The sequence below is a fragment of the Salvelinus alpinus genome, chromosome 1 (genome assembly GCF_045679555.1).
Source record: "Salvelinus alpinus chromosome 1, SLU_Salpinus.1, whole genome shotgun sequence".
NCBI lineage: Eukaryota > Metazoa > Chordata > Actinopteri > Salmoniformes > Salmonidae > Salvelinus > Salvelinus alpinus.
Genome location: NC_092086.1, coordinates 60,127,311 through 60,199,399, shown reverse-complemented (window position 1 = coordinate 60,199,399; position 72,089 = coordinate 60,127,311). Strand labels below are relative to the sequence as shown.

At 41.8% G+C, this 72,089-nt stretch overlaps 3 protein-coding genes and 2 long non-coding RNA genes across 11 annotated transcripts in view; 2 read left to right on the top strand and 3 right to left on the bottom strand.

Annotated features, from left to right (window-relative positions):
* Positions 1-19,290, top strand: part of LOC139582505 (nucleoside diphosphate kinase-like) — a 21,759-nt gene extending 2,469 nt beyond the window's left edge. The window contains exons 2-6 of one of the 5 annotated variants that reach the window (XR_011676373.1): positions 4,795-4,925; positions 5,989-6,090; positions 17,968-18,080; positions 18,300-18,475; positions 19,139-19,290. Coding sequence is in view for 3 of the 5 variants with exons in the window: in XM_071412582.1 (XP_071268683.1) it covers positions 4,795-4,925; positions 5,989-6,090; positions 17,968-18,080; positions 18,319-18,439 (467 nt within the window). In the remaining 2 variants the exon portion in view is untranslated. Of the gene's footprint in view, positions 1-4,794; positions 4,926-5,988; positions 6,091-17,967; positions 18,081-18,299 lie in introns of all 5 variants that reach the window. The other 4 variants (XR_011676376.1, XM_071412582.1, XM_071412573.1 and 1 more) reach the window with 4 other exon arrangements.
* Positions 3,846-4,291, bottom strand: LOC139582549 (uncharacterized). The gene is made up of 2 exons (XR_011676378.1): positions 4,193-4,291; positions 3,846-3,971 (listed from the first exon to the last, which is right to left on the bottom strand). It is a non-coding gene; the product is annotated as an uncharacterized lncRNA (long non-coding RNA).
* Positions 19,291-30,714: 11,424 nt separating the features above from the next.
* Positions 30,715-31,882, bottom strand: LOC139568122 (uncharacterized). The gene is made up of 2 exons (XR_011673524.1): positions 31,472-31,882; positions 30,715-31,300 (listed from the first exon to the last, which is right to left on the bottom strand). It is a non-coding gene; the product is annotated as an uncharacterized lncRNA (long non-coding RNA).
* Positions 31,883-42,280: 10,398 nt separating this feature from the next.
* ccdc137 (coiled-coil domain containing 137) lies at positions 42,281-57,173 on the top strand. 2 transcript variants are annotated; one of them, XM_071412403.1, is made up of 6 exons: positions 42,281-42,614; positions 49,444-49,577; positions 49,777-50,020; positions 52,232-52,314; positions 52,410-52,489; positions 56,204-57,173. In XM_071412403.1, exons 1-6 carry the CDS (start codon positions 42,544-42,546, stop codon positions 56,402-56,404), a joined length of 813 nt encoding a protein of 270 aa, XP_071268504.1. In that variant the 5' UTR covers positions 42,281-42,543; the 3' UTR covers positions 56,405-57,173. The 2 variants fall into 2 exon arrangements, with proteins under 2 accessions (XP_071268504.1, XP_071268513.1); XM_071412412.1 differs by having other exon boundaries at positions 42,468-42,915; positions 56,204-56,538.
* A 9,396-nt stretch (positions 57,174-66,569) lies between these two features.
* Positions 66,570-72,089, bottom strand: part of LOC139582413 (G-protein coupled receptor family C group 5 member C-like) — a 9,913-nt gene continuing 4,393 nt past the window's right edge. For both annotated transcript variants that reach the window (XM_071412387.1, XM_071412379.1), the window contains 3 exons: positions 70,568-70,668; positions 70,324-70,446; positions 66,570-70,074 (listed from right to left, as the gene is read on the bottom strand). In XM_071412387.1, the coding sequence (XP_071268488.1) occupies positions 70,042-70,074; positions 70,324-70,446; positions 70,568-70,668 (257 nt within the window). In that variant the 3' untranslated portion in view covers positions 66,570-70,041. The remainder of the gene's footprint in view (positions 70,075-70,323; positions 70,447-70,567; positions 70,669-72,089) is intronic.

The window sequence follows — 72,089 nt, the reverse complement described above, 5'->3', positions numbered from 1 at the left end:
GCTGAGGGCGCAACAGGACGCTATGTTTGTGTGACACTCACCGTTTGTGTGAGCACTTGTTTATTTGCTTTCTGGAGCCGTGCTGTCTGACTCTAACCCATCCTCACCCTTTCTCCCCCTCACATGACAGATTAACATCTCCTCCACCTCATGGCTTCAGCCAATCGGACAATAGCCATGTGTCTCAATCCATTGCACACACTAGCCCTGATTGGCTAGCCAGCCTGACCCATGCTCTCCAAGGGAGTAAATATTGCCTGTAGCTGAACAGTATTATTCCAGTCTGTGACTGTGGGTAGACATATGTGCATGGGTTGCGTAACTACAAAGTAAGCTGTTGATATCATTGCAGTTTATAGAGTAGCCATATTCTATGAAGTTCTCATGTTACTACTGATATTGTCTGCAGTGATGAGTCTTTGCTCTTGTATGTTTCTGTGCAATAGCCTACTATTTGTATAATATACAGTCCTTGACATTATTCTTGTTGTTATATCCCATATCCCACTCTATCGTACTTTGAAAATATCTATTCAGGCCAGTGTATTTATCGCCTGAATTTATTATCTCTGTTTCTGTCCATTAAAGAACCATACCAACAATGTACATAAAAAATATATATAAATGCAACATGCAACAATTTCAATGATTTTACTGAATTACAGTTCATATAAGGAAATAAGTCAATTGAAATGGATTTCACATGACTGGGAATACAGATATGCATCTGTTGCACAGTTACCTTTCAAAAAAGTAGGGGTGTGGTTCAGAAAACACGTCAGTATCTGGTGTGACCACCATTTGCCTCATGCAGCGACAGGTCTTTCTCGCATAGAGTTGATCAGGCTATTGATTGTGCCCTGTGGAATGTTGTCCCACTCTTCTTCAATGGCTGTGCAAAGTTGCTGGATATTTGGGAGAACTGGAACACGCTGTGCCGTACGTGCCAATCCAGACCATCCCACACATGCTCAATGGGAGACATGTCTGGTGAGTATGCAGACCACTGAACTGGGGCATTTTCCGCTTCTAGGAATTGTGTACAGGTCCTTGCAACACGGGGCAGTGCGTTGTCATGCTGAAACATGAGGTTATGGCAGTGGATGAATGGCACAACAATGGGCCTCGGGATCTCTCTGCGGTATCTCTGTGCATTCAAATTGCCATCGATAAAATGCAATTGTGTTTTTTGTCCCTAGCTTATGTCTGCCCATACCATAACCCCACCATGGGGCACTCTGTTCACAACGTTGACATCAACAAACCGCTCACTCTCACAATGCCATACACGCTATGCTGTCGGCCATCTGCCTGGTACAGTTGAAACCAGGATTTATCCATGAAGAGCACACTTCTCCAGCGTACCAGTGGCCTTCGAAGGTGAGCATTTGCCCACTGAATTTGGTTACGACGCCGAACTGCAGTCAGGTCAAGACCCTGGTGAGGACGATGAGCTTCCTTGAGACGGTTTCTGACAGATTGTGCAGAAATTCTTCGATTGTGCAAACCCACAGTTTCATCAGCCGTTTGGGTGGATGGTCTCAGATGATCCCGCAGGTGAAGAAGCCGGATGTGGAGGTCCTGGGATGGCGTGGTTACCGTGGTCTGTGAGGCCGGTTGGGCGTACTGCCAAATTCTCTAAAACGACATTGGAGGCGGCTTATGGTAAAGAAATTAACATTACATTTTCTGGAAACAGCTCTGGTGGACATTCCTGCAAAAGAAGAGACATCTGTGGCATTGTGTTGACAAAACTTCACATTTTAGAGTGGCCTTTTATTGTCCCCAGCACAAGGTTCACCTGTGTAATGATCATGCCGTTTAATCAGCTTCTTGATATGCCACACGTCAGTTGGATGGACTATCTTGGCAAAGGAGAAATGCTCACTAACAGGAATGTAAACACATTTGTGCATAAAATCTGAGAGAAATAAGCTTTATGTGCATATGGGGAAATCTCTGGGATCTTTTATTTCAGTTCATGAAACATGGGACTAAAACTTTACATGTTGTTTATATTTTTGTTACCTGTTTATCCCCATGTTCATCTTCTCCTGTGTGTGATTAAAGTTCCTGTGTGTGTTAACTCTTGGGCTGCTTTATTCCCTTCTAACTGGGGCTGGTGTCAATGAGTCACAAACCAGTAAAATATGTAGCGCCGGGTTACTCTCTCACTCAGAGTTGCTTAAATGTAACTCCATTTTCCGTGTCGTTTTTAATCAAATCCCTTGCCATTTTATACTTTGTGTTCTTTTGAAATAACAATCAACTACAGCAGAGTACATTTCTTTTTCAGCTTATTTCCTTTGAGGTATAAGTGTGTACACCCTTATTTGAATATTTCTTGTCACATTATGGTGGTTTGCAATGTGATATCCAATCTTTGTTGGAAGCCAACTTGCAGGAAGATATCTGTTTAAATGGTTCGTTCTAGGCCATAGTGGGATTTTTTTTATAAGTGTCCGGATTAGTGCCCCGCTCCTTGAAAGCGGCAGCTCTAGCGTTTAGCTCGGTGCGGATGTTGCCTGTAATCCATGGCTTCTGGTTGGGTTGTGTACGTACGGTCACTGTGAGGATGACGTCGTCAATGCACTTATTGATGAAGTTGCTGACTGAGGTGGTATACTCCTCAATGCCGTTGGATGAATCACGGAACATATTCGAGTCTGTGCTAGCAAAACAGTCCTGTAGTGTAGCATCCGCGTCATCAGACCACTTCCATATTGAGCGAGTCACTGGTACTTCCTGCTTTAGTTTTTGCTTGTAAGCAGGAATTAGGAGGAGATTATTATGGTCAGATTTGCCAAATGGAGGGCGAGGGAGAGCTTTGTATGCATCTCTGAAGTAAAGGTGTTTTAGAGGTTTTTTCCTCTGGTTGCACGTGACATGCTCGTAGAAATTAGGTCAAATGGATTTAAGTTTGCCTGCATTAAAGTCCCAGGCCACTTAACAGCGCCGTTTCTGGATGAGCATTTTCTTGTTTGCTTATGGCCATATACAGCTCGTTGAGTGGGGTCTTAGTGCCAGCATTGGTTTGTTCTGGTAAATAGATGGCTACAAATAATATAGATGAGAACTGTCTTGGTAGATAGTGTCGTCTACATCTTATCATGAGGTACTCTACCTCAGGCGAGCAATTCCGCAAGACTTCTTTAATATTAGACATCGCGCAAAAGGAGTTATTGACAAATAGACACATACCCCGCCCCTCGTCTTACCATACGTAGCTTCTCTGTCCTGCCGATACACGGAAAACCCAGCCAGCTCTATATTATCCGTGTCGTTGTTCAGCCACGACTCGGTGAAACATAAGATATTACAGTTTTTAATGTCCTGTTGGTAGGATAGTCTCAACCGTAGATCATCAAGTTTGTTTTCCACTGATTGCACGTAGGCCTATAGAACCGATGGTAATGGCGATTTACTCACTTACCTACGAATCCTAACAGGGACCCCGACATTCTCCTTTGGTATCTCCGCCTTTTCTTCACATGAATGACAGGGATTTGGGCCTGTTCTCCGGAAAGCAGTATGTCTTTAGCGTCGGACTCATAAAAAAAATAATCTTTGAGGTGAGTTTGAGGTGAGTAATCGCTGTTCTGATGTCCAGAAGCTCTTTTCAGTCATAAGAGACGGTAGCAGCAACTTTATGTACAAAATAAGTTGCAAACAATGCAAAAAAAAACGAACAAAATGGCACAGTTGGTTAGGAGCTTGTAAAACGACAGCGCCAAAATTATTAAAATGATAGGTGTCAAGTTGTCTAGGTGTTATAATTATTTCAGCTCTGCCCAAACTTGAAAACGGCTTGCTCAACACGTGAAGGATGCAAAGGGACAACTCAATTCCTTTCCAGTGTTTTATTATGGTTTTGATGCCATTTGTTGAATATGTTGAAACAGTTGATTTGTTGAATAGAGTAGTTGAATGACAGAGGAATAAGGAATATGGAATAGGAATAGGTTGATAACCTTAAACAGAGAATAAACATGCATTATTTTACACAATAAACAATGCATGACACACCAACAAAGCATGGCTTTGAAACAATTTAATCTAGCACTTCAAGCAATTACTTCTGCAGTCAGAAAATATCCACAACAAAAGAAGTCACCACTCCTACCAGAGTTAAACATGTAAATTGTGCTAAGCACTGGATGCAACATAATAAATAATTCCAAACATTACATACCAGTTGCGTCTTTAGGGTTGAACAATGAGCTGTTTGTATGTTGAGGACCCAACCTAAGCCCAAACATTTTATACCCATGCTTATCTGCCAGGTGCGCATGTAAAAGTAGTCCCTCCAGAAATCCTGGCTTAATTTTTTAGTTCCACCCGTGTTTTTGGGTTATCTGCCCTCTTGAGGCCTGGAGTTCTTTAAAGGAAGAGCTGCCATTGTGCTCATGTTTTGAGTGTTCTGTTTTTTGACGCAACAATAGGTCATTGCAAACGTTTCCGCAGTCGTAACGTTAACGGGGAAAAGGGAATTGCACAATCAAGAGTAGGAAAGAGTTGAAAGGGTGAAATGAAAGCAATCAATCCAGTGAGATTTAAGTAACATGTGGATTTTGCACCCCTCAAACACAGGAAATTGATGTCTGAAATTAAACATCCAAAGTTGGCATGCCCGTTGCTAAAAGTTTAAGGGGCGGTGTCCCAGAGACAGAAAAGCCAGTTAAATCGAGAATATCCATTGAAAGTGCTTTTTAGTCTAGGACTAGGCTTAATCTGTATCTGGGACTACCCTTCAGAGCATATGTGTAAGAGAGTTATTCTTCTATCCGTGTATAGGGATCCCTGGTGTGAGAGAACGTACTCTTATTGCAGTGAAACCAGATGGGGTCCAGCGCCGCCTTGTGGGACAGATAATGCAACGCTTTGAGCAGAGAGGCTTCAAACTGGTGGGCATGAAGATGCTGCAGGTGAGAGATGGCCAATTCCAAATGAACCCCAAAGCCCCTGCCTCCTAGGTATTTGTGTCGATCTGGATAGGTATAAGTAGTATGAAAATAAGCAATATGATAGTAGCTTCAACTTGCACTCTGATACGACAATTGGAACTTGAACTGTGCTTGTTCATTCAGTATTCATACCCCTTGACTTTATCCATATTTTGTCATTACAGCCTGAATATAAAATACCCCATATTGTCAAACTGGAATCATGTTTTTTGAAATTTTCACAAATTAAAGGAGTTGAATCAAGTATTCAGCCCCTTTGTTATGGCAAACCTAAGTTCAGGACTAAAAATTTGCTCAACAAGTCACATAAATTGCATGGACACAGATTCAACCACAAAGACCAGGGATGTTTTCCAATGCCCCACAAAGAAGGGCACCTATTGTTAGATAGGTAAAACAAAAAAAGAAGCAGATATTGAATATCCCTTTGAGCATGGTGAAGTTATTAATTACACTTTAGATGGTGTATCAATATACCCAGTGACTACAAAGATACCGGTGTCTTTTCTAACTCAGTTGCCCGACAGGAAAGAAACAGCTCAGGGATTTCACCATGAGGCCAATGGGTCTTTAAAACTGTTAAAGAATGTAATGACTGTGAACGGAGAAAACTGAGGATGGATCAACAACATTGTAGTTACTCCACAATACTATACTAATTGACAGTGAAAAGAAGGAAGCCTGTACACAATAAACATATTCCAAAACATGCATCCTGTTTGCAACAAGGTACTAAAGTAATACTGCAAAAAATGTGGCAAAGCAATTCACTTTTTGTCTTGAATGCAAAGCATTATGTTTGGGGCAAACTGAGTACCACTGAGTTGCTTACCAAGCAGACAGTGAATGTTCACTGTTTTGACTTAAATCCACTTGAAAATCTGTGTAGATTTTAAATGTTGAATGCAGGCTCTAACACAACAAAATATTGAATAAGTCAAGGGGTATAAATACTTAATGAAGTCACTGTAAATATCAGACTGTGAAATAAAGGTTAACACAATGTTGGCTTTCTTTCTTTCAGGCATCAGAGGAGCTGCTCTCTCAGCACTACCAGGAGTTAAGGAGGAAGCCCTTTTACCCCACTCTCCTGTACTACATGACCTCTGGTCCCATAGTTGTTATGGTGAGAGTTCCTTCCTGCCTCTGTATAGCCTGGTAATCCAAACTTGAATTGCTCAGTTTCATTGTTTTCTCACTTCACTGATCAGTCTGGGCATCCTCTAAGAGATGGACACCTGGAAGGTCTAGAGAATAACCGCTAGACTAAGCTGTTTAACACCCTTGTTCATGTACCTTGATCAACGGTAGTAGGTGGACCATTTCAGATTGTCAGTGATGTGTATGATCTGAGACCAGTAGTCCTCCATTTGCCAGTTCAGTTAACTTTTTCACTGCCTAGCCCAAGACTTGAACCACCTCTCTATCATCTCCTCTGGGCTACCTACTGTACCATTATTCAACTAGGGGGGAATTCAGACCCAGATTACATGAGCGTAAAATGAACTTTAATCCTTTTTTATGCACTTTTCTTTCTATGTGTATTCTGACCATAAAATTAGGCACGAGGTAACGCATGTGCCAGCTACCTATTTGTTTGGGGTGGAGATGAGAGAAATGAAGGTGTGGCAGAGGTGTGTCTACAGATACATCGTATTCTGACCTTGACGTAATTCCCTCATAATTCCAAGACCTTTACGCACAAGGAAACCTGTCGGTTCCGGTGGTGGAATGACATATTTTTCCCTGATAGAAATAACACCATTCTCTATGCACCGTAATTTACAAATTGATAAACTATTGATGAGCTAGGTAAATTGGTAATCTGTTTGGATGAGGGGATTGTAAATATAAATAACAATTGTTTTAGATAGAGTACCAGTCAAAAGATTGGACACACCTACTCATTTCAGGGTTTTCTTTATTTTTATTATTTTCTACATTGAAGAATAATAGTGAAGACATCAAAACTATGAAAAGCACATATGGAATCATGTAGTAACCAAAAAAAGTCTTCAAAGTAGCTACCCTTTACCTTGATGACAGCTTTGCACACTCTTGGTATAGCTCCTTAATTAATATTGTTGACATTGGTTATTTTCCTGGCACCACTCCGCCAGTACCCTCACCTCCTCCCTGTAGGCTGTCTTGTCAATGTTGGTAATCAGACCTACCACTGTTGTGTTGTCTGCAAACTTGATGGTTGAATTGGAGGCGTGTGTGGCCACAGTCATGGGTGAACAAGGAGTACAGGAGGGGCCTGAGCACGCACCCTTGTGGGGCCCCTGTGTTGATGATCAGTGTAGTGGAGGTGTTGTTGCCTACCGTCACAACCTGGGGGCGGCCCGTCAGGAAGTCCAGGACCCAGTTGCACAGGGCGGGGTTTGGATCCAGGGCCCTGAGCTTAATGATGAGCTTGGAGGGTACTATGGTGTTGAAGGCTTAGCTGTAGTCAATGAACAGCATTCTTACATAGGTATTCCTCTTGTCCAGATGGGATAGTGCAGTTTGCAGTGCGATGGCGATTGCATCATCCGTGGATCTATTGGGGCGGTATGCAAATTGCAGTGGGTCTAGGGTGTAGGGTAAGGTGGTGATATGATCCTTGACTAGTAAAGCACTGACTATCGGGGCGATAGTTATTTAGTTCAGTTATCTTTGCTTTCTTGGGTACAGGAACAAGCAAGTGGGGACAGTAGACTGGGGTAGAGGGAGATTGAATATATCCGTAAACCAGGGGCGTAGCCAGAATACATTTTTGGGATGGCCTATAAAAATTTGGATAGGCATTTTTTCTACTTGTTTATTACATTTATTTTGCGATGTGCACTATATATTATTTCGTAATACAATCGTTTCATACTAGTGCATAGTACTTGGAGCAAACTCGTTACATATACAAATAATTACCTATCCCAGCATATTAAAATAAGACAGTAACTGTAGACCAGTTGCCAATTTGCCAACAACATAAAACTCATCTTCAGGCGCACTTTAATCTTGATGGGAAAACAAGCCTATATTTGATGTTACCATTTATACCACGGCGGGCAGTAGTACTATAAAAAGGTACCTTACCTTTAGTAGATGTATCATAAGGCGTGACCTACATCACAAGGCGCAGACGGCGAGACTTTGAGTTGAATATGGTGATGATTTCATCATAATCCAATGTATCTGTCAGTTCACGCTCAAAAGACAGCAAACTGAAGTGGTTCAGCTGGGCGCTTGTCATTGATGTGCGAAGACGATTTTTTATCCTTGTTGTTGAGAAAAGTCTCTCCACACTGCATGATGTCATTGGAAGTGTGACAATGATCCTTAACAGACCGTTTAAATTAGGGAAAATATCATCGGGGCAGCTGTCAAGTACACTCATTATGGAGGAAAAGTCACTTGCCATGTTCATTTTGCGACTCAACTGCTGAGTAAAAACAGTGAATTCAGCATCCTCAATTTATATTGCATAATGATCGCATGTGTTCTTCAGCTGCTCTTTAAGGCCGCAGGATTGGGATTCTTTGGAAAAGGAGGCTGCCGCTTGCATGATCCCATATGTGTCTTCTTGAAATCTTGAGTTTAACTCAGTAATCTGTCTGTCTAGAATATTGTACCAAAGTTGCCTCAGGTCACTGGCACTCTTGATGCTGGATGTTGTCCCTAATGAATTTGTGACTACACTGTCTGCCAATTTTACAGGCAGTTTTCACTGCCATGATGCGCTCACATCCCAATTACTAATATCATGCTTAATCATCATCTCTTCAGTTAGCTTGAGAACTTTATCAAAGTCTCCCCCTGAGTTATCTCTGAACATAGAAAAGCTACTTTTGAAGATTTCAATTAAACCAATACAGTCCATCACAGATAATGTAGAGTTTTGTAATAGAGGTTAGAGGTTCTGCAAGAACATCTAGCAGTAACATCACTTTACTCACTGACCCTGATTTTGAACTCCAACGTACATCCGTGGATCTTTCTAGCTCGATACATGGTCTATCTGGATGCAACTCTTTCTGTACGTCTATGAATCGAGCATGTCTGTGGGATCCATTCATACATGTGTGTAACTGGTTTACTGTCTCAAAAAAAGTACTGACATGTCCCGGCACTTTTACCACGGTGCACAGAACCAAATTCAAACGGTGGGAGTTGCAATGCAAATATACCGCTTGCTTAAATGTTTGCTTTAGTAGGACATGTACCCCTCCTCTGTTCCCTGACATGACTGAAGCGCCATCGAAACAAAAACCCATACACAGAGTGGGATCCAACTCCAGGGGTTGCAACAAGTATTTCCCCAGAAATTCCTTGTGCAGACAAATCAGCGGTTTCCATAAACTCAACAGCTCTTTCTTTAATCATTCCAGCATGAATATATCGGATGCACACAGCAATGAGTTCTCGTTTAGATTGATCTTCATATTAATCTGCTAGTATGGCTCAATGCGTGGAAGGTGCAGAACTTAATATTTTATCCTGCACAGTAACAATGATGCTGCACTCTCCAGCAACTCGTTCTTGTAACGGCTTCGTCGGTGGAAGAAGGAGAGGACCAAAGCGCAGCGTGATTAGTGTTCATCTTAATTTAATGATAATCAAAAACTGAACACTACAAATTACAAAACAACAAAAGTGAAAACCGAAACAGTTCTATCTGGTGCAGACACACAAAGACTGAAGACAACCACCCACAAAACACAATAGAACACAGGCTACCTAAATATGGTTCCCAATCAGAGACAATGACTAACACCTGCCTCTGATTGAGAACCATATCAGGCCAAACGAGAAACCCCACATAGAAACAGAAAACATAGATAATACCCACCCAACTCACGCCCTAACCACACTAAAACAAAGAAAATACAAAAGAACTATGGTCAGAACGTGACAGTTCTGAATTTCGGGGGTCATAAGCGTGGCATTGCGAGATAGCTCATTAAGCCTGTTTTGTATTTCTGAGTCATACTTTGAGATGAAATTGAAGATTTCTAAAAAGTTACCTTTGTTGATTGCCTCTTCGGTTTCTCTATGCCCTCTGGGTGGAATATCCTGCTTTGCACACATTAGAACAATATCTATGACCACTTTAACAGGTGCGTGGTTTCTTTCTATAAAATCCATGTTTGCATCGCCATGTATTTGGTTCAACTCAGTCCCACGACTTCTCGGCCCATGGGTCGCTTTGTAGGATTCAAATTTTGCAAGGGCACTAGCATGTAATTTGCTATTCTTGTGTTTGCAGCAAGAATTTCTTGCGAGTTTCCAGTTTTTAAATCCATCTCGTACAAATCTGAATTCGACATTTGCCCCAGGAAAGTGCCTACAAAACTTACAATAAATTGCATCTTTTGCTTTATTATACTCAACCCACACAAACTGGTCATACCACCTTGAAGAGAAGCAGCGTGATTTGCCATTTATCATACTTGAAGGGAACTTTGCTAGCTTTGGTTGACAGGCTGGTTCATCAACTGCAGACACATCTGTCGGTGGACCTACTGCAGGTTCACCCCCACCCGCAGCATCAAGAACTAGAGGAGACGGTGGGGTAGGCAAGCATGCCTGGCTCAACGTGGCATTGGCGGTTGTGATGGCGATTGTGGTTGTTTCTATCCTGGCGCCACCTATTAATGTCTCATTCTGGAAGCTATCGGTAGTTTGATCCAAATTATTTTCTGGCACACACTCTTTTTCCTCCAGACGTCTCTTTTTTTTTTAAACCTAGCGATCGACATTTGGTTTGCCATTGCTAGAACTACTAAATTACCTTAGCTGGTGAGTCAATTCGAGTAAGCTAGCGTGGTAGAGCTTGCTAGCTTATGCACTACAAAGTTTATCCACGTGACGTTGTTCAGGTAAACCACCGTATGATTTTATTTTAAATGTAACCAATAGTCGGAAGTCAACTTGATTGTCGCGGACTATTTCTTTGTTACATTCTATTAAAATTACCCATAGAAAATAAATCTCACATGCGTATCTTTTAAAAATGTAATAAAATAAATACATATAAAAATGTATATTGAATAATAATAACTTTTTGGGGGTAGGCCTGAGATCAAACTGCTTGGCTATACCGCTGCCGTAAACACTCCAACCAGCTGATCTGCGCATGCCCTGAGGATGCGGCTAGGGATGCCGTCTCGGCCACAGAGCACTGTCCTCGGGAGCAGCCCGCATCGGTGGCACTGTGTTATCCTCAAAGCGGGCAAAGAAAGTGTTTAGCTTTTCCAGGAGCAAGATTTCGATATCCGCGACGTGGCTGGTTTTCCCTTTGTAATCCGTAAATGTCTGGAGTCCCTGCCACATACGTCCGGAGACGTTGAATTGAGACTCCACGTTGTCTCTGAACTGACGTTTTGCCTGTTTGATTGACTTACGGAGGGCATAACTGGATTGTTTGCATTCGGTTTTCCTGTGGTTAAATGCAGTGGTTTGTGCTTTCTGTTTTGCTCAAATTGCCTTGTAACTGATTGCTTCTAGAAAGAGAGAAGGAACAGCACATAATCAATATGAACTACAACTACTAGTTCAAAGCAATGAAAGATCTAATTGCTACAAAGAATGAATGTATGTATGGGCTACATTTATGAGAATACATGCATTTGCTTACCTTTTCAAACTTGAAAACAATACACTAATGTATCACAAAAAAGTGTTATGAGTGAATGCACCACAAACATCTTTCCAGGGTGTTGATGAATCCTCATCCCAATACAGCCTCTTCCAACACCTTGGGCAGGGTAAGGGTATCTATTTTTTACCTCAGATTGGTGATGTTAGTGTAGTGTAAAACATGATGACACAAGATCAATTGTTTAACTCTAGAACCGCTAAAGCAGTAATTTTGACTGCTCAGAATTTAAAAATAAATATTACTCTGCCATTTTTTAAGTCATGCCCCCCTCCGTCCTTGACTTTTCCTAAATAAGTCTATATAACACACTGTCGTTGTTAATCCAAGCAGTCATATCACTCTACTCTGGCCTACTTGGAGTAGGCTACACACTGAGAGCGTGAGTAATTGTACATGCTTTCAATATCTAGGAAAACATGCACATCGGGCAGCAGGTGAGCGGAGACAGTGGAGACCCATCATTCAGGGCAGGTGTGGCAAAGCCCCACCTGTTTTGAGCACCACACTTTTAGGTTAAAAAAAATCTCTAAATAAATACAGCTCTGGAAAAAATTAAGAGACCACTGCAAAATTATCAGTTTCTCTGGTTTTACTATTTATAGGTATGTGTTTGAATAAAATGAAAATGTTGGTTTTATTCTATAAACTACAGACAACATTTATCCAAAATTACACAGTGAGTGCGAGACCTGGAGAGGCCTACAAGCCACAGTGTCTCGCACCCACTGTGACATTTGGTGGAGGATCTGTGATGATCTGGGGGTGCTTTCAGCAAAGCTGGAATCGGGCAGATTTGTCTTTGTGAAGAACGCATGAATCAAACCACTACAAGGTTGTCCTGGAAGAAAACTTGCTTCCTTCTGGTCTGACAATGTTCCCAAACTCCGAGGATTGGTTTTTCCAGCAGGACAATGCTCCATGCCACACAGCCAGTTCAATCAAGGTGTGGATGGAGAACCACCAGATCAAGACCCTGTCATGGCCAGCCCAATCTCCAGACCTGAACCCCATTGAAAACCTCTGGAATGTGATCAAGAGGAAGATGGATGGTTACAAGCTGTCAAACAAAGCCGAGCTGCTTGAATTTTTGCGCCAGGAGTGGCATAAAGTCACCCAAAATCAATATGAAAGACTGGTGGAGAGAATGCCAAGACGCATGAAAGCTGTGATTGAAAATCAGTGTTATTCCACCAAATATTGATTTCTGAACTCTTCCTAAGTTAAAACATGAGTATTGTGTTGTTTAAAAATTAATATAAACTTATTTTTTGCATTAATCGAGGTCTCACAAAACTGAATTTTTAATAAATGCTCTAAATGACAATATTTTTATTTGGGAGAAATGTTGTCAGTAATTTATAGAATAAAACAAAATTTACATTTTACCCAAACACATACCTATAAATAGTAAAACCAGAGAAACTGATCATTTTACAGTGGCCTCTTAATTTTTTACGAGTCACATATCAGTTTGTGACATATCAGTTTTTAAACAATGTGAAAAGAAAAAATGTAATTGAGTTAATAAAGCCGCATAGAAACATGGTCTCTTTTTTGCTTTCTTGAGTAAGGCAGCTCCAAAATGCAGGTGTTTCAGTCTAGCTCAGTGCTTTCTGTGGTGGTGGGGCTAGCCAGCAGAAAATACAGAGCATTGCGCGTGATTGGCTTAGTTTTCTGTCATGATTGGCTCAGTTTTCTGTCACTTATGGGACAGTAGTGTGCCATACAGGCTGACTACACCGCTTGCGTCGCGTGCACGAGTGCTGCAAAATACATTTAGAAATCTATGTTATTCAATTATTGCACCCACACTGCTCGTGCGCACGCCAACGAGTGTCTGCGTTGCCAAGGGCTAAAATAGAAGTCAGTTTTATTTCTGACGCAGATCGCGCTGCAAGTCCTGCCTCTCCCATCTCCTCATTGGTTTATAGAAGCAGGTACCCACGTGCCATCTCCTCATTGGTTATACCCACGTGGGTGACAAAGACGAACAAAGTCAGTGGCGGTAATGCACCTAATTTATGAAAGTTGCCAATCGCAATATAAAGTCAAGTGAAGTAAAAGCCTGGAAGGAGGAGAAATGACTAGAAACAATTCAGTTGACCGTTTTATGTGTGGATTAATTGGCGGAGTAGAGGACCTTGTGCATTTCAGGTAAAATAACAACTCAATGTTTATATCCCAGAACAAATTAGCTAGCAACAGCAAGCTAGCTAAAAAGGACAAATTAGCTAGCTAAATTGCCATAAATGCTTAACCCCTTGGGTTCTGTCATAGTTATATTAGAAGAGCCTATCCAAGAAGGCTCAAGGTCATTGGCCACAGATATAATGTGATTTGATGTCATTCTATCTACAGAAGCTTTGATTGGACTGTCAACATCTTACTTTCAAAGTCTTAGCTAGCAGTCATCATCAGTTGTCATCAAGTCAACAATCTACTGGCAAATCCTTTTTAATCCTTGTCATATGAAGAGAAATAATGAAGAGAAATTATAAATAAAACATCGGTGCTCATCGGCCATTGTACATAAAGATTACAAAACAAGTTGGAAATCGCAAATTCAACAATGAGCCGTTTGGAAGGATTCAGTGGCTAACTGCAAGTGTTGCAAAGAAATCCCTAACGTTTGCCTGCTATTCAATGGAGTTCCCACCATAAATCCAGAGAATGCCAAAAATGTATTGTATGCTGGTGCATAAATGATGTGATATGCAAGGGAGAAATGTATACTGTAGCTAAGAAATTAATATTAAGTGTGTAGTAAGCCGTTAGTAGCCCACATGCCTCACCCTAATAATTTGGTCTATTTTCACCAACGCGGTATTGTAAACACATAACGTTGGTAGTTATGGGGTGATGGCTTGCACGTGCAAATTCAGCACACACAACGTCCTATAATAGAATTGTATTATTTGACGTGTCAAATTAAAAGCGTGTTTTTTACATTTATTTTTAATAATGACGAATATTCTGTATACATACAAGAAGTACACAAATAGACAATGATAACATATGCTAGGGTGTACAACAAATTACAGATTATACAAAGACCTTAAAAGGAACACACATATTGATTTAACAGCTTTCTTATTAGAAGAATGTTGATTGGTCTTAATGTACTGCTCGAATTCCTTATAGAAAACACGGGAAAGTGTTTTTTATTAGTGAATTTACATTTATGAATATGACATTTATGAATATGAAAACTTTCCGAATGCACTGTACGTGTAGATAGTAAATTTTATGTTTAGGCTTTCAATATATCACAAACTGTTTTTGCATATTGGTTATTGATTTGGACACCTTTATACTGTGTTCTGACATCGGACTATTTATCAAAATGTCTTGTCAACAGGAAGCAGCGACAGCATCATTTTCAACTTAAGTTTTAGGAATATAAATGTACCTTTCAACTTGATTATTCAGGTAAAAACTGCTTAATGAGTCCCAAAACGTGTTTGATTTATTTTGATTATATTCCAGATATCACCGAAACGGGTTTGCCCTGCCGTGCCTACTAAACTTCCAAATGGTCGAAACCATTTGATTTTAAAATGGGGGTCAAATCCAAATTCATTGGCTCTGTCATAGCTCATTTGTAAACAACAAATATTGATACATTACTACCTCAAACACAATCTGCAAAAATGAAAACTTAATTAGTAGGTGATAGTGATTTAAGAACCAAAAAACATAGGCTACATTGCCCCCCCTAATCTGGTGGTGGGTTGGTAGATGCTTAGTCTCCCTGATGGCTCAGATCAGGTGCCTACATAGTATACACCATAGACATGCATACAGTGCTTTCAGAAAGTGTTCATACCCCTTCACTTATTCCACATTTTGTTGTGTAACAGATTCAATTCAAAATGGATTCAATATTTTCTTTCTCACCCAACTATTGAAATTGGCTTGTCCCTCGGGTCAGGAGTCATGGTTTAGTGACATATTTTGAGTTTTAAAATATATTTTTCTCCCTCTTTAAATGTCATAATACAAAGGAAAGTATTATAGTTAATTAGTGGACTACTTAAAAAACTAAAATATCAAATAAATATTACAAATTGACAAGTAATAGCTGTCCCTCCATTTCATATCACTGGTGTTAAAATGTATAAAAACCACCACAAAAAATGCAACATCCTTGCCAAATTCTTCCTGGGTCAAAGGTTAATTGGAGACGGGACTGTTTTGAAAAGAACATGGTGCTTCTTATGTCACCAATTTGATGATTAACTTGGTAATTTCATGCGAGGACTTAAAATGTCACTGGTGTTATACCGTTTATAGTAAGGGGAAAATAAATTGTATAAAAAATATTGATAAAATTGCATGATTAAGTGATTGATTTACAATTTAAAAAGTGTGGTTTGAGCTACAGTGGCCGCCATCTTAGATATGCCATCTTGTCTGCAGATGTGTTACTGTTCTTGCTGGTAACACCAGTGACAGTCAATAACACCACAAACCTTTTTCTCAACGTAACATTTTATAAAACCCTCAACAATTATATTAAAAAATACTTATTAGCATTTTATTACTGTTTCAATATTGTAATCACATAATATGGCTTTCCTTTTGATAGTGTGGTAAACCGTTGGGTGGAGTGTGCAGAGATTGACACAGGCTTTAGTCCGAAAAACAACTTTACTAAAACAGAAAAAAATAACTTCGGTTTTGCTCGGTCTTCCTTCTCTTTATTAACTGGTGCCCCTCTCTCCCTTCTCTTCTGCGGTATGCCATCGTGCTCCTTTTATTTAGCCTCCACGGCTGGTTGGCACTTTCCTCTAATTACCTTCACTTAGCTGTCCGTGTCGGGGTGCCCAGCTCCGGTATTCCCAGCAGAGGGAGCCAAAGTCACCTCATGTACCTCCCCTCTATTACCATCCCCCGGGGTAGACCTCCTGGGATACCACAATAGATATGGCGACATTAGGTGCTGCTGAAAAGCAAATACTCTACAGACAGCGCAGGGATGACGACCCACACCGCAGAGCAGCCTCCCTTAAACAAAAACACCAGACTTACTTAAAGGATTTAGAGGATTTAAATAATTTCTTAGAAAAGGTTAATAACAATACTGTCTTTGATTATATATACAAATTAAAGACTGAAATGACATTCTAGAAAGCCTGAATTGTCATCTAAAATATAGGTAACACCAGTGACAAAAAGGCAGCGCAAGCATTTTTTTTATGTAATGTAGTAAAAAAAAAAAAATTTAAGCTGTCATTTGTTGATTTATAATGTTAAGCGCCTAACTATTATCTGGTTAAGTTTTGATTATTATTATTTTTTATTTTTTTAACTTAAAAAAAAAAGTTGGCTGTTCAAAAAGCCAACATTTTCATAGAATGACCTATAAGCATTCACACCCCTGAGTCAATACTTTGTAGAAGCACCTTTGGCAGCGATTACAGCTGTGAGTCTTTCTGAGTAAGTCTCTAAATGGGTCAAATAATGGATTTTGTCTGAAAAACCTGAAACTCCCCAGTCCTTAACGATTACAAGCATACCCATAACATGATGCAGCCACCACTATGCTTGAAAATATGGAGAGTGGTGCTCAGTAATGTGTTGTATTGGATTTGCCCCCGAACATAACACGTTGAATTCAGAACAAAAAGTAAATTGCTTTGCCACATTTATTGCAATATTACTTTAAGTGCCTTGTTGCAAACAGGATGCATGTTTTGGAATATTTTTATTAGTATTGTGGAGTAACTACAATGTTGTTGATCCATCCTCAGTTTCTCCTATCACAGCAATTAAACTCAAACTGTTTTTAAAATTGGCTTCAAAGTAGGTGCCCTTTTTTGCAAGGCATGGGACAACCTCCCTGGTCTTTGTGGTTGAATGTGTTTTAAATTCACTACTCGACTGAGGGACGTTACAGATAATTGTGTGGTGTACAGAGATGAGGTAGTCATTTAAAAAATCATGTTAAATACTATTATTGCACACAGAGTGAGTCCATCCAATTTATGGATGAACTCCTGAAGGTATTCTGGCTTGCCATAACAAAGTGGTTGAATACTTATTGACTCAAGACATTTCAGATTTTCTTTTTTTATTAATTTGTAAAACAAAATTCCACTTTGACATTACTTTGTCACTTGCCTACACACAATACCCCATAATCTTAATGTAATCCATTTTATATTCAGGCTGTAACATAACAAAATGTGGGAAAAATCAACGGGTGTGCATACTTTCTGAAGGCACTGTATCTGTTAAATTCCAAAACACCTAACCACTTGTGTGATTGATTCACTTTCAATTCATTTGCTGAATTGACTGATTTAAGATAGGATTTCCCTAATCCTGGTAAGCACTACATCCTTTCTTGTTGTCCAGGTGTGGGAGGGTCATAATGTGGTCCAGACATCCCGGATCATGGTAGGAGGCACCAACCCATCCGAGGCCCAAGCAGGCACCGTCCGGGGCGATTTCAGCATTCACATCAGCAGGTGAACCTTTTCAATAAAGACTCAAATGAAAAGATCTTTCACTTTACAATAATTTGCACAATACCCTTTTAAACGAATATTTAAATAATTTAATTTTACAATATTAATTGAGGCATAAAAACAAATGAATATATAAACATGAAATTGATCATTTGTGAAAGTGTTTTGAAATTGGGTGCATCATTTCAATGCAAAATACTAAACTGGACTTGAATGTAGGTTTGTATTTATTTTCCAGAAATGTGGTCCATGCCAGTGATTCAGTAGATGGGGCTCAGAGGGAGATCCAGCTGTGGTTTCATCGAAAGGAACTGGTGGATTGGGACTGCTATGACCACAATAGCACCTACGAGCTTTGAGAAAGAAGGCAGAGATTGAAAGAGAGCGTGAACAAGGTAGAATGACCATCAGGAACAGTGGCACCATACCTAACTCTGTGTCCTGCTTGCAATACTCAGCCTTCTCCATCGTGGGAGGCTCCAATACCCAAGAGCCCCTCGCCTACTCTTATACAGTAATGTATCGTCCTCCCCATACGTTTTTGGATTTAAGATCAAATGATCCATATGACACATCGTTAGTTTATTTGAGGCTGATTTAATGAATATCCATTTTACCATTTAGACATGAAAGCACTTTATATATTTAGTCCCTCCATTTGAAGAAATCATAGGTATTTGGACAAATTTACGAGTGTAGTTACTATTTGGTCCCATATCGCTTGGACCTAATGACTTCAAGTTTGCAACTCTACAAACTCATTGGCTGTATTTGCAATTAGTTTTTTTGTGTATTATGGGATGTCTTATCTAATAGTAACTAAATGGTGTCTGGAATCTTTTTCTTTCTGAGTGGAGATGTTTCTGAACCCATCTGAATTGTCACACCCTGATCTGTTTCACCTGTCTTTGTGCTTGTCTCCACCCCCCAAGTGTCTCCCCTCATTATCCCCTGTGTATTTATACCTGTGTTCTGTTTTTTGCCAGTTCGTTTTGTTCGTCAAGCCTAACAGCGTTTTCACCCTTGCTCCTGTCTTTTCTAAAGTTCCTGTTTTCTAGTTTTCCCGGTTTAGACCATTCTGCCTGCCCTGAGACTGCCTGCCGTTCTGTACCTTTTGGACTCTGATCTGGATTACTGACCTCTGCCTGCCCTTGACCTGTCGTTTTGCCTGCCTGCCCTCTGTTCTAGTAATAAACTTTTGTTACTTCGACACTGTCTGTATCTGGGTCTTTCCTAAAACGTGATACTAATGCTGCCATGATTCAGAAAATTCATAATGATGAGTAGGAAAGTCACTTAGGAGCCGATTTAGAAGTAGGAAATGTACGCCTTTCTTACGCACTTCTCAGTGGTTGGTATTCAGACTAACCTTATGCAGTTGGGTAACGTGCTCTGCAGGTGTGCCTACCTTGCAAAAAATTGTCTGATCTTGTAGATTATTTAGGGTTAAGAATGTATATGAATCATAAAAAAACAGGGTAACATTACTGTAGGTGTCCATCTCTACGCAGACGACACCATTCTGTATACCTCTGGCCCTTCTTTGGACACTGTGTTAACAAACCTCCAGACGAGCTTCAATGCCATACAACTCTCCTTCCGTGGCCTCCAACTGCTCTTAAATGCAAGTAAAACTAAATGCATGCTCTTCAACCGATCGCTGCCCGCACCTGCCCGCCCGTCCAGCATCACTACTCTGGACGGTTCTGACTTAGAATATGTGGACAACTACAAATACCTAGGTGTCTGGTTAGACTGTAAACTCTCCTTCCAGACTCACATTAAAGCATCTCCAATCCAAAATTAAATCTAGAATTTCTATTTCTACTTCCTATTTCGCAACAAAGCATCCTTCACTCATGCTGCCAAACATACCGTAGTAAAACTGACCATCCTACCGATCCTCGACTTCGGCGATGTCATTTACAAAATAGCCTCCAACACTCTACTCAACAAATTGGATGCAGTCTATCACAGTGCCATCTGTTTTGTCACCAAGGCCCCATATACTACTCACCGCTGCGACCTGTACGCTCTCGTTGGCTGGCCCTCGCTTCATACTCGTCGCCAAACCCACTGGCTCCAGGTCATCTACAAGTCTCTGCTAGGTAAAGCCCCGCCTTCTCAGCTCACTGGTCACCATAGCAGCACCCACCGGTAGCACGCGCATCTCACTGGTCACCCCCTTAGCCAATTCTTCCTTTGGCCGCCTTTCCTTCCAGTTCTCTGCTGCCAATGACTGGAACGAACAGCAAAAATCACTGAAGCTGGAGACTCATATCTCCCTCACTAGCTTTAAGCACCAGCTGTCAGAGCAGATCACTGCACCTGTACATAGCCCATGTGTAAATAGCCCATCCAACTACCTCATCCCCATACTGTATCTTGCTCCTTTGCACCCCAGTATATCTACTTGCACATTCATCTTCTGCACATCTACCATTCCAGTGTTTAATTGCTATATTGTAATTACTTCGCCACCATGGCCCATTTATTGCCTTGCCTCCCTAATCCTACCTCATTTGCACATACTGTATATAGACTTTTTCTACTGTATGTTTGTTTATTCCATGTGTAACTGTTGTATGTGTCGAACTGCTTTGCTTTATCTTGGCCAGGTCGCAGTTGCAAATGAGAACTTGTTCTCAACTAGCCTACCAGGTTAAATAAAGGTGAAATAAAAAAATTAATATCAGCTATAGAACACATTTGTCATAAGGACTGTTCATGCTGTTGTCATATGCTCTATCAACTGCTATTACAGTCTGCATGACAACTTATGTCATATGCTTCATAAGTGTCTGCATACCAGATGTTATAACGGTGTTTTATCATTTATTAAACTCTGTCACTTAACATTGAATGGAATGATGCGCTACATAACCATGTCATATGCCGTTATAGAGTGTGTACAGACACAGAGTGTGTACAGACACCTTAAGTAAAAGTGACATTAATTTGTTATAAAACAGTTATGAATGTGCTTAATACCACAGGATGAGTTGAGTATCACAAAACCATTCAGGATCTCCAAGAAACATGGGCAAATGAGAGGGGGTGTATCATCTTTGTGACTCCAACTTTCTCACTCCTCATTATTCATTCATGACAATTTTTTTCTGATCATGACAGCATCCAAATTGATTAAGATTTTTCAACCCCCAAAATATTCTCACTTACTGTAAGAAAAAGGGATTAAAAAAATGACACGACATTCACCATTCAGTTACTATTGGGCAGATATGACCCAAATCAAACTGCAAATACATCAAGTTCGTAGCCACAAGCTTGATGTGGTCATTACATGTGGGGGACAAGATGCGTAAAGTGCTTTTGTCTAAATGGTCAAATAGACAATATTGTCAAATAAAAAGGTGACATTTTGTACTGTCGCCTCATATAAATCATTTGATTTCAAATCCAAAGTGGAGTACAGAGCCAAAATAAAAAATGTTTTGGGCTTTCCCCCGACACGCCTAGTATTTAGGTCCTGGATGTGTTGGGGTTCGTTCCTTGTCAATCATTGGCTCATTGGTGAAATTAGCATTCAGACAATATCTTTAATGAAGTTGACAACAGGAACATAGCAGTGCTGCAGAGATGGTTGTCCTTCTGGAAGGTTCTCCCATCTCCACAGAGGAGCTCTATCTATCCCTGACCAAGGCCCTTCTCCCCCGATTGCTCAGTTTTGCCAGGCGGCCAGCTCTAGGAAGTGTCTTGGTGGTTCCAAAGGTCTTCCATTTAAGAATGATGGAGGTCACTGTGTTCTTGGGAACCTTCAATGCTGCAGACAATTTTTGGTACCCTTCCCCAGATCTGTGCCGCGACGCAATCCTGTCTCGGAACTCTACGGACAATTCCTTCGACCTTTGCTCCGACGTGTACTGTCAACTGTGGGCCTTTCCAAATCATGTCCAATCAATTGAATTTACCACAGGTGGACTCCAATCAAGTTGTAGAAACATCTCAAGGATGATCAATGGAAACAGGATGTACCTGGTCTCAATTTCGAGTCTCATAAAAGGGTTTGAATACGTAAAAAAAACATTTATTTTTTTAAATATTACATTTGCAAAACTTTCAAATAACTTGTTTTCGCTCTGTCATTATGCGGTATTGTGTGTAGATTGCTGAATATTTGTATTTATTTAATCCATTTTAGAATAAGGTTGTAACGTGACAAAATGTGGATTAAGTCAAGGGGTCTGAATACTTTACGAAGGCACTGTATTGCCCTAGATACTCTAGCCCAGGGGTGCAGTGGTGTCAGACTCATTCCATGCAGGGCATAGTGTCTGCTGTTTTTTGTTATATTCTTTCAATTTGTGTTCAATTAAGACAGACTAGGTGAGGGGAGTTCCTAACTAATCAGTGACCTTGGCGGTGTTCCCGTGCTCTGACTATACATGCATCAACCAAAGGTTGTGTGCTACATCATCGACTGTGCTGTCGGGCACCAGATTGCAATAACATACAGTGGGGAGAAGAAGTATTTGATACACTGCCGATTTTGCAGGTTTTCCTACTTACAAAGCATGTAGAGGTCTGTAATTTTTATCATAGGTACACTTCAACTGCAAAATGCTAATTAATTACTTAAAAATCATACAATGTGATTTTCAGGATTTTTGTTTTAGATTTCGTCTCTCACAGTTGAAGTGTACCTATGATAAAAATGACAGACCTTTACATGCTTTGTAAGTGTGCAACACTATAAAAACTACAAACCTCAAATTTCCACTTCCTGGTTGGATTTTTTCTCAGGTTTTTGCCTGCCATATGAGTTCTGTTATACTCACAGACATCATTCAAACAGTTTTAGAAACTTAAATTCAGAGTGTTTTCTATCCAAATCTACTAATTATATGCATATTCTAGCTTTTAGGACTGAGTAGCAGGCAGTTTACTCTGGGCAAAAAGGTGCAAGCTACCCCTGTCCCAAAGAAGTTTTAAAATGCCTATTTACTCTGTTCCATCTGACTGCGCAATCCAATGTCTCATCAGCCCAGACTGGGAAGTTATAAACTTGATCTCCACTATAAAAAGCATCTAGACATTATCTAATTTCTTTTAGACTAACATTTAGTTTCCAACAGTGGAGATTTGTATAATCCTTGCCGTCTGTCTCTCCGACATTTGCAGCATATACAGTCGTGGCCAAAAGTTGAGAATGACACAAATATTAATTTCCACAAAGTTTGCTGCTTCAGTGTCTTTGGATATTTTTGTCAGATGTTACTATGGAATACTGAAGTATAATTACAAGCATTTCATCATCACTAATAATATGCATATCTTAGCTTCTGGGCCTGAGTAGCAGGCTGTTTACTCTGGGCACCTTATTCATCCAAGCTACTCAATACTGCCCCCAGCCATAAGAAGTTAAACAATTTAAAAGGCAATGCTACCAAATACTAATTGAGTGTATGTAAACTTCTGACCCACTGGGAATGTGATGAAAGAAATAAAAGCTGAAATAAATCATTTTCTCTACTATTATTCATACATTTCACATTCTTAAAATAAAGTGGTGATCCTAACTGACTTAAGACAGGGAATTTTTACTTGGATTAAATGTCAGGAATTGTGAAAAACTGAGTTTAAATGTATTTGGCTAAGGTGTATGTATGACCTCCACTCATCACTGTCAAACGCTCCCTGAAACACTTCAGCGAGCAGGCCTTTCTAATCGACCTGGCCGGGGTATCCTGGAAGGATATTGATCTCATCCCGTCAGTAGAGGATGCCTGGTCATTTTTTAAAAATGCCTTCCTCACCATCTTGAATAAGCATGCCCCATTCAAGAAATTTAGAACCAGGAACAGATATAGCCCTTGGTTCTCTCCTGACCTGACTGCCCTTAACCAACAGAAAAACATCCTATGGCGTTCTGCATTAGCATCGAACAGCCCCCGTGATATGCAACTTTTCAGGGAAGCCAGAAACCAATATACACAGGCAGTTAGAACAGCCAAGGCTAGCTTTTTCAAGCAGAAATTTGCTTCCTGCAACACAAATTCAAAAAAGTTCTGGGACACCGTAAAGTCCATGGAGAATAAGAGCACCTCCTCCCAGCTTCCAACCGCTCTGAAGATAGGAAACACTGTCACCACCGACAAATCCACTATAATTGAGAATTTCAATAAGCATTTTTCTACGGCTGGCCATGCTTTCCACCTGGCTACCCCTACCCCGGACAACAGCACTGCCCTCCCCTCTGCTACTCGCCCAAGCCTTCCCCATTTCTCTTTCTCCCAAATACAGTCAGCTGATGTTCTAAATGAGCTGCAAAATCTGGACCCTTACAAATCAGCCGGGCTAGATAATCTGGACCCTTTCTTTCTAAAACTATCTGCTGAAATTGTTGCCACCCCTATTACTAGCCTCTTCAACCTCTCTTTCGTGTCGTCTGAGATCCCCAAAGATTGGAAAGCAGCTGCGGTTATCCCCCTCTTCAAAGGGGGGGACACCCTTGACCCTAACTGCTACAGACCTATATCTATCCTACCCTGCCTTTCTAAGGTCTTCGAAAGCCAAGTCAACAAACAGATTACCGACCATTTCGAATCCCACCACACCTTCTCCGCAATGCAATCTGGTTTCAGAGCTGGTCATGGGTGCACCTCAGCCACGCTCAAGGTCATAAACGATATCGTAACCGCCATCGATAGGAAACAATACTGTGCAGCCGTATTCATTGACCTGGCCAAGGCCTTTGACTCTGTCAATCACCACATCCTCATTGGCAGACTCGACAGCCTTGGTTTCTCTAATGATTGCCTCGCCTGGTTCACCAACTACTTCTCTGATCGAGTTCAGTGTGTCAAATCGGAGGGTCTGTTGTCCGGGCCTCTGGCAGTCTCTATGGGGGTGCCACAGGGTTCAATTCTTGGACCGACTCTCTTCTCTGTTTACATCAATGATGTCGCTCTTGCTGCTGGTGATTCTCTGATCCACCTCTACGCAGACGACACTATTCTGTATACTTCTGGCCCTTCTTTTGACACTGTGTTAACAACCCTCCAGGCGAGCTTCAATGCCATACAACTCTCCTTCCGTGGCCTCCAACTGCTCTTAAATACAAGTAAAACCAAATGCATGCTCTTCAACCGATCGCTGCCTGCTCCTGCCCGCCTGTCCAACATCACTACTTTGGACGGCTCTGACTTAGAATATGTGGACACCTACAAATACCTAGGTGTCTGGTTAGACTGTAAACTCTCCTTCCAGACTCACATCAAACATCTCCAATCCAAAGTCAAATCTAGAATTGGCTTCCTATTCCGCAACAAAGCATCCTTTACTCATGCTGCCAAACATACCCTTGTAAAACTGACCATCCTACCAATCCTCGACTTCGGTGATGTCATTTACAAAATAGCCTCCAAAACCCTACTCAATAAATTGGATGCAGTCTATCACAGTGCCATCCGTTTTGTCACCAAAGCCCCATATACTACCCACCACTGCGACCTGTACACTCTCGTTGGCTGGCCCTCGCTTCATACTCGTCGCCAAACCCACTGGTTCCAGGTCATCTACAAGACCCTGCTAGGTAAAGTCCCCCCTTATCTCAGCTTGCTGGTCACCATAGCAGCACCTACCTGTAGCACGCGCTCCAGCAGGTATATCTCTCTAGTCACCCCCAAAACCAATTCTTCCTTTGGACGCCTCTCCTTCCAGTTCTCTGCTGCCAATGACTGGAACGAACTACAAAAATCTCTGAAACTGGAAACACCTATCTCCCTCACTAGCTTTAAGCACCAGCTGTCAGAGCAGCTCATAGATTACTGCACCTGTACATAACCCATCTACAATTTAGCCCAAACAACTACCTCTTTACCTACTGTATTTATTTATTAATTTATTTTGCTCCTTTGCACCCCATTATTTATGTCTCTACTTTGCACTTTCTTCCACTGCAAACCAACCATTCCATTGTTTTTTTTTAGTTTTTATTTTACTTGCTGTGTTGTACTCACTTCGCCTCCATGGCCTTTTATATTTTTATTTATTTATACATATATTTGTTTGCCTTCACCTCCCTTATCTCACCTCACTTGCTCACATTGTATATAGACTTATTATTTTTTTTTTCACTGTATTATTGACTATATGTTTGTTTTACTCCATGTGTAACTATGTGTTGTTGTATGTGTCGAACTGCTTTGCTTTATCTTGGCCAGGTCGCAATTGTAAATGAGAACGTGTTCTCAATTTGCCTACCTGGTTAAATAAAGGTTAAATAAATAAAAAAATAAAAAAAATGTAAACCTCCGACTTCAACTGTACGTATGAGATGAGTGCAAGATAATGCAAGATGAGTGATGAGTGCAAGATAATGCAAGATATGTAAACATTTTTAAAGTGACATTAAAAGTGACTAGTGTTCCATTTATTAAAGTGGCCAATGATTTCAAGTCTGTATGTAGGCAGCAGCCTCTGTGCTAGTGATGGCTATTTAACAGTCCGATGGCCTTGAGATAGAGACTGAAAAACAGCTTCTCAGTCCCAGCTTTGATGCACCTGTACTGACCTCGCCTTCTGGATGATAGCGGGGTGAACAGGCAGTGGTTCGGGTGGTTCTTGTACTCGATATTTTTGGCCTACCTATGACAATGGGTGCTTTAGGTGTCCTGGAGGGCAGGTAGTTTGCCCCCGGTGATGCGTTGTGCAGACCGCACCAGCCTCTGGAGAGCCCTGCGGTGCAGTTGCCATACCAGGCTGTGATGCAGCCCAACACAATGCTCTCAATTGTGCATCTGTAGAAGTTTTAGGTGACAAGACAAATTTCTTCAGCCTCCTGAGGTTGAGGCGCTGTTGCGCCTTCACCCCTGTGTGTGGGTGGACCATTTCGGTTTGTCTGTGATGTGTACGCCAAGGTACTTAAAACTTTCCACCTTCTCCACAGCTGTCCCGTCGATGTGGATAGGGGGATGCTCCCTCTGCTGTTTCCTGAAGTCCATGAGCTCCTTTGTTTTGTTGACGTTGAGTATGAGGTTATTTTCCTGACACCACACTCCCAGAGCCCTCACATCCTCCCTGTCATCATTTCCTGGTGCTGCAGGATTACTTTCCTGCTGTAGCAAACTGGATCAAATGATGATCTGTAGCTCCTTTATCAAGGGATTTCAATGGGATTGGAGGCCTTGTACCTCTGCATCTCTTCCTGTTGTGCACTTTCTCCACTTCCTGCAGGACTTTCTGGGCTTCCTCCACGTTGCCATCCGCGCCAAGCTGCTCCGCATTCGCCAACAACTTCCCCATGTCCTCGTTCAGCTCGTGCACCTTCTGCCTGTACACACAAAACATGCAGACACTGAGCACAAGAACCTCCCAATCTCCTCATTCAGCAAACACACAGCTCTCGGCAGACCTCTGCGCCCACAACATCCACACTAACAGGTCAGTCTTTTCACCTACTCTGCACTGATCGCTTCTTGAGTCTCAACCAGCCGCTTCTTGTCCAGCTATAAATAAAAGCACTTTAATTTGTCCTTGTGAGAGAAGTGTCACACTGAGGCTACATACACATGTACTGTAGAGGAAAGTAGCAAATACTTACATCCAGCTCAAAAGAACAGATCTCTCTCCTTGGAGGCAATGTCATAGTCTACCCAGAGAGCAAGGGCATGGGTCTTGGCGCACTCGCCCAGGTCTATGAGCTGAAAGGTAGATTAAATGCAAGATATCAATAAACTATTTCTTTACTGCGTAGACTTAGACCACTAAGTATTATAATTTTGTCCTACATGTAGAAAGCACTTTTGGCTGCAAGTATTGTATTAAAGTACAGTGCGTTCGGAAAGTAATCAGACCCCTTTACTTTTTTCACTTGTTACGTTACAGCCTTATTCTAAAATAGTTTACCCCCCCCCCCTCAATCTACACAATACCCCATAATGACAAGGCATATTTTATATATATATATATATATATGCACTGTACTATATTCAGACCCTTTAAGTACTTTGTTGAAGCAGCTTTGGCAGCGATTACAGCCACAAGTCGTCTCAAGTATGACACTAAAAGCTTAGCACACCTGTATTTGGGAAGTTTCTCCCAGTCTCTGCAGATCCTCTCAAGCTCTGTCAGGTTGGAGGGGAGCGTAGCTGCACAGCTATTTTCAGGTCTCTCCAGAGATGTTCAATCGGGTTCAAGTCCAGGCTCTGGCTGAGCCACTCAAGGACATTCAGAGACTTGCCCCGAAGCTCCCCCTGCGGTGTCTTGCACAGTAGTAAATAATGGCTACTTCTCAGAAAGTATAACTGTCAAGAGGAGTAAAACAAGGTTGTCGACTATCAGCATATCTATTTGCTATGGCCATCGAAATGTTAACTATTTAATTAAAAAAATTAACTCTCAAGGGGCTAGAAATCCAGGGCTTAAAAACAAAGGTGTCATTGTATGCCGATTCATGTTCTCTTTTTGATCCCTCCATAGCCTCATAGAGGATCTGTAAGTGTATACAGTGGGGAGAACAAGTATTTGATACACTGCCGATTTTGAAGGTTTTCCTACTTACAAAGCATGTAGAGGTCTGTAATTTTTATCATAGGTACACTTCAACTGTGAGAGACGGAATCTAAAACAAAAATCCAGAAAATCACATTGTATGATTTTTAAGTAATTAAATTGCATTTTATTGCGTGACATAAGTATTTGATCACCTACCAACCAGTAAGAATTCCGGCTCTCACAGACCTGTTAGTTTTTCTTTTAGAAGCCCTCCTGTTCTCCACTCATTACCTGTATTAACTGCACCTGCTTGAACTTGTTACCTGTATAAAAGACACCTGTACACACACTCAAACAGACTCCAATCTCTCCACAATGGCCAAGACCAGAGAGCTGTGTAAGGACATCAGGGATAAAATTGTAGACCTGCACAAGGCTGGGATGGGCTACAGGACAATAGGCAAGCAGCTTGGTGAGAAGGCAACAACTGTTGGCGCAATTATTAGAAAATGGAAGATGTTCAAGATGACGGTCAATCACCCTCGGTCTGGGGCTCCATGCAAGATCTCACCTCGTGGGGCATCAATGATCATAAGGAAGGTAAAAATCAGCCCAGAACTACACGGCAGGACCTGGTCAATGACCTGAAGAGAGCTGGGACCACAGTCTCAAAGAAAACCATTAGTAACACACTACGCTGTCATGGATTGAAATCCTGCAGCGCACGCAAGGTCCCCCTGCTCAAGCCAGCGCATGTCCAGGCCCGTCTGAAGTTTGCCAATGACCATCTGGATGATCCAGAGGAGGAATGGGAGAAGGTCATGTGGTCTGATGAGACAAAAATAGAGCTTTTTGGTCTAAACTCCACTCGCCGTGTTTGGAGGAAGAAGAAGGTTGAGTACAACCCCAAGAACACCCTCCCAACCGTGAAGCATGGAGGTGGAAACATAATTCTTTGGGGATGCTTTTCTGCAAAGGGGACAGGACGACTGCACCGTATTGAGGGGAGGATGGATGGGGCCATGTATCGCGAGATCTTGGCCAAAAACCTCCTTCCCTCAGTAAGAGCATTGAAGATGGGTCGTGGCTGGATCTTCCAGCATGACAACGACCCGAAACACACAGCCAGGGCAACTAAGGAGTGGCTCCGTAAGAAGCATCTCAAGGTCCTGGAGTGGCCTAGCCAGTCTCCAGACCTGAACCCAATAGAAAATCTTTGGAGGGAGCTGAACGTCCGTATTGCCCACCGACAGCCCCGAAACCTGAAGGATCTGGAGAAGGTATGTATGGAGGAGTGGGCCAAAATCCCTGCTGCAGTGTGTGCAAACCTGGTCAATAACTACAGGAAACGTATGATCTTTGTAATTGCAAACAAAGGTTTCTGTACCAAATATTAAGTTCTGCTTTTCTGATGTATCAAATACTTATGTCATGCAATAAAATGCAAATTAATTACTTAAAAATCATACAATGTGATTTTCTGGATTTTTGTTTTAGATTCCGTCTCTCACAGTTGAAGTGTACCTATGATAAAAATTACAGACCTCTACATGCTTTGTAAGTAGGAAAACCTTCAAAATCGGCAGTGTATCAAATACTTGTTCTCCCCACTGTATATTAGGTATTGAGCAACAAAAAGAGAACTTTTAGATTACCGTGTAGTTTTCCAATAAAATTGTCTGACGGTGAAGTGGACAGAAAGAAATTGTCACTACAATACATTTAATAGAAAGTTACCAGATAGATAAAATCTTGCTACCATGGAAAAGAAAATACCTGTATTTGTGGGAGAAAAAAAATATCACCCTGATTAACTAGTTATATCACAGTTTACCTATTTGCTTATGGCTTTGCCTACACCTAGTGACCTGCTTTTAAATTATATGAGCAAAAAAATATTCAATTTTATTTGGAATGGCAAGCCAGACAAAATTCAAAGGGCTCATTTATATAATGAATATGGAGGGCAGAAATGATTAAATAGAAAACATTAGACCTCTCACTAAAGGCTTCAGTCATACTTAAATCCGAACTGGTTCTCTAGCAGATTAGTAAGAATGGCTCACCCCGTGTTCAAGCATGGACTTTTCCCCTTTGTTCAGATTACAACCTCACTTTCGGTTATTTGAAAATGAAATCTCCAAAATATCGCTATTTTGAAACAAGCCATAGAAAGTTGGTTGCAATTTCAGTTTAATCCAACAGAAAATACAGAACAAATATTATGGTTAAACTCAAATATACCCATATTATTTTTGGAAAAAAGTAGAAAAGAATCTGTATAATCTTTGTAAATGACATACATAGGACTGGTGGAGTTGTCACACATGCAGCTAACAAACATATGGAAATGTCTGCCCTATCCAAAATTACAACCAACTAGTTGCATCAGTACCGCACAAATAGAGGCAAGTGGAAGGGGGAGAAAGTAAGGAACTTCTGTCGGCCCAGACCAAAATTGGTTAAAGAAAATTGTGATGAATAAGAGTACACAAGTTTTGTTTAAGGACCAAAATAGTTGGAGATTTGTGATGTACTGATTCCATGGAACATGGTTTATGAACTGATACAGTTTTTCAATTTAAATTTACAAAATTCTTGCACCCAATAGAATCTTATGAGGGATACAACCATCCCAGCTCTGTAGATTTTTCTGCAAAGAGACAATCATTAGATCCTTTGTTTTGGTACTGTCCATATGTAGCTTGTTTTTGGTCGCAGGTTCAGGAATGGCTGAAGAATTGCAACATAGTATGTATAACCTGGAAGTAGAAGCATAAGTGTTGTCCATTAACTTACTCCAATTAGAGCAGGGGTGGTAGGGTTAGGGTAAAATAAAGGAATATACACTACATGACCAAAGGCATGTGGACACCTGCTCATCAAACATCTCATTCCAAAATCATGGGCATTAATATGGAATTGGTACCCACCTTTGCTGCTATAACAGCCGCCACTCTTCTGGGAAAGATTTCCAATAGATGTTGGAACATTGTGGTGACTTGCTTCCATTCATCCACAAGAGCATTAGTGAGTCAGGTAGTGAGGTCAGGCACTGATGTTGGGCGATTAGGCCTAGCTCGTCAGCAGTCCAATTCATCCCAAAGGTGTTCGATGGGGTTGAGGCCAGGGCTCTGTGCAGGCCAGTAAAGTTCTTCCACACCAATCTCAAACCATTTCTGTATGGACCTCACTTTGTGCACGGGGCATTGTCATTCTGAAACAGGGAAGGGCCTTCCCCAAACAGTTGCCACAAAGTTGGAAGCACAGAATCATCTTTCCTTCCTCGAACAACTCGGTCTTAGATTTGCGACAAAACCGCCACTTACACGACCACCGCTTACAGCTGCCGCTGAAACCAGGGGAGACTGAAGAACTAACACTAATTGCTAATTGCCTAGCAGAGGTGGAGAGCACACCTACCTGTACTAATTGCTGATTGCCTAGCAGAAGTGAAATCATTCGCCCCCAATACAGCCATTGATTACCAAAACAAGTCACAAATTGCCCAGCCCCTACATACTGGTTATTACTTAAAATGTATCAATTGAAAGTGTGGTTTCAAAGCTCCAATCCACATGTGTTGGTCATTACTGAGACATGGTTAGGAAAGAGTGTTTTGAACACTGATGTTAACCTTTCTGGTTATAACCTTATTCGGCAAGACAAATTTTCCAAAGATTGTGGAGTGACAATCTTTGCCAAGGAACACCTTCAGTGCAGGGTTGTCTCCACCAAGTCTGTCCCCCAAAAATGTGATTTGCTGGTTTTATGCATTAAACTTTCAAATAACTCTTTGTTGACTGTTGCTGGGTGTTATCGGCCACCATCAGCACCGGCCTCTACCCTAAATGCCCTAAGCTCTCTCCTGGCACCTTACACTAAGTCTGAATTTGTCCTGCTAGGTGACCTAAACTGGGACATGCTTAATCCACCTGACCACCTAAAGCAATAGGACTCTCTAAATCTTTCTCAGATTATTACCAATCCCACAAGGTATGAAACCCAGAAAAGGCGACTCTCCTTGATGTTATCCTTACAATTAATCCTGATAGGTATCAGTCTGGTGTTTTCTGTAATGGCCTTGGTAATCACTGTTTTTCAGCCTGTGAGATATCCGGGATTGTAACATACTCTGTTTCCCGGAGACATGGCTAGCCGGGGACATGCCGTGGGAGTCCGTACAGCCAACGGATTTTCAGTGCATCGCCTCGACAGGAACAAACATCTCTCTGGTAAGAATAAGGGCGTCCTGATTAACGGCTTATGGTGTAATTGTAACATACAGTCCTTTTCTTCACTTGACATAGAATTCCTCACAATCAAATGCCGACCGTATAATCTCCGATGAGAACTCTCCTCGGTTATTGTCACAGCCGCGTATATCCTCCCGCAAGCGGATACCAAGACGGCCATCAAGGAACTTGACTGGACATTATGCAAACTGGAAACCATATATCCTGAGGCTGCATTTTTTGTAGCTGGGGATTTTAACTAAGCTAATCTGAGAACAAGGTTACCTAAATTCTATCAGCATATCGATTGCAGTACACGAGCAAGTAACATACTCGACCACTGCTACTCTAACTTCCGTGATGCATACATGGCCCTCCCCCGCCCTCCTTTTGGCAAATCTGACCATGACTCCATCTTGTTGCTCCCCTTCTATAGGCAGAAACTAAAACAGGAAGCGCTCGTGCTTAGGCCTATCCAACTCTGGTCTGACCAATCAGATTCCACACTTCAAGATTGCTTCGATCACGTGGACTGGGATATGTTCCGGGTAGCCTCAGACAATAACATTGACGTATATGCTGACTCGGTGAGCGAGTTTATAAGGAAGTGTATAGGAGATGTTGTTCCAATCGTGACTATTAAAACCTTCCCTAACAGACACCATGGATTGATGGCAGCATTCGCGCATAACTGAAAGCACGTACCACCGCATTTAATCATGGCAAGGCGACTGGAAACATGACCGAATACAAACAGTGTAGTTATTCCCTACGTAAGGCAATCAAACAAGCAAAGCGTCAGTATAGAGACAAAGTGGAGTCGCAATTCAATGGCTCAAACATGAAACGTATGTGGCAGGGTCTACAGACAATCACGGATTACAAAAATAAAACCAGCCCCGTCGCGGACATTGATGTCTTGCTCGCAGACAAATTAAAAACGTATTTGCACGCTTTGAGGTCAATACAGTGCCACTGACACGGCCCGCTATCAAGGGCTCTCCTTTTCCGTGGCCAACGTGAGTAAAACACTTAAATCTGTTAAACCTCACAATGCTGCCAGCCCAGACGACATCCCTAGCCGTGTCCTCAGAGCATGCACAGACCAGCTGGCTGGTGTGTTTATGGACATATTCAATCAATCCCTATCCCAGTCTACTGTCCCCACATGCTTCAAGATGGCCACCATTGTTCCTGTTCCCAAGAAAGCTCAGGTAACTGAACTAAATGACTATTGTCATCATGAAGTGCTTTGAGAAACTAGTCAAGGATCATATTTTATTTTTATTTATTTCATCTTTATTTAACCAGGTAGGCTAGTTGAGAACAAGTTCTCATTTGCAACTGCGACCTGGCCAAGATAAAGCATAGCAATACGAGACATACAACACAGAGTTACACATGGAATAAACAAAACATACAGTCAATAATACAGTAGAAAAATATGTCTATATACAATGTGAGCAAATGAGGTGAGATAAGGGAGGTAAAGGCAAAAAAAGGCCATGGTGGCGAGGTAAATAAAATATAGCAAGTAAAACACTGGAATGGTAGATTTGCAGTGGAAGAATGTGCAAAGTAGTAATATAAATAATGGGGTGCAAAGGAGCAAAATAAATAAATAAAATACAGTAGGGGAGTCTGCCAATAAGAATGTGGTGATTAACAGAGTCGAAAGCCTTGGCTAGGTCGATGAATTTGGTCTCTTATCGATGGCGGTTATAATGTCGTTTAGGACCTTGAGCGTGGCTGAGGTGCACCCACGACCAGCTCTGAAACCAGATTGCATAGCGGAGAAGGTACGGTGGGATTCGAAATGGTCGGTAATCTGTTTGTTAACTTGGCTATCGAAGACCTTAGAAAGACAGGGTAGGATAGATATAGGTCTGTAGCAGTTTGGGTCTAGAGTGTCACCCCCTTTGAAGAGGGGGATGACCGCGGCACCTTTCTTGTTCTGAGAAATGAAGACTATTCCATGCGAGAAACTGCCAAGTAACTGAAGATCTCGTACAACGCTGTGTACTACTCCCTTCACAGAACAGCGCAAACTGTCTCTAACCAGAATAGAAAGAGGAGTGGGAGGCCCCAGTGCACAACTGAGCAAGAGGACACGTACATTAGAGTGTTTAGTTTGAGAAACAGACGCTTCGCAAATCCTCAACTGGCAGCTTCAATAAATAGTACCCGCAAAACACCAGTCTCAACGTCAACAGTGAAGAGGCGACTCTGGGATGCTGGCCTTCTAGGCAGAGTTTCAAAGAAAAAGCCATATCTCAGACTGGCCAAGAAAAATAAAATATTAAGATGGGCAAAACAACACAGATACTGGACAGAGGAACTCTGCCTAGAAGGCCAGAATCCTGGAGTCGCCTCTTCCCTAAGCTAAGGACCCTGGGTCTAAACACCTCCCTCTGCAACTGGATCCTGGACTTCCTGACTGGCCGTCCCCAGGTGGTAAGGGTAGGTAACAACACATCCGCCACGCTGATCCTCAACACAGAGGCCCCTCCTGTACTCCCTGTTCACTCATGACTGCACGGCCAGGCACGACGCCAACACCATCATTAAGTTTGCCGATGACACAACAGTGGTAGGCCTGATCACCGACAACGACGAGACAGCCTATAGGGAGGAGGTCAGAGACCTGGCCATGTGGTGCCAGAACAACAACCTCTCCTTCAACGTGCTCAAGACAAAGGAGATGATTGTGGACCACAGGAAAAAGAGGACAGAGCACGCCCCCATTCTCATCGACGGGGCTGCAGTGGAACAGGTTGAGAGCTTCAAGTTCCTTGGTGTTCACATCACCAACAAACTAACATGGTCCAAGCACACCAAGACAGTCGTGAAGAGGGCACGACAAAACCTATTCCCCCTCAGGAGATTGAAAAGATTTGGCATGGGTCCTCAGAAGGTTATACAGCTGCACCATCGAGAGCATCCTGAATGGTTGCATCACTGCCTGGTATGGCAACTGCTCGGCCTCCGACCGCAAGGCACTACAGAGGGTAGTACATCACTGGGGCCAACCTTACATTTACATTTACATTTAAGTCATTTAGCAGACGCTCTTATCCAGAGCGACTTACAAATTGGTGCATTCACCTTATGATATCCAGTGGAACAGCCACTTTACAATAGTGCATCTAACTCTTTTAAGGGGGAGGGGGGGGTTAGAAGGATTACTTTATCCTATCCTAGGTATTCCTTAAAGAGGTGGGGTTTCAGGTGTCTCCGGAAGGTGGTGATTGACTCCGCTGACCTGGCGTCGTGAGGGAGTTTGTTCCACCATTGGGGTGCCAGAGCAGCGAACAGTTTTGACTGGGCTGAGCGGGAACTGTACTTCCTCAGAGGTAGGGAGGCGAGCAGGCCAGAGGTGGATGAACGCAGTGCCCTTGTTTGGGTGTAGGGCCTGATCAGAGCCTGAAGGTACGGAGGTGCCGTTCCCCTCACAGCTCCGTAGGCAAGCACCATGGTCTTGTAGCGGATGCGAGCTTCAACTGGAAGCCAGTGGAGAGAGCGGAGGAGCGGGGTGACGTGAGAGAACTTGGGAAGGTTGAACACCAGACGGGCTGCGGCGTTCTGGATGAGTTGTAGGGGTTTAATAGCACAGGCAGGGAGCCCAGCCAACAGCGAGTTGCAGTAGTCCAGACGGGAGATGACAAGTGCCTGGATTAGGACCTGCGCTGCTTCCTGTGTGAGGCAGGGTCGTACTCTGCGAATGTTGTAGAGCATGAACCTACAGGAACGGGTCACCGCCTTGATGTGAGTTGAGAACGACAGGGTGTTGTCCAGGATCACGCCAAGGTTCTTAGCACTCTGGGAGGAGGACACAATGGAGTTGTCAACCGTGATGGCGAGATCATGGAACGGGCAGTCCTTCCCCGGGAGGAAGAGCAGCTCCGTCTTGCCGAGGTTCAGCTTGAGGTGGTGATCCGTCATCCACACTGATATGTCTGCCAGACATGCAGAGATGCGATTCGCCACCTGGTTATCAGAGGGGGGAAACCTTCCTGCCATCCAGGACCTCTATACCAGGCGGTGTCAGAGGAAGGCCCAACAAATTGTGAAAGACTCCAGCCTCCCTAGTCATAGACTGTTTTCTCTGCTACCTAATGGCAAGCGGTACCGGAGCGCCATGTCTAGGTGCAAGAGGCTTCTAAACAGCTTCTACCCCCAAGCCATAAGACTCCTGAGCACCTAATCAAATGGCTATCCAGACTATTTGCATTGCCCCCCCTCTTTTACACCGCTGCTACTCTCTGTTGTTATCATCTAAGCATAGTCACTTTAATAACTCTACCCACATGTACATATTACCTCAACTAACCGGTGCCCCGCACATTGACTCTGCACCGGTACCCCCATGGATATGGTCTCCCTATTGTTATTTTACTGCTGCTCTTTATTTACTTGTTACTTTTAATTCTTATTCTTATCCGTATTTTTTTTTTAACTGTATTGTTGGTTAGGGGCTCGTAAGTAAGCATTTCACTGTAAGGTCTACACCTGTTGTATTCGGCGCATGTGACTAATAACATTTTATTTGATTCTTACAATGAATTCGGTGAGTAGAATGTTCAGACCAATAAGGGAACAGTACACATATCAATTCAGCCAATTGCAATGCTAGAAAAAGCATAGTGGGCTGGACTCCCTTCACATAAGGTTGTAGTTGTATGCATGTTTGCTAGTGCTGGATATTCCGGGTCTTTTCATTTGTCTCCATTAATTTAAAAGAGACGGCTCATTTGGCTCCCAAACGGCCCTTCATTCAAAATGCTTAACAATCGACCTAGAACCATGATTTTTTTGAACCACCTAGAACCAATCTCCAATGTGAAGGCCAAAAAGTAGGCTACCATTATGTCAGATCGTGAAATGCACGTTCAAATACATTTTTTACCTTGACAAATGATTAGATCCCCTAATAACGCACTGCAAAAATGAACGTGGACCAGAATGTACGCGCTCTCCCAACTAATTATTGTTTCTGCAATGAGGATTCACCCTCTTAGAGAATTAATTTACCTGCAGATAATCGTTGTTTTGAGCTCAAGAAGCAGTAGTAGCAGTATGCAAATCAGGGACCCTAATGAACGGCTCTGTCAGCGATGCGATATGATTCCCGACACGTTCACCAAAAATAACAGTTTTTTCGCGAAAAAGGGAATCGGACAGAAGGCTCATGCTGTCAAAATGTGCTTGAACCCGAAAGTGCGGCAAGTGATGTGTGTGATAATGTATGGAAAATAGTGAAATCAAAGAATGGAACAAAATGAGCACAATTTGTAGTAAAATGCCACAAAATCTACCTTCTTCACAATGAGTGTATCCAGATCACCCGATTAGCAACTGGTTGCAATGCATCCACTGCCATAGCTTCAACACTGTTGCCTACTGCCCTTTTGACTCTCTTCACCGCCTCCACATAGGAGATCTGCTGCGCAGCCTTGATCCTTGACCTCCTTCATCCTGACATGATCCCCACCACAGTTGCAACATTTTCCATTCATAGATTATTCAATATCATACTTTGCCCGTCTGCAAACATTTGACACGTGACCATATCCTTTACAAACCTAATGGTTTGGACACAAATTCTCTCACCGCTTACCTCACATATCCAAGCTTCACATATTCAGGTAGATTCTCCTCAAACAACAATAATATCGCCAGGCTTTTCTCCTTGACCGCTCCTGGGATTTTCTGACTAAGGTACTCATCTATATCCAATGAGACTCCAGCTATAACTCCTTTGGCAGGCGCCCTGCTCAGAAGATCAATACATGTTACTTCTGACGTGGACAATTTTGACAGATTCTGTGCATGCTTCTTCTGTTCTTCATCAACACAATTAACCCAAACAAGGCTGCTTCTAGTCACCTTGATTGAATCCACCTTTCCCACTGTTTCTTCACAGTCCTCGACATTACAAATGGATTTCCCAAATGAATCTCCTTTTCCAAAAAACGCAACCCAATAAGAAATGCATTATTGGACCGGTCCTTGCATTTATAGCCACAGTGATTAATTGTGCAGCACAAGTGTCTAAGAAGTCAAAGAAGCTGGATATCATTATATCCGCAGCCGATACGTTTTTGGGGCTCCAAGACTTCACGGCAGAAGCACTACAAGGACTTTTGTCGCTAGGAAATGTCCCGCCCTCACATGAGGCTTCTGAGCCTGTGTTGGGACCTGATTTAGAATGAGGTTTTTACAGAAAAGCAGGTTGATTTTGTTTAGTTAATTTATTTTTTGTTAGTTTTTATATTTTATTTGTACCCAAATGTTTTCCTTTTTTGTATCTTTATTATCCACCGCACAGTAGGTGGCAGAATGCACATTTAATTGTTGCCACCGCCATTATACCATAGAAGAAGAAGATGACGACACTTTCCGAGGTGAGCAGGATGCTTATTAGATGGAGTTACTGTACATTGAGCAGTGGTGGAAAAGTACTAAAAGTAAAGACACCTTAATAGAAAATGACTCAAGTAAAAGTCACCCAGTAAAATACTACTTGAGTAAGTCTAAAAGTATTTGTTTTTTTTAAATACTTAAGTATAAAAAGTAAAAGTATAAATCATTTTCAAATTCCTTATATTAAGCAAACCAGATGGCACAATTTTTTAAACTTTTTTATTGATGGTTAGCCAGGGGCACACTCCAACACTCAGACATAATTTACAAACAAAGAATTTGTGTTTTGTGACACTGCCAGATCAGATGCAGTAGGGATGACCAGGGATGTTCTCTTGATAAGTGTGTGAATTGGACCATTTTCCGGTCAAAATGTAACTAGTACTTTTGGGTGTCAGGGAAAATGTATGAAGTAAAAAGTACATTATTTTCTTTCGGAATGTAGTGAAGTAAAAGTTGACAAAAATATAAATAAAGTACAGATACCCCCAAAAATACTTAAGTAGTACTTTAAAGTATTTTTACTTAAGTACTTTACACAACTGACATTGGGATGCCACCGTACTGCATTCAAAGTCGGGGGAAGAGGAATATTGGGACAGGGAGGAATGGAGGGGAAAAAAGAGGCTGATGAAAATTAGGTTGAATTTAAATTTGAGGAAAATGGTGATAAAAAATGGAGAGATGGGGTGTCGAATAAGATTGGTATCAAGTGCAAACAGAGTGAGCCGAGCTTCATACCTTGTTTTGGAGGTGAAATGGAAGTGGGTGAGTTAAGTGAGTTGGAAGGTGTGGTGAAGAGCTCGGAACCCGAACCTGGCATCAATGGATATGATAAAGAAGAATTTGATAAAGAAGAGAAATTCGATCCTTGCCTTTTGGCGAGATGCATTTGTGGTTTCAGGGTGGGTGGGAAAGCTTGCCTACGTAGCTGTGAGGGGAACGGCACCTCCGTACCTTCAGGCTCTGATCAGGCCCTACACCCAAACAAGGGCACTGCGTTCATCCACCTCTGGCCTGCTCGCCTCCCTACCTCTGAGGAAGTACAGTTCCCGCTCAGCCCAGTCAAAACTGTTCGCTGCTCTGGCACCCCAATGGTGGAACAAACTCCCTCACGACGCCAGGTCAGCGGAGTCAATCACCACCTTCCGGAGACACCTGAAACCCCACCTCTTTAAGGAATACCTAGGATAGGATAAAGTAATCCTTCTAACCCCCCCCCCCCCTTAAAAGAGTTAGATGCACTATTGTAAAGTGGTTGTTCCACTGGATATCATAAGGTGAATGCACCAATTTGTAAGTCGCTCTGGATAAGAGCGTCTGCTAAATGACTTAAATGTAAAAAATGTAAATGTAAAGCAGTTGAATCAGTGAAGGTAACCTGTAGTGGACTTGTGATATTTGTTTTTGTGTTTCTTCTCGCCAAAGGGAGCGGGCGCCACATGTTCGCAACTTGGGTCAAGATATGTTTCTTGCTTTGCTCTTAGACACATGGCACCATTGGAAGGAGTGATTTCTGGGGTAGCGTTAAGTATGGAGGTGGAGCAATTGAAGTTGCAGATTCCTGGTGTTTGTGATGCCAACCGTTTGGTGCAACACAAACCCGGTGGTGAGCGCGGTTAAACAGAGGAATCACTGTCAGTCGTTTTGAGTCGGAGTCTTTACCCGACAAGGGCATGTTAGGATATATCAGTTATCCTGTTAGAGCTTTTGGGTTGAATCCACTACGCTGTTTCAGGTGCAACGTTTATGGTCATGTTGCAGCAGTTTGAAGAAGGGAGATTCCAAGATGTGCAGGAGGGCATGGGATAAAGGACTGTGTAGTTTTGGTGGATAAAGTTGTGTGTGTCAACTGTAGGGGTGCCCATGTTGCTAAGGATTGGAAGTGTCCGGTGCGAGAGAGGTAGGTTGAGGTGGCTGGAGTCATAGTACACAAGGTGTCGTATGCGGAGGCAGTGAACAAAGTAGAGGAGGATAGGTCAAAGGATCCTGAGAGGATCCCTGTGAGTAGTAGTTGGCCTATCAGAGTGATAGGCCAACGAGTAATATATGCTTCAGCAAATGTTGGATTCTTAGAGTTCATAGCAATGGTTATCAACTGTACCGCAGAAATAGAATGTAAATCACAGAAAATAGATTTAATAGTCCTGATTCCTGTGACTAATCAATTTTTGGCTATTTAACCTCTGAATATCAGCTAACCAACTTTATCAGGAGTTATTGCGAGCCTATTTGCAATGTGTTTACACAGTGGGAAATGCAGAAGTATTTAATTTTTTCGCTATGATCAGCTTGTCAAAAATTGACGGATACAAACTTGAAACCACTGATCATGACAATGGGGTGAAACTCCTGGACAACAGTTGTGATTGTCCACTCCATATTGTCCATTTTACTTTGACCTGTCCTGTTTTTAGGATATGTTGTTTGTTAACATGACAGCTCATTAATCAGGTTAGGCTATTTGATCAGAGAAACCTGCATGATGCAAAAAGTGTCCATCTCATTACATTGTCATACATTTTATCTCCAGGCTGTAGGCTACAGAAAAGGCCACATACAATTTTTTTTACCATATCCTATATGTTTTACATTTTTGTTAGAGAATTTTCGGGATGGAACGTTGGTGGAGCGCTTCAAAGATGCATCTCACCAACAGCACCCTGGAGAGGCGCGCTGGGAATGGACAAGCAAAATATTTAGCACCCCTGCCTTTGACAATTTGGGCACTGCTTATCAAAGGGCTAACGTTGAGGAATCCTTCTTCTTTGGAGATAAACTGCAGTGCAGTTGGCATCAAATATGTTGCATTACCGCCCCCAACTGGACTATAATATAAATCCATCAGCGCTCACCTAAAAAGCCCATATGCCACTGGTTGAGAGAAATTGTCATTGTTTTGGGCAGAATTATGTGAGGTTTTATGTGTGTTGTTGGAAGTGCGTCTTGGTCAGTTTAGCTCAGAAAAGGCAATCTGCCGCCACAGGCGACTGCCTAATGAGCGGTGGGAATATGAGATATGACTTCAGAAGAGTTAGAGGGTGTGTTGAGTGTCCCGTGCTTCCAGGCCGTTGGCATGGTGCAGGAGCAATAGGGTCAAAGTAGCGGAATGGGGTAGTGGATTTTTAATGAGTGTAGGGTTAGTTGGAAGGTTTTTATTTTTCCTCTTTTGTATCACATGTACAATGGATTTATATTATAGTCCAGTTGGGGGCGGTAATGCAACATTTGATGCCAACTGCAATGCAGTTTAACTCCAAAGAAGAAGGATTCCTCAACGTTAGCCCACGCGGGTTGTTGTTTCGAAGGAATCCGCGCTAGTTATAAGCACCAATAACAAGAAGATCATGGGGAAAAATAAACAGACGAAACCCGCAGAGGCATTTAAACAAGGTGCTACGACTGGGCAACATCCAAGGTAACGCTGACCAGCTGGTTCGCTCTTTGTCGTACAGGCTTGCTAGCTATCTAAGTTAGCATGCTAGCTATCTTGAGAGTTAGTTAGCAATGAGCACTCGGGAGGCCGGCGTCCCTCCAGTCCAGCGCTTTCTTGCCAATCGCCTCATTCACTGGGCGCCCGTGATAAACCTCATTGTCATGTGGCAGCGGTGCTAGTGCCGTTTTCCTCATCCGGCGACACTACAGCTGCCAGTCGGAGGCAAGACCCCTTTTCAGCATCTAGTCAGCAGCATGCGTACTCCCTCACCACACAGGGTTGGGTAGGTTACTTTATAAATGTAATCCGTTAGTTCCTAGTTACCTGTCAAATTGTAATCAACGTAACTTTTGGATTACCCAAACTCAGTAACGTAATCTGATTACATTCTGTTACTTTTAGATTACTTTTCCCTTAAGAGGCATTAGAAGAAGACAAAAATGTATGTTACCAATTGAACCACATCTATTGCAGGATAAATCAATGTTAAAAGTTATATAGCTGGGCATATGGATGTTACATTTTACTTTATGGGTTGGTTATGTAGGCTTCTTCTAACCCATCACTTTCTACTACATATAACGTAAACTCACCCCATTCCGTACAAATGTGCGCAACCGCAACATTCAAACGAGGCTACAAAGAAAACTAATGGGACTGTAGCGACTGTGTTGACTTCAAAGTCGGGGGTGTGAACTAGGTTTCTATTCAAGCGTTGATCGACATGGTAATGGCTCTATAGTATTGGAGAAAAGTTGAAAACACGGACCCTCCGTTACATCGTGACGTGTCATGTCGTAACGTACAGCACGCATAAAGCAACTATTTCTGTCTTACAATCTCTCTCCACCAGGTGTAGCACTTCTCTCATCGTTTATAAACAAGAAATGGACAGTGGCGGGGGTAAGGGGGGGATACCTAGTCATTTTTTTGTGTCATCGTTGCATGCGATCAATATTCTCAAAGCCGCTGTTTACTTCTAAGATCATTTTAGCACTGCCCTAAAAACCCGATTCAAATTCGACAAACCTTCAAATAGGTATGTAATGACACATTATATAAACTCTTTATAGTGTTTCATTTACATTTTAGATGTGATAAGTTGGACAGATCGAGTGAAAAAAAGCAATTTTCCCACACAACATCTCTCCTTCTCACTATCACGCATTGGTTTCGCTTCCCCACCCGCCATTTTTTTTAAAAAGACCCGACGGGGCTCATTGCCTGCTTGAATTATGCAGAAACGGGCAGCATTTAAGTCATGTAATTGATCATGTTGGAAAGGGGAGAAATTGTGCTTTACAATGGTATTAAAATTACAGTTGATCTGGAAGTATTACGTTTTTGGGGCGCTAAAATAAGGACAATTGTACGGACCAAGGCGATGTACGAGTTTACGTTAATAATACGATAACATTTTACTTGGTTTTTAATGTAAAGATATATCAGAATTCCAATAAATGTTATACCCCCTTGATCTTCAAGAATAGGACTTGGAAATGTGGAAGTATAGAATAGCTGAATTGTTTTACCTGAGCATAACCCCAAAATTATGGATTTATTACGCAGCCCTACTCTGTTGTTTATGATTTTGTCATTGAGGGCTGATTGGGCTTATTGATTCGAGTTGAAAAATAAATGCTGCGCTCATGGAAATGGCATGCTTGAGCACTACTGGAAAAGGCCATATGCTGCATTTGCTATAGGCCTAATGTTAAACGTTTTGTTGGTGACACTTTAATGTCTTGATAATCCACAGATGAAACAATAACAATGGTCTCCCCGTCTCTGTTTTGGTAAAAAGCTGAGTGATGGGCCTGGAGAAATGTAACCACTCTCAGATTAATAGACAGAGTCAAATGTTTGGACACACCTACTCATTCCAGGGTTTTTATTTTATTTTTACTATTTTCTCATTGTAGAATAATAAGACATCAAAACTATGAAATGACACACATGGAATCATGTAGTAACCAAAAAAGTGTTAAACAAATCAAAATATATTTGAGATTCTTCAAAGTAGCCACCCTTTGGTTTGATGACACCGTTGCACACTTTTGGCATTCTCAACCAGCTTCATGGGGTAGTCACCTGGAATGCATTTCAATGTGCCTTGTTAACAGTTAATTTGTGGAATTTCTTTCCTTAATGCGTTTTAGCCAATCAGTTGTGTTGTGACAAGGTAGGGGTGGTATACAGAATATAGTCCTATTTGGTAAAAGACAAAGTCCATATTATGGAAAGAACAGCTAAAATAAGCAAAGAGAAACAACAGTCCATCATTACTTTAAGACATGAAGGTCAGTCAATCAGGAAAATGTCAAGAACTTTGACAGTTTCTTCAAGTGCAGTTGCAAAAACCATCAAGCGCTATGATCAAATCAAATCAAGTTTATTTTATATAGCCCTTCGTACATCAGCTAATATCTCGAAGTGCTGTACAGAAACCCAGCCTAAAACCCCAAACAGCAAGCAATGCAGGTGTAGAAGCACGGTGGCTAGGAAAAACTCCCTAGAAAGGCCAAAACCTAGGAAGAAACCAGGCTATGAGGGGTGGCCAGTCCTCTTCTGGCTGTGCCGGGTGGAGATTATAACAGAACTATGCCAAGATGTTCAAAATATTCATAAGTGACAAGCATGGTCAAATAATAATCATGAATAATTTTCAGTTGGCTTTTCATAGCCGATCATTAAGAGTTGAAAATAGCAGGTCTGGGACAGGTGGCGGTTCCATAACCGCAGGCAGAACAGTTGAAACTGGAATAGCAGCAAGGCCAGGTGGACTGGGGACAGCAAGGAGTCATCATGCCCGGTAGTCCTGACGTATGGTCCTAGGGCTCAGGTCCTCCGAGAGAGAGAAAGAAAGAGAGAATTAGAGAGAGCCAAGATTTTCAAAATGTTCATAAATGACAAGCATGGTCAAATAATAATCAGGAATAAATATCAGTTGGCTTTTCATAGCTGATCATTAAGAGTTGAAAACAGCAGGTCTGGGACAGGTAGGGGTTCCATAACCGCAGGCAGAACAGCTGAAACTGGAATAGCAGCAAGGCCAGGCGGACTGGGGACAGCAAGGAGTCATCATGCCCGGTTTGCCGTGACGTATGGTCCTAGGGCTCAGGTCCTCCGAGAGAGAGAAAGAAAGAGAGAATTAGAGAGAGCCAAGATTTTCAAAATGTTCATAAATGACAAGCATGGTCAAATAATAATCAGGAATAAATATCAGTTGGCTTTTCATAGCCGATCATTAAGAGTTGAAAACAGCAGGTCTGGGACAGGTAGGGGTTCCATAACCGCAGGCAGAACAGCTGAAACTGGAATAGCAGCAAGGCCAGGCGGACTGGGGACAGCAAGGAGTCATCATGCCCGGTTTGCCGTGACGTATGGTCCTAGGGCTCAGGTTCTCCGAGAGAGAGAAAGAAAGAGAGAATTAGAGAGAGCCAAGATTTTCAAAATGTTCATAAATGACAAGCATGGTCAAATAATAATCAGGAATAAATATCAGTAGGCTTTTCATAGCTGATCATTAAGAGTTGAAAACAGCAGGTCTGGGACAGGTAGGGGTTCCATAACCGCAGGCAGAACAGCTGAAACTGGAATAGCAGCAAGGCCAGGCGGACTGGGGACAGCAAGGAGTCATCATGCCCGGTTTGCCGTGACGTATGGTCCTAGGGCTCAGGTCCTCCGAGAGAGAGAAAGAAAGAGAGAAAGAGAGAATTAGAGAGAGCCAAGATTTTCAAAATGTTCATAAATGACTAGCATGGTCAAATAATAATCAGGAATAAATATCAGTTGGCTTTTCATAGCCGATCATTAAGAGTTGAAAACAGCAGGTCTGGGACAGGTAGGGGTTCCATAACCGCAGGCAGAACAGCTGAAACTGGAATAGCAGCAAGGCCAGGCGGACTGGGGACAGCAAGGAGTCATCATGCCCGGTTTGCCGTGACGTATGGTCCTAGGGCTCAGGTTCTCCGAGAGAGAGAAAGAAAGAGAGAACGAGAGAATTAGAGAGAGCATACTTAAATTCACACAGGACACTGGATAAGATAGGAGAAGTACTCCAGGTATAACCAACTGACCCTAGCCCCCCGACACATAAACTACTGTAGCATAAATACTGGAGGCTGAGACAGGAGGGGTCAGGAGACACTGTGGCCCCATCAGAAGAAACCCCCGGACAGGGCCAAACAGGAAGGATATAACCCCACCTACTTTGCCAAAGCAAAGCACATGATGAAACTGGCTCTCATGAGGACCGCCACAGGAATGGAAGACCCAGAGTTACTTCTGCTGCAGAGGATAAGTTCATTAGAGTTAACTGCATCTCAGATTGCAGCCCAAATAAATGCTACAGAGTTCAAGTAACAGAAACATCTCAACATCGACTGTTCAGAGGAGACTGCGTGAATCAGGCCTTCATGGTTGAATTGCTGCAAATAAACCACTACTAAAAGACACCAATAAGAAGAACACGAAGAACAAAAAACACGAGCAATGAACATCAGACCAGTGGAAATCTGCCTTTTGGTCTGATGAGTCCAAATTTGAGATTTTTGGTTCCAACCGCCATGTCTCTGTGAGACACAGAGTAGGTGAACGGATCTCTGTATGTGTGGTTCCCACCGTGAAGCATGGAGGAGGTGGTGTGGGGGTGCTTTGCTGGTGACACTGTCTGTGATTTTATTTAGAATTCAAGGCATACCTAACCAGCATTCTGCAGTGATTCGCCATCCTATCTGTTTTGTGCTTAGTTGGACTATCACTGTTTTTCAACAGGACAATGACCCAACACCTCCAGGCTGTGTAAGGGCTATTTTACCAAGAAGGAGAGTGAGGAGTGCTGCTCCTGGCCTCCACAAACATCTGACCTCAACACAATTAAAATGGTTTGGGATGAGTTGGACCGCAGAGTGAAGAGGAAATCAGCCAACAAGTGCTCAGCATATGAGGGAACTCCTTCAAGACGGGTTGGAAAAGCATTCCATGTGGAGCTGGTTGAGAGAATGCCAAGAGTGCAAAGCTGTCATCAAGGCAAAGGGTGGCTACTTTGAAGAATCTCAAATATAAAATATATTTTGATTTGTTTAAAAAAAAAATGGGTTTTGACTGGTACTGTATACCTCTTTTTAATAATTTTTTTTATTTTTTAAACACTGATACTGGAGACCTTCAGATGAGTCTTGTAAGCAAAACAGAGAACACCATTGTGTTCGTGAGAGTCAAATTTCAATAGAGTGGTGTTATTCGTTGTAGGCCAAACTGTTCAGATGCTACATACGATTTTGTGAGAAGACCAATTTTCGGATTTGTCTCATGGTCTGACAAACACCGCTCTAGCTCTGCCACCTTTCACTGCAGATGCGGAAGGGCGATATCGGCAGATGCAATGGATTGAGATGCAGCCCTGGCAAAAACACAGTTGTCTCTAGCTTAAACAGACAGATTTCTTTTGGGGGGGTACTTTTTACCCCTTTTTTTCTCCCCAATTTTGAGATATCAATTGGTAGTTAGTCTTGTCCCATCTCTGCAACTCCCGTACGGACTCAGGAGAGGCGAAGATCGAGAGCCATGCGTCTTCCGAAACATGACCCTGCCAAGCTGCACTGCTCGCTTAAGCCGGAAGCCAGCCGCACCAATGTGTCCAAGGAAACACTTTACAACTGGCAACCGAAGTCAGCGTGCCTGGCCTGCCACAAGTCGCTAGAGCACGATAGGACAAGGACATCCTGGCCAGCCAAACCCTCCCCTAACCTGGATGACGCTGGGGCAATTGTGCGCTGACTCGTGTCTCCTGGTCGCGGCCGGCTGCAACACAGCCCGGGATCGAACCCGAGTGTAGTGACGGGCACTGTGATGCAGTGTCTTAGACTGCTGCGCCACTCGGGAGGCCTAAACAGACAGATTTTGATGAGGATTTGTTTATTATGTTAATTGTTTTTCTGCAGGGGCATGACCAGTGTAGGCTAAGGGTTAAGCTTGAAAAGCTGGTGAATGGCTGCTTCCTGGGATTAAAGGAGAAAGTCTTCTGTAAAGAAAGACTTCTGCTATAAGGCCATCTGTATTTATCTTTTAATGCTGTCATCTCGGTTTTCATTTGAAGCATCTTTTTATCCTTTGCTTGTTTGTAACAATTGCAAAGACATTGGCAACTTTGTATTTGTAGTCAACTTCGTTCTGAAGTTATCAGCGGTCGCAGAGATAGATAAGCAACTTCATTCTATATTCTTCTGTGTATAAAGTGACCATAGATGCTTTTTTGCCCTTCTAACGACGCACTTACAGTAGCTGTTCTACAAGTGGTCTGAGGCAGCTGTTAAATAATAAGCATTTTCAAGTGCAGTTTTAGTAATGATGGATTTGGGAGATTTTAACGATGCTCCTACTAAGTTTCTAAAGTTTAATTTAGCTTTGAAATGCTTTTGGCAAACCGGGCCTAGGGCCACCGTGTGACGGCTAAAGTGACTGGATTTAAAATATTTTCATAACTCACCAAAGTAAAGAAGTTGCTAGAGTGCTGACAAACTTTTCTCTGTATGCTCAAGCTTCTATTTCTCAAAAATATATCAAATATTTTGAGCACTTTGTTTAACGCCAAACCAGTTATGGTCCATGCACATGCGTCTGATGCACATGCCGCTCGTAGTGCACGTTCAACGCATGCGCATGTACCCGAGATGGCCAAAACATAATGCTGCCACAAATGACCATGTGACCAAATATTGTGATGACTTCTTGTTTACACATGATTTTACTTGGTTTACTTGGACTAAATAAATGTCTTTCTTTTTCCATAAATTAATTGCCCCTCTAGCAAGAAGCCTAAACGAGATGGCAAGCCCAGACAGAAGGAACATCTTGAGCAGATTCCCTTCCGCCTTCGAGAGATTATGAAAAGCAAGGAGAGGATTAAGATGGGGCCCAGCAAGATCAAGAAGATGAAGAAAGGTCAGTCATCATGGAATTCTAACCTTTAATATTGTTCTAAATCCTTGATTAGGCCTATACATGAATGCCCGTAGTATTAGCGAAGGTATTTGATACTTATAAAAACTGACTTGTCTTTCTTAAAAGTTGAATTGAAGCTCTGTCTTCCAGTACTCATTTTCTGTCCTGTTCCTTATATTCTTTACTTGGATCCCATTAGCTGACGCCATCGCCCTCACTCCCAAACCCAAGCCAGGGGAGGCTACAATCGGAGATATCCCTGTTCCACACTTCCGTAGAAAGAAGAAGGAGAGTGAGAAGGCGTACCTGCGGAGGATGGGCAACGAGGCGCAGCACGTCCTCTTCCTCACCAAGAACCAGATAGAGAGACAGCCAGAGAGGGAGCTAGAGGAGCAGGAGAAATCTGCTGGCACCGGGAAATGCAAGTCTGACAAGAAGAAAGAGTGAGTGAAGCCAGACAAACATTCTGTCCCTCAATTCCAACCCAACCCCTAGCCCCTCCTTTCACATAGGCCTACACTTTTGTTAAAACATTTTGGGACTTTGTTGTTTATTGGTTTAACGCAGCGTTTCCCAAACTAGGGGTCGCAAGAGAAACACTGAAATAGAAGGGGGGGGGGAATGCTTTGGTTCACAGAACCGGGGTTACGTCAGTAGCAGCGAGATGCATTTGTAATAAACAGCAGCTTCTTTTTTCTTCCGACACATGTGGCTCTATCTATTGAACGGTTTAAGCTACATCACTGAAAGTTAAGACTCTAAGGAACATGTATATGTCTTCTGTTTCCCACTACCGTGCCCACAATCCGGGCAGGACTCATTAGAACAGAGTAAACAAGACCAAGCACTACATCAGACTGGAGAAAAAAGAACATCAATGTTCTTTTTCTGCACAGAAGATCATACAAAATTATTGCCTGATGATCTTTTGAACTTCTCAATGCCTTTCTAATGCATTTGTCACTTCAAACCATACTTTCTTCAGATTGAAATACTGTGAAGGGTAGAGGTCGACCGATTTCTGATTTTTCAATGCCGATACCGATTATTGGAGGACCAAAAAAAGCCAATACCAATTAATCGGCCGATTTTTATTTATTTATTTGTAATAATGACAATTACAACAATACTGAATGAATACTTTTATTTTAACTTAATATAATACATCAATCAAATAATTTTAGCCTCAAATAAATAATGAAACATGTTGAATTTGGTTTAAATAATGCAAAAACAAAGTGTTGGAGAAGAAAGTAAAAGTGCAATATGTGGCATGTAAAAAAGCTAACGTTTAAGTTCCTTGCTCAGAACATGAGAACATATGAAAGCTGGTGGTTCCTTTTAACATGAGTCTTCAATATTCCCAGGTAAAAAGTTTTAGGTTGTAGTTATTATAGGACTATTTCTCTCTATACCATCTGTATTTCATATACCTTTGACTATTGGATGTTCTTATAGGCACTTTAGTATTGCCAGTGTAACAGTATAGCTTCCGTCCCTCTCCTCGCCCCTACCTGGGCTCGAACCAGGAACACATCGACAACAGCCACCCTCGAAGCATCGTTACCCATCGCTACACAAAAGCCGCGGCCCTTGCAGAGCAAGGGGAACAACTACTACAAGTCTCAGAGCGAGTGACGTCACCGATTGAAACGCTATTAGCGCACACCCCGCTAACTAGCTAGCCATTTCACATCGGTTACACCAGCCTAATCTAATCTCTAAGCTTGGGAGTTGATAGGCATAAACAGCTCAATGCTTGAAGCATTGCGAAGAGCTGCTGGCAAAACGCACGAAAGTGCTGTTTGAATGAATGCTTACGAGCCTGCTGCTGCCTACCACCACTCAGTCAGACTGCTATATCAAATCATAGACTTAATTAAAACATAACAACACACAGAAATACGAGCCTTAGGTCATTAATATGGTCAAATCCGGAAACTATCATTTCGAAAATAAAACGTTTATTCTTTCAGTGAAATGCGGAACCGTTCCGTATTTTATCTACTACTATTAACAGGCACCGCATCGATTATATGCAACGCAGGACAAGCTAGATAAACTAGTAATATCATCATGTAGTTAACTAGTGGTTATGTTAAGATTGATTGTTTTTTATAAGATACGTTTAATGCTAGCTAGCACCTTACCTTGGCTCCTTGCTGCACTTGCGTAACAGGTAGTCAGCCTGCCACGCAGTCTCCTCGTGGAGTGCAATGTAATCGGCCATGATCGGTGTCCAAAAATGCAGATTACCGATTGTTATGAAAACTTGAAATCGGCCCTAATTAATCGGCCATTCCGATTTTAATCGGTCGACCTCTAGTCAAGGGTACTATCGGACTGATTTACAATAGACTGTCATAGCCCCTGGGATCTCAAAAAAACAATGGAACCCTTAGTTTAACGCATCAAACAAAGACTACGTTTAAGGTTGAGTGTGATGTTACCTGCTTTCTACAGCGTGATGACCATGTCAATTTGCCCCCGTGTGATAATAAAGTTGACAAACTATCCAACCCCTTCAGATCTACAGTAGTGTCTAGGAAGGAGGGGTTAGGGGTTGATTTAAAATGAAGCTTTTGTATTTAGTCTAAAATGTAGTTGTCTCAAATTCCATCCGTAATCGTTTGTTCTCTCCTGTGTGACTGCAGATATGATAAAAGCCGGCTGGACAGGCTACATAAGAAGAAGCAGGTCAGACTGGAAGAGAAGGCAGAAAACGACATGTTCATAGGTATGTATGGATTTTCAGCAGAGCGTGCTGTATATCAGGTAATTAGAGATGTATACATGCAGCCACCATCATATTCTCTATCCCTTAACTTTTAGATGAAGTTGCCTTTGGAGAAGTTGCCATGGCACCACCGACTCTGAGTATCAAGCCCAGGAAGGCACTGATCAAGCCCCAGGTAAGTGTGTGTGCATGTGAGCACGTAAAAAGAGCTATCCTCATTTTAATTATATTACTCCCCAGAGGGGTATAATACGATGCAAGCTAGATTACTCGGGATTTGCTTAAGCTAGCCTGCTTTGGTTAGCTAAACATTCCAGCTCAGGCTTTATCCATGTTTACGAAGGTGGATATTGATCGTGCACCTGCCGCCTGCTCAAGCCGAGCTTGTTACTGTGTGCTCATGTCGCACAAGGCTAAGTCATACAAAAGGTTTACTTTGCGTGAAGTTTCAAGTGCATCTTGTCATTACTAAATGTATAATGTGATGCCTTTTTTAATTAATAAAATATTTAATTAGTCCTCTTCCTCAAATGAAGAGGATGATGACGAGAGTGAGGGAATCGGATTTAATTGTTCCTCAACTCGCGGCTCAGGCACTGGGCTCCCCAGTGGCGCAGCGGTCTAATGCACTGCATCTCGGTGCTAGAGGCGTTGCTACATCCTGCTGTAATTGGGAGTCCCATAGGGCGGCCCACGATTGGCCCAGCGGCGCCCAGGGTTGGCTGGTATAGGCCGTGATTGTAAATAAGACTGTGTTCTTAACTGACTTGCCTAGTTAAATACATTTAAAAAAGTTTAAATAATAAAACAATTATTCAGGGTAAGTGGAGTTAGCCCTGACTTAGACTGCCCCGGAGCAGGTTAATTCTGAAGGATTCGTTGCCTGGTTAAAAGGTGAGCCACTTTTGTGTCACCGGTTATCCCGAGTTGAACTCTGAGTTGACCAGTGTTCGCTCGCTAACTCCTCTATCTCACGTCTTAGTACACCACTCTGGCATCTTAGAGTAGTGCTGATCTAGGATCAGTTTTGCCTTTTAGATCCCAATGAATAAGATGTAAAAAATATATTTCACCTTTATTTTGACCGGGAAGTCATACTGAGACTAGGGTCTCTTTTACAGATGAACCCTGCATAAATACTATACATCAAATGTATACAAAATTTCAAACCTATTAAGAAATAGACACATTTATCAACATTGAGGTCTCCGATCATTACTCTGAATGGACCAGGGGTGGACCAGAACATCTCATTTCAGTGAGTCCTGTAAGTTATTCCACATAAAGGGTGCAAAAAAAGATAAACGCAGCTTTACCCAACTCTATGGAGAACGACGGGGCCAAATCCAGTCTTGGGCTTGGTTTATCGACAAAGCCCCCATGGAGAAATTTCGTATCTATCGTCGTTAATTCAATTTAGACTTACAAATGACCAAACCCAGTCTTAGGCTTACTCTCTCCTTACATACGAGGCTCAACCCACTCTTTTATACAAAAGACAATGGTGAGTTCTATAACCATCACCAGTAATAAACCTAAGGGCACAATGGAAAACAGCATCTAGTAGTTTAAGTGTAGATTATGCTGCATGCATATAGATAATATCCCCAGAATCTATAATCGACATAAGTGGCCTGGACAACTTCCTTCCTATTAACAAAAGTCAGACATGCTTTGTTTCTGTAAGAGAACACAACCTTGAACATTAACTTTATCTGCTCATTGACCTTTTTTTTAAATGACAGTTTGTCATCAAGCCAGATACCAAAATATTTGTAGGAAGGAACTCGCTCAATTTGTGTACTGTTCAAACTAGTCATTTACACATTTTTATTTATATCTGGGTTATCTGACCTAGAAAAAAAGCATGTTTTGCATTTAGCATTAAGTTTAGATCCAATAATAACCTCTGCAGTGCTTGAAAATCAGACTTCAAATGTGAAAAGGCTTGGCCAACTGATGGAACAATGGAATAAAACACAAATGAAATATATGTATTTTACAGCATTACCAATGTTATTTATATATACTGAACAAAAATATAAACACAACATGCAACAATTGGAAAGATTTTACTGAGTTCATATAAGGAAATTAGTCAATTGAAATTAATTAATTAGGCCCTAATCTATGGATTTCACATGACTGGGCAGGGGCACAGCCATGGTGGGCCTGAGAGAGCATATGCCCACCAATCAGAATGAGTTTTATCACACAAAAGGAATTTATTATAGACAAAAATATTCTTCAGGTGGCTGGTCTCAGACGATCTCGCAGATAAAGAAGCCAGATGTGGAGGTCCTGGGCTGGCATGGTTACACCAGGTCTGCGGTTATAAGGCCGGTTTTATGTACTGCCAAATTCTCTAAAATGACGGAGGTGGCTTATCGTAGAGAAATTAATATTAAATTCTCTTGCAACAGCTCTGGTGGACATTCCTGCAGTCAGCATGCCAGTTGCACGCTCCCTCAACTTGAGACATCTGTGGCGTTGTGTGACAAAATTGCTCATTTTAATGGCCTTTTATTGTCCCCGGCACAAGGTGCACCTGTGTAATTATCATGCTGTTTAATTAGCTTCTTGATATGCCGCAACTGTCAGGTGGATGGATTATCTTGGCAAAGGAGAAATGCACACTAACAGGGATGTAAACAAATCTGTGGACACAATATGAGAGAAATAAGCGTTTTGTGTGTATGTAACATATTTTATTTCAGCTCATGAATCATGGGACCAACACTTTACATGTTGCATTTATATTTTTGTTCAGTATAGATTGTAAACAGTATTGGGCTGAGTATCGAACCTTGGGCCACCTCTTTATGCGGGGCTTCCGAGTGGCACAGTGGTCTAAGGCACTGCATCTCAGTGCAAGGCACTGCATCTCAGTGGTTCGAATCCAGGCTGCATCGTGATTGGGAGTCCCATAGGTCGGTGCACAATTGGCCCAGCGTCGTCCGGGTTTGGCTGGGGTAGGCCGTCATTGTAAATAAGAATTTGTTCTTAACTGACTTGCCTAGTTAAATAAAAAATTATAATTATAATGATTGTGTAACTCAAAGCTCTCAGATTTGACCCCATCTACTTCGATGGCCTGAGTTTTGACATTGAGATTATTATGAAACCATTGGCAAGTATCAGTACCCAATGCTATTGAGGACAGCTTATTCAACAGAATAACATGGTCTACAGTATCAAAAGCTTTTAACAAGTCTACAAACATGGCAGCACAATTCTTTCTATCTAAGTCATTCGTAAGATCATTTACAACAAGCATGGTAGGCGAAGTGGTGCTATGTTTAGGTCTGAATCCGGATTGATTAACATAGAAATTAACTTGGTTTGTTGACCAATGATTGTAGTAATTTCGCAAGCCTGGAAATGGGTCAGTAATTATTGAGATCACCACTATCTCCGCCCTTATGGAGTGTTATCACAAAAGCTGCTTTCGACACTTATGGAATATTTCCTGATACAGTGTGTTACTGTGCCAGCAATGAGGGGCACTGCATACTTACGCAAATACGGGTCAGCCCCTAATGATTTCTTGGTGGCAATAGCTAATAAGGCAGCAATAACTTATTTCTGTGATTTGCCAAAAAGAAAAACCCTGACTACCATTTACCAAGTCACGTGAGATTGACTGACCAATGGTTCTAATATTTTCGCAAGACAAGGGAGCCTGGAAATGGGTAGATAATTATCAAGATCACTACTATCCACGTCCTTATGGAATGGTAACACAAAAGCTGCATACCACACTTTTGCAATAATTCCACAGATGATCCTAGATCAGCACTCCGACCTTGAGACGCTTTATGAATACAGGCTCGGATGAGTGGGTCTAGACTATTGAATAATGTTAGTCCTTCTTCTCTCTCCCTTCCAGGGTGTGTGTAAGGGTCTCCTGCTGAACTCTCTGCTGGGCCAGACCCAGCTCTCCACAGTCAAGCCGTCCATGGCCAGGCAGAGGATGATGGAGGAGGAGAGGCAGCGGGTGGTGCAAGCCTACCGCCACCTGAAGAAACAGAAGCAGCATCAGCAAGAGGCCAAAGCAGCTGGGATAGAGAAGCTGAAGAACCTCCAGTGAGACTCGTGGTCCCATTCTCTGCCTCGCTCCTCCAAGGTGTTCACTTCTCACTTCTCACACTGTCCAAATAGAGTGATGCAACATTTTTTTATGTGGCTCTATACTCCAGCTATTTTTATTTGAGATCAGGTGACAGCATTCCAATATTCCTTGTACACAATGACTACATCAAGCTTGTGACTCTACAAACCTGTTGGATGCATTTACAGCTTGTTTTGGTTGTTTCAGATTACATGTTGTCCAATCGGAAGTGATTGGTGAATGATGTATTTTGTTTGACTCACTTTTATTGTGAGACGAGATGACGTTTGTGAACACTTCTACATTAATGTGGATGCTACCATGATTATACCATGATTATGAATGAATGATGAGTGAGAAAGTTAGAGGGTCAAAGATCATACCCTCCAAAAATGTTTGTCACCCATTATTGGGAATGGTGAGAGCTTGACATGCTTTGTTTTAGCCTCTAACTTTCTCACTCATTATTCATGATTAAGTCATGTTTTTTCTTAATCATGGCATTATCAGGATTGATTTAGAAGTGTTCAGAAACTTATCTACTCACTTAGAAAATAAAATGACTCCTTTTAGTAAATCAGATAAATATGAAAATACCCTCAAATTAGAGGTGACGTTCTGTACTGTCACCTGATATGAACAATTTATCTCAAATCCAAAATGCTGGAGTACAGAGCCAAATTTTGTGGACTGGTGTAAGACATATGGTGGAGAGTCTGTAAACCCCTGTAGCCTATGCTTAAATCAATGCTTTTTAATTAAATGGAGGTAAGTGAGCAAGTACACATTTCAGGGTGAAAGATGGGGAATTTGGCTGCATTGAAGATGAAGCACCAAATCTAAGTGGAACCACATGGAGGGGACAAGGGTTAGCTCATCTGATCACCAAGCAGTTCATATTCTTCTCCCAATCTACAGTGAGTTTTTGTGGACACTGGGATGGATTCTGGCTAGTATTGAAAGGACCAGACCTCCTGCACATATGGACTGATTCACTGTTTCTCCTTGAATAAGTAGCTTTCCTACCTACCTGCAGGCCTTGCCATTTATGTCAGGTACTTCTGACTGTCGGTGCCACTGTTTTCTGTATTAACTATCTTCTCTTGTGGCAATGCATGACTGCTATGACATGGACTAAATTATGACTCTTTGGGGACTTTAAAACCTCTAACTTTTCCATGCAGTTTGGATGGAATGAACCACATACAGTGCCTTAAGAAAGTATTCAGACCCCTTGACCTTTACCATGTTTTCTTCCGTTAGAGTTTTTCTAAAATTGATTAAATTGATTTTCAATACCCCATAATAACAGAGCAAAAACAGGGTTTTAGAATTTTTTGCTAATTTATTCTAAATATCACATTTACATAGGTATTCAGACCCTTTACTCAGTACTTTGTTGAAGCACCTTTGGCAGCAATTACAGCATCAAGTCTTCTTGGGTATGACGCTACAAGCTTGGCACACCTGTATATGGAGAGTTTCTCCCATTCTTCTCTGCAGATCCTCTCAAGCTCTGTCAGGTTGGATGGGGAGCGTTGCTGCACAGCTATTTTCAGGTCTCCAGAGATGTTCGATCGGGTTCAAGTCCGGGCTCTGGCTGGGCCACTCAAGGACATTTAGAAACCTGTCCCGAAGCCCCTCCTGCATTGTCTTGGCTGTGCTTAGGGTTGTTGTCCTGTTGGAAGGTGAACCTTTGCCCCAGTCAGAGGTCCTGAGCGCTCTGGAGCAGGTTTTCATCAAGGATTTCTCTGTACTTTGCTCCATCTTTGCCTCAATCCTGATGAGTCTCCCAGTCCCTGCTGCTGAAAAACATCCCCACAGCATGATTCTGCCATCACCATGCTTCACCGTAGGGATGGTGCCAGGTTTCCTCCAGACGTGAGTTTTGGCATTCAGGCCAAATATTTCAATCTTGGTTTCATCAGACCAGAGAATCTTGTTTCTCATGGTCTGAGTCTTTAGATGCTTCTGGTAAACTCCAAGCGGGCTATCATGTGCCTTTTACTGAGGAGTGGCTTCCGTCTGGCCACTCTACCATACAGGCCTGATTGGTGGAGTGCTGCATAGATTGTTGTCCTTCTGGAAGGTTCTCCCATCTCCACAGAGGAAGTCTAGAGCTCTGTCACTGACCTTCGGGTTCTTGGTCACCTCCCTGACCAAGGCCCTTCTACCCTGATTGCTCAATTTGGCCGGGCGGCCAGCTCTAGTATGAGTCTCGGTGGTTCCAAACGTCTTCCATTTAAGAATGATGGAGGCCACTGTGTTCTTGGGGACCTTCAATTCTGCAGAAATGTTTTGGTACACTTCCCCAGATCTGTGCCTCAACACAATCCTGTCTCGGTGCTCTACGGACAATTCCTTCAACCTCATGGCTTGGTTTTTGCTCTGACATGCACTGGCAACTGTGGGACCTTATATTGACAGGTGTTTGCCTTTCCAAATCATTGTCCAATCATTTGAATTGACCACAGGTGGACTCCAATCAAGTTGTAGAAACATCTCAAGGATGATCAATGGAAACAGGATGCTCCTGAAGCTTAATTTTGAGTCTGATAGCAAAGAGTCTGAATACTTATGTAAATTAGGTATTTCTTTTTTAAATATTTAATAACTTTGCAAAAATGTAACTTGTTTTTGTTTTGTCATTATGGGATATTGTGTGTAGATTACTGAGGATGATTTTTTTTTTTAATCCATTTTAGAATAAGGTTGTAATGTTACAAAGTGGAAAAAGTCAAGGGGTCTGAATACTTTCCAAAGGCACGGTATTATTTACAGCCCTGCTGTACCGAGCAAGAAAAGTTTGCACCTGCCATTCCCACTAGGTGGTAGTCAGGACAGAAACATCATCGGGGTGCTTCTTATTATGTTATTAGTAATAATAATGATTATTTCTGGAGCGAATGTGGTATTGTTTTGAATAAAATGTAACATTGTAACTACATACGGTTCCCAAATCATTAGGCTATAGCCTGTGTCATTCCTGCAGGTGCTGTTTATGTTATTTGTTGCCAGTATGGCAAGTGGCTCAAATAATGTATTTCGATTGCATTTGTCAATATTTGTACAGAGATGGTAGTTTCACCACTCTAGTTCTAAAATCACATCAGACAGGTGTGGTTTTGTTTCAATGCAGAGGAGCTAATAATTGCTAGTTAATCTATAGAGGAGCTAATTGTAGAGGTTGGGCAGTAGGTAAGGCAGGGGTTTTCTTTTGTTAGACCTACGTAACAGACTCCCTCCACATATCTTAATGATGTCACCAAGCCTAAACAAATCAGCCCGGGACCCTCTGTTTACATCTGCAATCCCAAAAAAGGTTGATTTTACAAGACATGAAAGGACCCATTGTCTGAGGATCTTTGGCCTGGGGAACAACTAATGCAGCCGGCCGGACATGGATATTTCTAGCTGGTTTGTTTAGAGCTTCTGCTGTGTAAGAATCTACAAACATCTCAGGTTACATGGACTTGTTGATATACTTTCATATACCGAAAACAAATATTTACAAACCTTTGTTGGCTCTTTTTTTTTTTTTTTTTTGTCTCCCCGCTTTATCATCCCTATGACAAAGTGACCGTGTACAGCTATACAGAAATAATTGAACAACACACTCTTCTACTGACTGGATGGATGAACTCTGCTGTTTAATCAGTTTGACTGTGGCCACACCTTTGAACATGCCTGATGTTGTATAGGTCTGTCGAGTGTTGTCATGGTGACAGTAAATCCCTGTTGCCCAGTGAGAGAGAGACTGGACAGGTGGTTGTGATTTCTAGTGAAGGCTGGCTGACTGGACTGTATCTGTTAAACTCAATGACCAATATTTTCATTGCTCATAGTTTCAGGGGGGTACTGTACCATAGAATTACATGTGAATAATCTCTATACTCTTTCAAGCCTTCTTGTACCTTTTCAAGCCTTCATGTACCTAAGTCATTCAAGGGTGACTTTGAACACTAGTAGTGATTCACAGGAAGTTTCTGTTCTGTAGATCAAGGCTCAGCCTTTTATTTTCAGTTGAAGTTATTAAGCAGGGACGTGTTTGCTCAGGAAGAAGTAAATGGTAACAAATGGAATGTTGCAGATGCAGTAGAAATGTAATGAATAGAGCTGACATGATTCCTTGTACTCTGTCAGAAATGCATGTCTGTTCTGCACAATCTATTTCTATCTGAACGGACTACTGTGTGTGAACCAGGAATTCCCCATTGCTCCTTGTCTGTTTGGAATCTGTCTCCATGGAAATAACTCATCAGTTATCCATTATGGGTTAGGGCTGTAATCTATGACCCATCATATTGGTGTGGTCAGGAGGTTCAACCACAGTTTTTTTATTTATTTTTATCAGAAAACGAGGCAATGTGTGTCCCAAATGGCACCCTATTTCCTGTATAGTGCATTATTTTTGACACAGGCCCTGGTCAAAAGTACTGCACTATAAAAGGAATACGAGCCATTTGGGACGTAACTGCAGTCTTTATAGAGGTAATCTAGTCACTTTATTGTCTTTATCTATGACGTGTATATACTCTGTGTTCTTGAAGTGTTGACCTAGCTGTAGCAATGAGATACATGGGGAATCGCTAGGTAATGATTTGCAGGTGGTCTGTCCTGATCCTAACCATGTCTTATTTGTGTAAATGTAATTATGTATACGTTCAAACAGGGCACACACGTCTTCACTGGGGTTCTAGTTCACATAAACCTGCTGTTTGTCACAGAGTTATGTAACTAAGATGCTGTTGTGAAGGTTTTTATTTTAACCTTGATTTTAATATTTTTTCTATACTCTGACCATTTGCAGCACCAGTTTCTTGCTAATCTAAAACTCTGCATCCAAAAACAGTCATGCTATTGAAATGACAGATTGGGCCTTGAAGCGTTCAACATAATGCTGACTCATGTCTGCATGCATCTGACCAGTTTGTTTGTTTGCTATTAATGACCCCTAGAGTCTTCTCCATTCTGCAGCCTACTTGTCTCCTCTGTGTTTCCATGTGTTAACGATCCCAGGGCTGCTGACTGACTGAACAGCACAGGTCACGAGGAGAGGAGTGGGTGGGTGAGGAAGAGGTTTCTCAGCCTGCTGCTGCTAGGCAGCCATAGCTCAATGAGAGTAATTTTGTGTGTTTGTGTATGCCTGTGTGTGTGCAGTGACAAATTACACATTAATAAATATCTTATAGCTACTTCTCCCAGTGGGAAGGGAGAACTAATTTTAATGAAGCAAACAAGAGGGCAGCTGCCTCAACCCAGACTGGGCCATGTTTAGTGAAAAATCAAATAATACGGTGAATAGAATATGGCTCTGAACTTGTATTTTTTACACAGCTGCTACTCTTCATACAGCTGTTACCATTACCCATACACTATTGTATATCCTGTGTAATATAGAAAATATAACAAACATTCTTGTGTAGGTTGGTTGTGAGAGTGCTCTACTCGCAGCCCACTCAACTCCTTTTATATTACATGTACTCCTGCCTTCTAGCCCTGGATACCTCTGGATGGAAGACTGTTCTTGATGAATACACTGACATGACTCACCGGTTTCATAACCACAAGGACTTATCGCATCTTGAATCGATGTTTTCATCTCAAATGGCACCCTATTCCCTTTATAGTGTACTACTTTTGAACAGAGCCCATAGGGGATATGCTGCCATTTGGGATGGACACTATACCGCATTAATGTACTGCATCATTCCACTGCCCAACAAAACTCTTATTAAGAATCCTGTTCTCATATCCTTCTGGCTTGATTGAGGGGATACATATTCAGGTTCTTAGTTTCAGCTACTTCATTCAAGGATAGTTTGATCTATATCAAAAGCAGTGTGGTTGGGTAGTATACACGAGTGGACATGTAGCTGTGCAGTATTTATTTCATTTATGTTTTACCTTTATTTTAACAGGGAAGACATTGAGACCTAGGTCTCTTTTACAAATGTACCCTGTATATACAACAAATATACACATTATAACCAACATGTATAATACAAAAACAGTCACAGGCTCCCCAAATCACCCAGACAAACATAACTCCACAAATATGCAGTGTGACTGTGTGTACAGTAGTATGCAGTGGAGAGCTCTGCTATCCGAGCCCGATGGGCACCGAGATTATACTTCGGGTTAGTTAAAAAAAAAAAAAAAAAATTACTAGGTTTACAGGTAGGACGCGGGTATCACAAAATTGCTCGGTAACATTTGAAGCTGAGCCATTTGCTTGTGGTCTGCTGCACAGTACACATCATGCTGTCAGTGCTTCAACCTCATCAAATATAATACCAGAACATTGTCCACAGGAGAGATTATGTTCTAAGTGAATACTTTTTGTTTAATTTATTTTATGATCATGTTTTGTAATTTAGTGATGTGTTTTGTATTGTGCAGGGCTCTTTTGAAAAAGTAACTTCGTCTCAATGACATCCTGTTTTAAAGGTAAATACAGTGGGGCAAAAAAAGTATTTAGTCAGCCACCAATTGTGCAAGTTCTCCCACTTAAAAAGATGAGAGAGGCCTGTAATTTTCATCATAGGTAGACTTCAACTATGACAGACAAAATGAGAAAGAAAATCACATTGTAGGATTTTTAATGAACGGTGAGCAAAAATCCCAGAACCACACGGGGGGACCTAGTGAATGACCTGCAGAGAGCTGGGACCAAAGTAACAAAGCCTACCATCAGTAACATACTACGCCGCCAGGGACTCAAATCCTGCAGTGCCAGACGTGTCCCCCTGCTTAAGCCAGTACATGTCCAGGCCCGTCTGAAGTTTGCTAGAGAGCATTTGAATGATCCAGAAGAAGATTGGGAGAATGTCATATGGTCAGATGAAACCAAAATAGAACTTTTAGGACAAAGAATGCTGAGTTGCATCCAAAGAACACCATACCTACTGTGAAGCATGGGGGTGGAAACATCATGCTTTGGGGCTGTTTTTCTGCAAAGGGACCAGGACGACTGATCCGTGTAAAGGAAAGAATGAATGGGGCCATGTATCGTGAGATTTTGAGTGAAAACCTCCTTCCATCAGCAAGGGCATTGAAGATGAAACGTGGCTGGGTCTTTCAGCATGACAATGATCCCAAACACACCGCCCGGGCAACGAAGGAGTGGCTTCGTAAGAAGCATTTCAAGGTCCTGGAGTGGCCTAGCCAGTCTCCAGATCTCAACCCCATAGAAAATCTTTGGAGGGAGTTGAAAGTCCGTGTTGCCCAGCAACAGCCCCAAAACATCACTGCTCTAGAGGAGATCTGCATGGAGGAATGGGCCAAAATACCAGCAACAGTGTGTGAAAACCTTGTGAAGACTTACAGAAAACGTTTGACCTCTGTCATTGCCAACAAAGGGTATATAACAAAGTATTGAGATAAACTTTTCTTATTGACCAAATACTTATTTTCCACCATAATTTGCAAATAAATTCATTAAAAATCCTACAATGTGATTTTCTGGATTTTTTTTCTCTCATTTTGTCTGTCATAGTTGAAGTGTGCCTTTGATGGAAATTACAGGCCTCTCTCATCTTTTTAAGTGGGAGAACTTGCACAATTGGTGGCTGACTAAATACTTTTTTGCCCCACTGTAATTACAATTTTGTGTAATGTGGTCTGTGTATAGCAGTGGCGGCTCCTCAGAGGAGGAAGGGGAGGACCATACTCAATGAATTTCATAAAAATAGTGAAACAAAGTTATCATTTTTAGATAAAAAGCATACTAAATATATTATTTTGGTTTTATTAATTTATTGCCACCGGGCCTGCCGTAACTCCTAGCTGCTGACTGTACAATGTACTGCATGATTGTAGCGAGTTTACTAATGCGTTAGTTCTAGTAGCTATGTTGACTATGACATAGCAGCGACATAGGCTGTGTGTACCGGTTAGGGTTTTTTATTTGCCTGGTTACAGACAGCTGATGTGTTGTGCACTGAAGTCCACTTGCGAATGGAAAAGGTGAGAGGAGGAGAGTGTGTAGATGCGAGAAAGAATTCTACAACAATCAAAGGGATCATGCTGTTTGTATGTGGCTGCTATGAAAGTGAACTGTGTTTGCGTGTGATCAGGGGTGTATTCATTCCACCGATTCTATTGAAAAACGTTTCTGAAACAGAGATAAACATACCTGAATTCATCCAGTAGAAACTCTTGTTTGCAACCGTTGGACTAATGATTACAGCCAGTGGCATGGATGCCAAGGGAAGCCAGGCTTCCCCAAAAATGTAAAAAAATATATAATTATAATAATTTTTCATCTCTCTGTGTTTCATAAATTTCCTTCAGTTTGCAAGAGGCTGAATGTATCTCACCGGAGAAAGCATCCGAGGGAACAAAACAGCGCCCCTTTGTCTCAGTATGTGTAGTATATTTAGCTGATGCTGTCTGGTCAGAAAGAGTATGACATTGTTGCTGCCCGTAGCATTGAATGCAAGGGAAGCCAGAGAGCATTTGGCCTCTAAAAAATAAAATAATGGCCAATCAAAGTTGACCTAAACGGTGAGCTCAACTGTGAATGGTCCTGGCACACCAAAAAAAAAAAGTGTCAAGGGGAGCCAGTTTGGATTTGGCTTCAGACCAATCACATCACAGGCCAAACGTCATTATTGACAGAAAAAAACTTTAATTGTTGCATCTCGTTGTGTTGTGCTCCGGTGGCTAGCTAGTTAGCTAAATTCGTCCCTTTCCTAAATTAACCATGGATGGAGATAGGGATTTGGACTTGTGGTTTTACTTAATTCTCCTTACTGGCCAATGATTTATAGCGGCGATTCTGATCCAACCATAAATTCATACATTGTACCCCTGGCCTGAGGATGGAGGTTCAACATGTAGCTAGATGTAGTATGCTAATGTTAATTAGCTGGCCTGATGTATCGTTGCCCATGAAAGTAAGTTAGGCTAGCAAGCAAGTATTTTAGCCAGGTAGCCTAGGACAACACAAACTAGAAGTGTGTACTGTATGACAGTCATAGACAAAACTGTCTAGACAGTTTAGACAGCATAGACAGTTTAGGCAACATGAAAGAGGATAGTACTGGCGTTTTCTCTACAAGTAGGGTGAGTCAACATGTTTTTTTTCTACTTGTTCACAAGAAATCAGTACCATGGACAGCCACATATTTAGCTTACGTTGATTGGACAGTAGTTTTTGGTATATTTTAGTTGTCACTATATTAGACTAAGCATAGGTGATTAGATGGTGCTGGAATAGTGGAGGCAGATCCTGTTTTCTTTGTGACTTGCGATAACTCTGGTTCTAAATCAATAGTTTAGTAGTCCGAAAATGTCTGAAACATTACCTTACTTGACCATGCTATAGGTCACGTAACTGACAAGCAATATGTTTTGTGGACTTCACCGGAGAGATGTTGCTCCGGTTTTGTAATGAAACAAATTTGTGGTTGAATTTATTCTGCCACTGTGTCTTATTGTCTCAGTCTTATATATCACGGTATATGAACTAACAGGTTATAGAGCAAACAACGCAATTATCACAACACATCGGTTGTAATATGGCTTTTTTCCCCCCTGGATTGGCTTCCCCAGGGATTTTACCCACGCACCTCTACTGATTACACCCTAGATCAGCTAGATGCAGGCAAGAGTGTTTCTCTCGACCGGTGCACCTACGTTGTAAACATTCATAGGCTAGGTTGTAGCAACCTCATGATGGGTATAGAGAATTTGAGTATCATGTAGTAACTTAAACCTATCGATGTTACATTGAACTGGGTGAATGGAATATGAATGACTGTCATCCAATATCCTGTAATGGAAATAAGGCCATGTTCATTTAAAAAAATATATAAATCATCCCTCATCTTAAACGGCACAGACCGCCACTAGTGTATAGTGTGTGTGTGTTGGTGTGTAGTATGCATGTGCTTGTGTGCGATTCAGGAACACTGATGCCCACGCACACATCCATGTCGGAGTCCCCAGCAGGCAAAGAAGCTTATCAGAGCTGTGTATGTAAATAACTCCTCAGAGGTGTATTTTCATCCTCAGGACACTTCCTCTTGCAATGTTCCATACTACAATATCTGCATCTTTTCCAGGTACAGTATTGGAGCTATTCCCACCTTGACCGTTTTATCCATGGGATGATATCAAACAATACTTGTAGTTTGATTTAATTATTTATTTAATGTTCAATGTTTCTATTGACATAAAATGACAAGTTAGCAATATTTTCTATTATGGCTGATATGGTTAATAATTTAAAAATATTTAGTTATTACACTTCTGAACAGTAAAGTGTAAACACAGAAGCACCCAAACAAGTCCCTATTGAGGGAGGAATTCATAACCAATAAAATAACAATTTACAGGAAAATCAAACTAGACAGAATATATACAGTCCTGTATATACATTTAAAGTTCTCAAGGTGAAAATACAATAAATGATACATTTCCAAAATATGTAAAGACCTATATTTAGTGTATACATCAGTGCCTTGGTGTTTTAAGCACATAGAGATACAGTGTAAGACCAGTTTCTTAAACAATATCACTGTGTTTAGACAGGCACCCCAATTATATATTTTTCACTAATTGGTATTTTGACCAAACCGTGCTGCTGTGAAAAGATCTGATTTGATTGGTCCACCCAAAACATGGCGGAAATGCAGCTTAAAAGCCCTGGTTTGTTGATAAACTTGTTTGAATCCCTTACCTCCATTCCCTGTACAATATAACAGAACTAAAAGGAGACCCATTGCCATCCTGTGAAAGTCTGTCGATTATAACAGTACAGCAGTGACCCCAGAGAGAACAGAAACTAAACACACTAGTCTTAGGGGTCAGGGGTGAAAGTGGATGCTGATAAAAACAGGTAAGCGTAAGATAAGAACAGACAACGTGAAAGAATCCATCCTATCTCTCCTGTCTCACTGTCCATCTCTCGCCTTCCCTTTCTCTTCATTATAATGTGATTCTCAGTCACATTAATTTAACCCCCTAGATTCAATGTTTGCACCCCCAAGGAAATCAAATTAGAATTAAAAAATCTGTCTCTTTAAGCTAGAGATATCTTGCATTGGATGCGTCTCAATCACCCACATCAGCCGATGTCGCACTTGCGGTGAAAGAGTGGTGTTTGTCAGACCATGAGACATCCCGAAACACAACATTGTCTGTAGCATCCAAATGGTTTGGCCTACAAACTATTATAAAAGTTGAGACTCTCACGAACACGATGGTGGTCTCCGTTTTGCTCTACGACCCCCACAAGCGTCTTGGGACTTATCTGAAGTAGTTACAGCTGATCTGCCAATTTCTGTCTGTAGTGTCCGAAAAGTTTGGGCTACACACTAATAACCCCTCTGTAGAAAGGTGAGTATTTCACATACATGTCAGTCATACAGTGCCTTGCAAAAGTATTCATCCCCCTTGGCGTTTTTCCTATTTTGATTCATTACAACCTGTATTTAAATTGATTTTTATTTGGATTTCATGTAATGGACATACACAAAATAGTCCAAATTGGTGAAGTTAAATGAAAAAAATTACTTATAAAAAATAAAACATAGAAAAGTGGTGCATGCATATGTATTCACCCCCTTTGCTATGAAGCCCCTAAATAAGATCTGGTGCAACCAATTACCTTCAGAAGTCATATAGTTTAGTTAGATTGCACACAGGTGGACTTTATTTAAGTGTCACATGATCTGTCACATGATCTCAGTGTGTATATATATACACCTGTTCTGAAAGACCCCAGAGTCTGCAACACCACTAAACAAGGGGCACCACCAAGACCAAGGAGCTCTCCAAACAGGTCAGGGACAAAGTTGTGGAGAAGTACAGATCAGGGTTGGATTATAAAAAACTATCTGAAACGTTGAACATCCCACAGAGCACCATTAAGTCCATTATTAAAAAATGGAAAGAATATGGCACCACAACAAACCTGCCAAGAGAGGGCCGCCCACCAAAACTCACAGACCATACAAGGAGGGCATTAATCAGAGAGGCAACAAAGAGACCAAAGATAACCCTGAAGGAGCTGCAAATCTCCCAGTGGAGATTGGAGTATCTGTCCATAGGACCACTTTAAGCCGTACACTCCACAGAGCTGGGCTTTACAGAAGCGTGGCCAGAAAAAAAGCCATTGACTAAAGAAGAAAAATAAGCAAACACGTTTGGTGTTTGCCAAAAGGCATGTGGGAGACTCCCCAAACATATGGAATAAGGTACTCTGGTCAGCTGAGACTAAAATTTAGTATTTTGGCCATCAAGGAAAACGCTATGTCTGGCACAAACCCAACACCTCATCACCCCAAGAACACCATCCCCACAGTGAAGAATGATGGTGGCAGCATCATGCTGTGAGGATGTTTTTCCATCAGCAGGGACTGGGAAACTGGTCAGAATTGAAGGAATGATGGATGGCGCTAAATACAGGTACATTCTGGAGGGAAACCTGTTTCAGTCTTCCAGAGATTTAATACTGGGACGGAGGTTCACCTTCCAGCAGGACAATGACCCTAAGCATACTGCTAAAGCAACACTCGAGTGGTTTAAGGGGAAACATTTAAATGTCTTGGAATAGCCTAGTCAAAGCCCAGACCTCAATCCAATTGAAAATCTGTGGTATGACTTAAAGATTGCTGTACACCAGCGGAACCCATCCAACTTGAAGGATCTGGAGCAGTTTTGCATTGAAGAACGATGTGGCAAGTTTATAAAGACATACGCCAAGAGACTTGCAGCTGTAATTGTTGCAAAAGGTGGCTCTACAAAGTATTGACTTTTGAATAGTGAATAGTTATGCATGCTCAAGTTCTGTTTTTTTGTCTTATTTCTTGTTTCACAATAAAAAAATATTTTACATCTTCAAATGTTGTTGTGTAAATCAAATGATACAAACCCCCGAAAAATCTATTTTAATTCCAGGTTGTAAGGCAATAAAATAGGAAAAGTGCCAAGGGGGTGAATACTTTCGCAAGCCACTGTACATTTGCTCTAGGATGCCCAGAGGCTTTTACAGGACTCGTCTGAAGGTTCCCCAGTACCAAATGAATGGAAGTATATATGGAGACTGTTTAGTTCCAAAAAATAAGGGGTTAAATACATGTATAAAAAAATTAAAAATAAAGTATTTCTTATATATAGGACAGACACTTCAGAACAAACTTACTTTAGATTTTTTTACAGGGCTTAGACTGAAAGGTTTTTATGGCTGTGCAACAAATTTATCTTAACTGCCTCATTGTCCATTCACTCTGGCCACACTGCTGTGTTGGTTGGATCTCCCATCAGTGCATGGCGTTGTGGGGTGGGGAGTGCTGGCTTGGGAGATGGGTAGGTAGAGGGTGGCTAGTACTGCCACTAGGACAGACTGGGTGAGACACAGGGAGATGAGAGACACACTTGTTCTGGGTGCACAGCACCAAGACTGTGGCCTCTCCTCTGACACTGGCTCCCTCCAGCCCTACTGTATGTACAGAACAGCCTGGCCTCTACAGTGGTCAAAGGCTCTGGGGTTTCTCAGGGTCCAATCCTGACAAACACACCCAGGGGCTGCAGGGGAAACGAGAGCACAGAGTAGAATAGGGGGAGGGTCTAGAACAGGAACCAGGTTGTAGTAGCGTAGCGTAGATTCACCACAGAGGCTTCTTATACACACCATTTCCCTGAGAAAGACAAGGCAGAAGAATTAGACTTGAAATCCTCCACCTTCCACTTATATACTTTTCACACTGTCGTGCCAAACCCAAACAGGCTCAGATATGTTCTTTTCACTTTTCCAGCAACTATGGTGGATGCATAACCAGGCCAGCATAGTACAGCTCAGCTCAGTAGTTTTAAAAAGGGAAAGAAGACAGCAAAAACACCATGGATGCACAGTATCCTGTTGTGTATGATGGCAGTGAAGTGCTTACACTGACTGCTGGGGACAGTCCTGTGGTGGGTAGGGGCACTAGGGAGCGAGGCAGGGAGCTGCTGCTCTGGTTTAGAGGGGGGGCCGTGGCCCTGGGGAGGCCAGTCTCATGGGACGGGTCCCTCTGTAGAGAGGACACGCATACACAGAGAATTAAAAAACAGTTGGTTTCGGTATGTATTTCTTGGAGAATAACACTAGTGATATGAGGGTTTAAGTCCGTGTATTGGGTAAAACCCACTCACATTTGCCAGGCTCTTGGTGATTAGAGCTAGTTCTGTGGGCTGGTACACACAGCTGCGGAGCTGACCACTATAACCACCGTATGGAGATACAGGCTTGTTGGCTGTTAGAGAGAAGAGGGAGAGAGGTATGGAAGAAAGAAATTAAAACTTCAAATCTCAGCTGCAAGGGCTGAATGATCAAATACACACTGGAATTACACAAATACACACTCAGCTCCCCTAAATGAGACGTTAGCTCTCCTAAATGCAACAAAAGTCAAACTTTGGGGGGGGTCTTTAAATAATGCTAATTGAACCATGAACCTTTGTTTAAAATGCAATGGTAAATATTAAGCTTCCAATGAAATGAACACCCCCATCTCTCTGTCATGGTTTAAACCCTTTATTTCTATGTGTTTGTGCTGTCCACTTAGTAGTGCTGAATTTCGGCCTCAGCTGAGCTCCTTTTATGCATAGATTTTCCTTTGTACTTCCACATTTTCGCCATTTGTTTGCCATGCGTCCTTGATAAAAATAGCATATGCCTTTATTCTAATGCATTCAATTTATCTGTTGATTTATCATTGTTTGCTTTTGTAAGTCAGCTGTTTAGAGTGCTCATTGCTTTGTTTTTCAGGTGCATCCGTTCTCCATGCCATCCATGGCCAGAAGTAGTAGACCACTGATTTAGCTTTATTATTTTCTATAAATATCTGTTTTCTTTGCTGGTAGCCTAGTGGTTAGAGCTTTGGACTAGTAACCGAAAGGTTGCAAGATCGAATCCCCAAGCTGACAAGGTAAAAATCTGTCGTTCTGCCCCTGAACAAGGCAGTTAACTCTCTTTTCCTATGCCGTCATTGAAAATAAGAATTTGTTCTTAACCGACGTGCCTAGTTAAATAAAGGTTAAAAAAATTATGGTCGACAATATTACTAGACAACTAGTCTACAGCTAGACACCAATGCGCATCCATCCAACAAGTATACATTAATGACAGTTGGCCTATAGTTGACTCTTTCAGTTAGAAGCATTTGATTTTGCATTGGCATACATTATTTGGGATTTGTGTTCCCATGAGAACTGTTTTCACTGCGATGCATTATGAAATGTTACATAGACAGTTACACTTACTGTGCATTTTTGAGATCTCCAAGATCCATTATTCATACAGGGTTTAAGTTCAATGTTCTAATTCAATTGTTAAATGCTTAATATTTACAAATAACACTGTCATAAATGTAATTCATGTAAGGAAAGAAAGGTAATGTTTTATGTCACGCATCTGTGATGACTCCAAGCATTAACTCATGAATTATGGACAACTCATGAACTAGGGTGTAAACCTGTTTTGATTCAACTCATGGATTATATTGAATGTAGGCTACCTACAACTTTGAGCGTGGTATGATTGTCGGTGCCAGGCACTCCGGTTCCAGTATTTTAGAAATGGGTGGCCTCTTGGGCTTTTCACGCATGACCCGGTACTAGATGGGTGTACTTAATAAATGTATATTTAAGTGATAATGCCTGAGAAGCCGGTGTT

What these genes read in the sequence shown, in the direction of transcription:
- ccdc137 (XM_071412403.1), top strand. Translation starts at nt 42,544, where the DNA reads ATGGGGAAAAATAAACAGACGAAACCCGCAGAGGCATTTAAACAAGGT. An exon ending in GATCAAGAAGATGAAGAAAG is followed by an intron (nt 49,578 to 49,776) that starts GTCAGTCATCAT and finishes GGATCCCATTAG; the next exon opens with CTGACGCCATCGCCCTCACT. An exon ending in AAGTCTGACAAGAAGAAAGA is followed by an intron (nt 50,021 to 52,231) that starts GTGAGTGAAGCC and finishes GTGTGACTGCAG; the next exon opens with ATATGATAAAAGCCGGCTGG.